The 54201-nt window shown below is 39.9% G+C and overlaps 2 protein-coding genes across 4 annotated transcripts; both read left to right on the top strand.

Moving 5' to 3' along the window:
• Window positions 1-1285: 1285 nt before the first annotated feature.
• On the top strand, window positions 1286-17574 carry LOC112571306 (protein kintoun-like). 2 transcript variants are annotated; one of them, XM_025250208.1, is made up of 4 exons: window positions 1286-1724; window positions 2781-2924; window positions 3259-3429; window positions 11306-17574. In XM_025250208.1, the coding sequence occupies exons 1-4, from the start codon at window positions 1320-1322 to the stop codon at window positions 12674-12676; spliced, it is 2091 nt and encodes a 696-aa protein (XP_025105993.1). In that variant the 5' UTR covers window positions 1286-1319; the 3' UTR covers window positions 12677-17574. The 2 variants fall into 2 exon arrangements, with proteins under 2 accessions (XP_025105993.1, XP_025105992.1); XM_025250207.1 differs by having other exon boundaries at window positions 1307-2924.
• A 1627-nt stretch (window positions 17575-19201) lies between these two features.
• Window positions 19202-53101, top strand: LOC112571305 (bromodomain adjacent to zinc finger domain protein 1A-like). 2 transcript variants are annotated; one of them, XM_025250205.1, is made up of 24 exons: window positions 19204-19778; window positions 20009-20284; window positions 22861-22971; window positions 24216-24305; window positions 24630-24717; window positions 25236-25431; window positions 25534-25703; window positions 26612-26707; window positions 27191-27329; window positions 28720-28884; window positions 29360-29455; window positions 29942-30166; window positions 31443-31608; window positions 35572-35652; window positions 35888-36586; window positions 37208-37409; window positions 37584-37672; window positions 38621-38727; window positions 40557-40804; window positions 45164-45318; window positions 47744-48024; window positions 48828-49127; window positions 49432-49577; window positions 50788-53101. In XM_025250205.1, the coding sequence occupies exons 1-24, from the start codon at window positions 19666-19668 to the stop codon at window positions 51055-51057; spliced, it is 4509 nt and encodes a 1502-aa protein (XP_025105990.1). In that variant the 5' UTR covers window positions 19204-19665; the 3' UTR covers window positions 51058-53101. The 2 variants fall into 2 exon arrangements, with proteins under 2 accessions (XP_025105991.1, XP_025105990.1); XM_025250206.1 differs by lacking the exons at window positions 49432-49577; window positions 50788-53101 and having other exon boundaries at window positions 19202-19778; window positions 48833-49001.
• The last annotated feature ends 1100 nt before the right edge of the window (window positions 53102-54201 follow it).

The following is a 54201-nucleotide window of genomic DNA, read 5'->3' on the forward strand; positions in this document are numbered from 1 at the left end:
GTAGGTGTACGGGCTTGAAGGACGGGAGAATAGTTCATGACTGAAGCTCGTCTCAACTTAGCTGTAGGAGGAAGTGACGCAGTGTGGGGCTGGTGAAGGTACGGCGGACCAGGTTTGGAGAGACAGTTCTGGAAGAGGGCCACAAACTGTGGTTTAGCGGCGAGGAATCCAAGCACGCATATGGTGGAAGATTTCTCGTCCGCGAAGAGGTAGCCCGGGCAGTTCTCAACTTCTCCCCCATCTCAAACAGACTGATCGCCATTCGCATCGCTGCCAGACCCCATAATTTGACCTTCATTCAGGCGCTCCTACTTCTGATGGCAATGATTAAGAGTTGTTTTGGGGCACCAAGTTTATTAGAGTATTAATAACCTTGTTTTTACCCTGTGATGGTGAAATGTGTCAAATTTTGATTTAATATATTTATCCCTATTGTATATCACCCCGTCTCGGCTGTGGTCATTCTCTGATCCCTTCTTATCTCCACTTTCTTACCTTGTCTATAGACGGCATTTGCTTCTAGCTAGCTGGGTTTGTTATTTGTTGTCTCATGAAAGTCGCCGATACACACGACCTGGGCAGCAAATGGCAACCGTTGTGTTTTTATTGAAAGAATTCTATTGAAAGAATGCATTATTGTCTTGTGTCAGCAAGTTGGGAGTCACATTCATTCATGACAACGAGAAGTTTACATGAAAAATGTATATAAGAAAAATGATGACAAAGTCCTCGATCAGTTTTGTGAAATGTATATCGGATTTGTACTTTCATCCTTGACAGCGACCTTTAAATATTCGGTCTTGCATACATATTAAAAATGTAAAGAATACAACGCGCCATTGTACAAAAGCTAGAAATGGTCCTTGATGTATGTGGAAAACTGCCCTTAAGATTAGCAACTGGAGATCACACTACTGATGTTTGGGAATCATCCCACGACTAACTGCGTGCATAAACCGACACACACACACATGCCTGCGCGTACACATGCATGCACAAACGTACATTTGCAACGCATACAGAGTGAGACGCATTCATGCCACAGCGGAGTTCAGTGAGGCTACTGCCCTGCATAGAAATAATAACTAACATTGTCGTGTTGTCTGCCGACTGTATAGATATATTGCACGTAGCACACCACCTCTAGGCGTACTGCTGTAAGCCTGTAACACTAAACATTGCACACCTGTAATTACATACGTTTGTCGTCCACACAGTTACAGCAATTGACAAGAGTTACCCTCGTGCACTCAGGCCTTATCGCCCCTTACACCGGACACGGCATCTGCGCATGTCAGTGCTAAGTGCTGTCTAACAACATGGCTACCAACGACAAGCTTGAGTACCTTAATCTTTCTCAGGACGAAATTAAGCGCTTGGAAGAAGCGCTGAAGAAGGAGGAGTTTCGCAAACTTTTAGTGGAATATGCGGAAGAGATATCGAATCCCGAGAACAAGCGTCGTTATGAGGAAGAGATTGCTCAACTTGAGCGCGAGCGAGGAATGGATGTGACGTTTGTCACCCCGGAGCCAGGATATGTCCTGAAAACAAGTGTCAACGGTACCACTAAAGCTTTTATCAACATTAGCAAGAGTGACAAACTGGATAAGCCCAATTCTACGCGGCAGCAAGGTCCAGACGGCAAAAATGGATTGCTGTGGCAAATTCCGCACTCGTTTGCACCTCCGCGAGAGGACCGGGACAAGTCAAAACGAATTTGCCAGGTATACGACTTCGTTATTCATCCAGATACGTACCGCATGGCAGAAAGCAATGGTCGCTTTAAGAAATTAGTAGAGGACACCGCAATGGAAGGCATAGAGAAACAATTTGGTGTCAAACTTGACCGAAAGAATGTTAAACGACCAAAACTGCATTTTAAAGGAACACCCATCGCCACTGTTATTCGCACCCGCAGTGCCAGTGGCCCACAGAACATTCCAGATCCCACAGGCATACTTCAGAATATGCCATATCCATACGACAACACTACCAGTGCAGAGAAGGCACAGAAGCAGGAACGATGTTGTTCCAATAGAGTCAAAAAAGAAAATAGTAATAAGATACAAGCCAATAGCGAGAATAATGATGATGTGGTGATACCCGTTTACAACATTATCCATCGCTCACATATTGACTTACAAGATTTTCGCCATGCTCCAGATGCCAGTCCAAGCGCAAGACCTAAAGAACTGGTGGTTAAAATAGAGCTGCCTTTGTTGAGCACAGTCACACAAGCAGATTTAAATATCTTTGAAAAGCGCTTGCTTCTAGAATCAGTCTGGCCAGCAAAATATAGGTTGGACCTTACACTTCCATACAGTGTAGATGATACAGAGGGATCTGCAAAGTTTGACAAACAAAAGCGCATACTAACAGTAACCCTTCCTGTTGTGCAAGAAGACACACCAGGTCTTTTTCCTTATCTTGCAAATGGTGAAGCAGCACCTGAAGATGTCACAGAGAAACCTCTGATCGAAGTCATTTCATTACCTGATGCGATACTTGATAAGCATGCCCAGGAAGCATGGAGTGAAAAGCAGTCTGCATCTTCAGGAGTCTTAAATAGTGCTGTTAATGGTCACTCAACTAGTATCACCTACTCTTTTCCAGACTTTGCTTTTACTCAAGAGCTTGAGACAGTGTCTGTTATTTTACAGGTTAAAAATGTAGAAGAAGCCTCCTTGGAAAAGGTGTTCCCTGCTGCAAATGCAATGCATCTCAAGTGTATGTCATGTGGCCATGGAGGCTTCCCCATGCATTACAGTTTCTTTGTGCAGTTTGCTGAAGGCTGCGATGTGGCCACTAGCGACTGCTCAGTGGATGTCCACCAAGACAATGTGACCATTCTGCTCCTGAAAGATCGTTCAGCACGAAGCTTGTGGCAACAGTTCTGGGCAGGCATTGATTCAACTACATTAAAAGTGAAGTGCAGACATATCAGTAATTGTGTGCATGTATATTGGAGCGACAGTAGTGTATTTGTGCATGTGGAGAATGTATAAAAGATTATCAAAACAACATACACATCTTAGCTGGTTTTAATTCAGTGTTTTCTGTTTTTTAGTATAAGTTTTATGAAAATAAGCTTTATCATTATAAATCTTAATGGTTCATGAGTATTTTTGAAGTAAGTGCTATGCTTCTTAGGTTTATTTTGTAAAAATGTTAAAATTAAAGTCATGGTATACAGTTTGTGTGCATAAACATTGGTGACCATGTTATAACACTTGTTGCAATGATAGCAACTGTCTGCAGGAGCACCAGTTCCAGACATGCACTGTTCTGGAACAACAGCTGGATCAGCTGGATGCTGCAGCTGCTGAGCAAGAAGAGAGTCGCAGGACAAGCTGTGAACAGCTAGCTAACCTTCAAGTGCTGACAATGGATGAAAAGAAGTTAACAGTCAAAGTCTGTCCTGCTGCAGCTGTAAGTTATCTTTCTTTGCTTTGTTGTTTTTTGTCACTGGATAGTAAGACTGACATAATGTTTTTGTTCTATTGTTATTATTTTATTTCATTTGTCACTGGCTAGTAAGACTGTTTAAAGTTATTTTGTGCTACCATGGTACAATTGAAGGCAGACAGCAAACTGTAAATAGACCTCCGGACAGCATCAGTCCTTTATTTGACACATCTGCCCAAAGCAAGTCTGATGAAACAAAAAAAACCCCAAAAACCCACAGATCAGAAGACATAGATCTGCCGACAGCACAAAAAAGATAGAGCATTCGTCTCCACCCAGTTAGGCAAAGGGACATTACTCACTTCTTTATATATTTCCAGTAGGGCTATCAGTAAAGCAGAGTGTGACAAGTATGTGTGTGTATACTGGATGAGAATTATGTTAAAGTTTAAATTGTCTTCTTCACTTGAAACATCATCCTTCGTTAACAAAAACTACTCCTTGTCACCTTTGCCATGCACCATTCCAGCGCCATCTGCCAGATGCGTTCTGTACGGTTTTTTATTTTCAACCTCATCAAAAGACCACTCATCAACTAGTCTCAGATTCTTCAACTTTTGCTGGAGCACCCTTTGCAGATTTTGTGCTGGTAACTGAGAATTGTCATTAACTTGCCTAGGAAATCTTGTGCACTGGATCCTATTCTGACCACCATCATGTTTGAATGTCTTGACACATCAGTTCCAGTCGTTACAGGCATCATCAGTTACTCCCTGTCTACTGGCTCTGTTCTTTCCTTTGTCAAACATGCTACTGTCACACTGATATTATAGAAGCCTAACCTCAACCCTAACAACCTAAAGAACTATCGCCCAGTCTCCAATCTTCCTCTCTTATCCAAGATCCTGGAGAAAGTTGTTCCTCATCAGCTGCTACAACATGTTAACATCTCTGCTGGAATCATTTCAGTCTGCCTACTATCAACACCACTCACTCGTCTGAGACAGTTCTGGTCCAGGTGGGGAATGACTTATCTGCTTGTAACTGCAGTCAAAATATCAGTCCTGTCTATGCTTAATCTGCCTGCTGCTTTCAACAGTTTAGACCACCACATTCTCCTGTAGTGATGATGATGATGATGATGATGATGATGTAGTTTTATAACGCGCTAGTATCCGCATCACAAAGATGCGCTCAATGCGCGGTGTTCCCAGCAGCCACCAAACTGCAGGTCAAATGATAATTTTAAATAAGTTTAAACAAGTGAGTCTTAAGATTTTTCTTGAAAGCTGCAAGACTAGCAGACTCCTTGGTCGAGAGGGGAAGCGAGTTCCACAAAAGCGGGGCTACATTGGAGAAGGATCTAAAACCCGCAGTCTTCTTATTAGTATTCCCTGACTGAACACTCGGTCGTTCAAGTCGGAATTGGGCTGCTGAACGAAGGTTCCGCTGAGGTTGGTAACGGCGAATGAGATCCTGTAGATATGCAGGCGCAAGGTCGTGAAGACAGCCATATGTCAAGGTTAACAATTTGTGCTCAATTCTTTTCTCCACAGGAAGCCAATGTAGGTCACGTAGTACAGGAGTAATGTGGTCAGTTTTTTTCTTTTGTGCAACTATCCTAGCAGCCGTATTTTGCACTCGCTGAAGCTTCGACAACTCGCTCTTTGAAATCCCCCAGAGGCAGCTGTTTGCATAGTCTAATTTAGAACCGATGAGGGACACAGCAACTGCATTTGCAGTCTTCTTATTGAGACTGGGTCGGAGTCGTCCAAGTGTGCGGATATGGAAATAACATGCCTTGACTACAGAACTGACATGATCAGACATAGAAGATTGTCGACATAGAGTCCAAGGTTCCGTACGGAGCTGGAGAGGGGGACTCTAGCTTGACCCACTTGGATGGAATCTAGAGAGACTTTGCTAAGGCTAAACTTGGAACCACATAGCATCGCCTCTGTCTTCTCATCATTAAGCTTGAGTTTATTCCTCAGCATCCATGACTTGACCTCTAAACAACAATCTTCTATAGCACAAGCTGCCTCACGCACCGACTCACTGTCAGTACTAAATGAAAAATAGAGTTCAGTGTCGTCTGCAAACATCTTACGGTTCACATTATGCTTCTCAATGAGAGGACCAAGCTGAGATGTGTAAATAGAAAATAGAATCGGGCCCAAAACAGAGCCCTGCGGGACACCGCACAGCAATGGAACTGTCACTGAAGAAGCTTGATTGACCATCACCCTTTGTGTGCGGTCACTGAGGTAGGAATGGAACCACTGCAAGGCGAAACCACCAATGCCCACCTCCATCTGGAGACGAGTTAGTAGGGTGGTGTGATCAATGACATCGAAGGCCGCACTCAGATCAAGGAGGACCACAAGAGTCACTTTCCCTGCATCCACACTGCACAGAAGATCACACTACCTTCAGCTTCTCTGGCATGTTTCTAGGTTGGTTCTACTCCTACTTGTCTGCTTGCACCCAGTCCATTAGTGTCTGCGGTTCCACATCAGAACCTTCTGCTATGGTTTATGGAGTGCCTTAGAGTTCGGTACTAGGGCCTCTCCTGTTTACTGCCTATGTCTAGCCACTTGGCCCTGGGGTCTGCCACTTTTGCTTACAGTATCACATGTACACTTACAGTGTTCAGCTCCTGGCATCTGGCCCTGCTTGCCCACTCCACAATCTGTTCATCAGTACTCAGCAAACTTCAGCTCTGTCAAACACTGGATGTTGGCAAACAAATTAAATCTCAATGGAGTTAAAACTAAAGTCATCCAGATATATAGCCTCTGCACATATGCTTAAACACCTGCCTCCATCTAAATTAAATAAATTTAAATAAACTTTCTCCTACATTGTTCTTTGAGAATCATGTCAACTCAGTTTGCAAATTCATCTTTTTTGAGCTTCACAGAATCAGCTGCATCATACATCTCTGTTGTCTCCACCAAGCAGCTTATGTCAGCATTTGTGTTGACCAGATTCGACTACTGTAACTCTTTGTTCATAAATCTTCCTGGCTGCTTGCTTGACAATCTTCAGAGAGCTCAGAACAATACTGCCTGCATTGTATTCCATAAGCAGAAGGCCAGCCATGCCACACCATTTCTCTGTGATCACCACTGGCTGCCAGTTCGGGCTTGTATCAAATTCAAGATCACCATGCTTTGCTATCGTGTTGTTCATGGCCTTGTCCCAATCTGTCAAAGTTGGTGTTGCCATACCAACCTCACAGGTTAGTTAACTTGGTCCACGCTGACTTGCTGTCTGTTCCACATATGAGACTGGAGACATTTGGCTGTCGCTTTTTCTCCTTCTCAGGCCTCAGTATTTGGAATGGCCTGCTTCCGTCTTTTCTCACAGTGAACTCAGTACATGCCTTCCGATCTGGACTTAACACATACCTGTTTCAGAAATGCTTACTATAATAGTGTATCCTGTTGTCATTTCTCCCCAACACTCCTATCTCTGTGTTCCTTTGTGTTCTTGTATTGCCAGCTGGTGCATATTCATATATTATTTTGTGCTTGTTTGTACTCAGTTGTAATCTGTATGACCTGGCCTCTTTCCTCACTGACTCTGGTTTTTGTGCTTGTAGTGGTTGTCTGGTCCAGCTTGCTAGCAATTGCTGTTGTGAAACATGGGCAGATGTGGCACATTTTGATCTTGTATCGTTGTGAGCTTGGCTAGTGTTCACAGCTCAAATGGGCTCTGAGATGAAGTGTCTTTAGCTGCATCCGTTTAATGCCCGTGTTTTCCGAGCATAATGGGTGGCTGCACAGTTGTTCTATTTTTGGATCTTATGACTATATTTGTGTGGCAGTTGTTGTTGATGTGTGGGTTTTCCATGTTTTGCCAGGGATGTTGATTGCATCCTGACTCACCAACTTACCGTCAGAAGAGAGTGAATGTTGCCCTGGTGACCATCTGGCAGGTTCTCCATTTAAATCATCTGGTTTAAAGGAAGTATGGTAGTAGAAATTGGCAGCAGAAATGTTGTCATTGGTACCTTCTCCATTCCCTTTATCACTGGCAGCTTGGCACTGGGACCAGGGTTGTGTGCATCTATCTTCTACACGAAGTTTACTGTTTTTGTAGAATGCAAACTTCCCTTCCCCACATGCCTGTGTGATGGCTGCCTGTCGTCTTGTCAAATCATTTGTTACTCTTATGCCAGAAGCTGTCAGATTGTCTTTAACTGCTTTTGTTGTTCGTAAGGTGAATTTTATCATTCCAATGGTGAAACTTAATGATCATGGGTTTTGGATGGGTGTCATTTAACATTGGTCTTCCAAGGCGATGAGCACATTCATTGTCCTTGGTTTCCCATGATTTATGATGAAAGTGTTCGTTAAGAAGACAGATACTTTATCAATGCATACTGCACAGTTCTCGTCACTACTTTCTTTCCTGCCAAAAAGTTTTATGTTTCAACATGACATCACTTCAAGTTTATCAAGATCAACAGTCTCGTCTAATCTTTTCTTTAACTGTTCATTTTCTTTTTAAACAGAACATGGATGTATATTGTATTTTCAATTGTTTTGCTAGCTGAAGTAACAGACTCTTGTAGCGATGTAATATTTTCTACGAGTGATTGGAAAGAGACTTAAATCTACTCAGAGATATTGTTGGATATGAAATCTCCCACACCACAGAGTTGATTGTCAGTAGTGGACACCAGGCTGAATTGTGACTCTTCCAGATGTGACATGGAGAGAGGTAGTGTATCAAGGGTGGATGAAACACTCTGGTGTGATGTTACTATCACTCTCTGCTCCTCATAGAGTACTGTTTGAAGTACTGTCTGTGTTTCTGTTAAGACCAGGGTTTAATTGCACATCCCATACGCACAGCAAGAGACTGGCCATGATGAGTGCCATCAGTAAACAGTTTTAGCAAAGAGTCTTGATCTTGCCGTACACATCCGCCATGGGCTGAGCTCATTTAAACATAAAAGTCCAAAAACTTCAAACAAAGCAGCTGCATATCGACCTGGAAACTGAGCAGTCAACGAGCATGGTTCATAGGTGTCAATGCATCGCAAAATTATGATTGACAAGTTAATCAGTTCATAATTAACTTAGGATAATTAGGCTAGAACTGACAGCAGACTGAAGAATTGTCTGTTCTGATCATGAGCTAAACTCACCTTGAGAGGGAAATCAGAAATATGGGGCTTAAAAATAATCGCCCAGTAGAAATTGTACATACCTTTACATTAAAAATACTACTTAATGTCAGCTTCAAAACCCCAAACGATATGGTTTGCAGTGACACAGGTAGATTTCCCCTCTATGTACATTCCGAAGCCCCATGCATCTAATACTGGTTACACCTATTGAGGCTTGACCCCAGCAGACATCTGCGGAAAGCATATAATATGCCAGTTGAGCTTCATGATAAAGGGAAAGCATGCTGGGTGTCTGAAGTGCGTGAAACTCTGTACATGTGTGGTTTTGGCTATGACTGGGAGAATAAAGGTGTGCAAAACCTTGGCAAATTTTTGTGTGTGTTTAAGCAGAATCTTGTTAACTGTCATAAACAAGATTGGCATTGTCATGATACAGAGAGCCCTAGGTTAAAGGTACAGTCAAATCTCCCTACTATGCCACCCCGCTACTATGCCACTCTCGGTATTATACCCCTTTTGCTCGGTCCCGACTATAAATTCAATGTAACATAAATTTACTATGCCACCACCTACTCTCGCTACTATGCCACTTCTGTGTGATTGTTAAAAGGCACAAGTTGTGAAATTCCGCGCAGTGCTCGATTATTATGCTGTATGGTAGTGTGGGACATCGCAGTTAGGTGGGATGGAACATAGCACGCACACAGGGAGGGTGGAGGCTGGCGATGGGAGGGTGGTCACTGGCCGGGTGAAAGCCCCGTGACAGAGGGAGAGCGGGAGGGGGTCGTCTAGAGACAGGATGCAGATGCGCGGATGTGGTTGGGAGGGGTGAAGGATGAAGAGGTGAGAATGAGAGGAGACAGCTAGTGCCAGCAGACGATTCTTGCGAGCTTTGGACTGACGGGTAACTTGAAAAATAAAGCCTTTATTATGAACCCTCGTTACTATGCCACTCTCGCTACTATGCCACTTTTTCTCGGTCCCGGTGGGTGGCATAGTAGCGAGATTTGACTGTATATGCAAAATTTAAGTCAACTGCAGGTGGAACCATATTTATAGGGTATCAACAATAAAGCATTAAGAGATGCTTTAACTAGATATTTACTGGGAATCTCTGATTTTAAAACCGTCAAACACAGATACACAAACCTTAGCACCAGATTTGGAATGCCTCCTTTGCCATACTTCACAAGACGATGAAATGACCTACTTTTCCAATGCTTTCGGCTGAAAGACTTAAGATGTTGATTCCTGCCATCGAAATGCTCAACTCAATCTGTCCTTACCTTCTCAGCCTTAATCAATGATACATCACATAGTACTAACCTAACCAGATATCTTTACCACTGTTTTAAAGAATGTAAAACTGTCAGAAGCTAACCGAAGAAAGATGTCCATATTGTTACTGTCACTTTCTTTGAATGTTATTGTTTATGCCAACACTTATATTAATATGTACTTCTTAAATTGTAATATTTTATCCTAAAATTTTGTGAGCTGTGCTCACATCCTATGATGTTGAAGCCAGATGGCTTCAGCAATAAATTTTGTTTGTTCGTCTCGTGTGAAGCACATTGAGCGCGCCTCTTTGTAGGGAAGTGTGCTGTACAAATCCTATTATGATTATTATTATTATTAACTAACATAAATTAAGCTAATGAGGATTTGAGCTCTTGAAGACTCTTACTCTTGCACTATGTTGTCCATGGGGAGAGTTACAAGCCAGCTTTAAAAGTTTGTCACTAAGTGTTAGTCTCAGTCACTGAGTCTACCAGAACATGGGCAAAGATGGTGCATTTATTTCAGACAATTTTTATTTATTTTTTTTTAAATATTTTTTTAGGGAATTTCTTCTATGGTCTTTTGCAAGATCAGCGACAGCAGATCTTGCATGATGGTTGAATCTACTTAGAAGCTTATATCTGCATTTGTTTGTCATGATTTAATGATTCTTATTTTTTATTTGTTGATCTTTTTAGCTGCCTTGTTCAGTTCTTTAAAAGTGCCAATAGCATAAAAACAATGTTACTTCTTAGTTTTCTGTAAGACCAGCCATGTTATACCGCTTCTCTGTGATTGGCAGTGATTGGCAATTCATGGTCACATTAACTTTAAAATGGCTGCAGTGGCCTTGCCTTCATGGCCTTGCTTCTAAATGAAAGTGTACACGGTCATTTCAACAAAAATAGTGGAGTAAGACCTAGCTGCCATACTTCCATTGTGTGTCAATATTTATACCTCCATTATGTGTCTTGTCAAATTTCAAATATGTTGGCACTGATGAAAATAGTATTCATATCTCCATGGTCCCCAAAATCACCTTTTTAAAAATACGTAAAGAAAAAACTATGTAGATGAATATTCTATCAGTATATGATGTTTCAGCATGTGCAATCAAAAAGATTAAAATGCATGTGAACTTATTTTTAACTAGTTAAATGAAATTAGTAAGATATTAACAAATTATGAACAACATTCCAGCCTATACAACCTTGGCTTTCAGCTTGTATTGTCCTGAAATGAGCCTGAAAGAATATAGTTTTTAAAAGCTAACAAAATAGTCACCCAAGTTTTGGCAGGTTTTGGAAATGTCAAACAATGTTCAGTCTCCACCAAGAAATATGTGTCATTCTATCTGCCCAGTTGTTTCTGCTGGCATACAGCACTGGGTGGAATTGACCCTGTTTGTCTGCCTATATATATATTTAAGTTGGATGTCTGAAGGTGCTTTCTTAATGGATGTCCTGCATGTTTCAGAACAAGAAGCAGGCACACAGATACACAAGCGATGAGGATGAGGAGTATGACCCTCCATCTTCAGCTGAGATCCAGGTGGTACACTCACGACCACCACCTCTTCTGCATGGAATCCTCAAGCAGCATACAGTGTCTGAGTCTAGTGAAGATCAGAATGGTGATCAAGAGAGCCCCAGGTCACCAGGAGAGGAGGAGGAGGAGTTGTCCTCTTCACTGGGAAAGAGGAGGTCAGTGTCCTTTAGTGAACACATTGACCAAGCTACCTTCAAGACCTCTTCTGCAGTCAGCAGCATGACCATGGCACTCAAGAGTAAACGCCGACGTCAGCGCAAGCGAGAAGAGCGTGGCTCAAGGCGGCGGCACAACAGTGGAGGTTCTGAGGGTAGTGGAGATGACCAGACTCACAGCTTGTCAGATTCCCATTCTCTAAGTGAGGAGGAAAGTGGCCATGACAGGACCCTCAAGCTGACGCAAAACAAGAAATGGAGAACTGCATCTAGTCCATCAGTAGCTGATTGCACACCCAAAATTGAAGAGGTCAAGTTACAAAACACTTCCTTACCCAAGTGTGAAATAGATCAAGAAGGCAAAGGTGAAATAGAAATAACACAGCCAAGATATGAAGCTGATTCTGGAAAGCATTGCATGCTAAAACATATATCAGATTCCAGTGCCAGTGCCCAGGCTGCAGGTGAAGAAGCCAGGGAAAAGAAAGTTCATCCTGCAGCTAATGACAGCAGTGGGAACAGATGCATTGTTGAATGTGCTAATGATGACATCCCACTTGTTACAGCTGATGAATCCATTCAGAAAAGCTTACCTATTACAGCCAGTGAAAATGGTCAAAAATGTCTCCTTGTTAAAGATGACAAAGCCAATAATACAATATTTGGTACTGTAGATGGAAAAGCCTTGAGGACCCAACCTGTTTTGGTAACCGATGGAGTCACCAAGCCATGTGGCACTCTAGCAGAAAGGACTAAACATGTACAGTCTGCATGTGGTGATAACACACTAGCAGTCAGCAGTGAGCATGTTAATTCCACCTCTTACCATGATGTGTTTGAGAGCAAACATTCACTTGAGGGAAAAATTTCTTTGGCTTCAAAGCTTGCTAGTGGCAATGGTGATGATAATCTTGAAGATATGAGAATGCAAGAACAGCTTACTATCACCAGGGAGGCTGAAAAACTACAGAACAAAGAAGGACCTCATCCGTGGGTGAATGGAACTGCAGACAAGACAGACAAATATAAAATTGAGGAGTCAGAAAAGAGTTTAAATCCAACAGGTTTTGAGGAAAACCAGCACAGGACTCAGTGTGCATTCAAGTTTTCTAACACTGTTATCTTTGACTTAGATTGTGAGTGACACAGAGCTACTTTGTCACCAAAGCCATGCATAGAAGACAGTTTGTAGCCAAGTGATTGGATGCCACTCAGTTTTGAACCATCATACCCATTGTGTAGATCAAAGTGTAGATTGGAGTGGGACAAACTGGTATTTTGCTACCATGGTGTGGTCTGACAAGCCCTCGATGCTGGAAAGGATGCAATAGAGGCAATTTTGCTAGATAAATTTATCTGTAATAGAAAAAAATAAGAAAGGCAAGAAAGTCTTGGAGCATTGCTTCTTCTTTGGCTGAATGTTTCAGCTTCTGATAGTGGCAGGTTGAAATTAGCAACTATGCGAACCATGAGAGACAATTGTCCATTCAAGGAAATAATAAAAATTTTTAATTGTATCTACTTATTTTGTCTCTTTTTTTGTAGAAAGGACAGAAAACAATTACACAGGTAAACAACTCTGTTTAAACATAGGCTGAGAGAAGAATAATGCTGACTGTAGTTTGAAAAAACACAATGTGGAACCTGCACAGAATGATGCAAAATTAATGATGACAATGAAATGCATGGAAAATGTGGTGAATTAACTTAGATTCTACACTGAATTTTGGTGTTGTCATTACATCATTGTCTAATGGAATTGATGCAGAAATAATAGGCAGTTGAGTGTTGTCATAACATCTGGTGATAGAAATATCAATGAACAATGGACTGCTAGATGTGAGTGTTTGCCTATAAACTGGTTGATGTAATCATAGTGTGGTCTGACTGTAGGCTGATGCATGTTAACTAGCATTATCTGACAATTGTAGGTGTAGACGTAATATGATCTTGCAGTGGACTTCTGGATGTTCAGCACAATGACCTGATACTGGACAGATAGACTGATTTATTTTGAGCTATGGTTTTGTGGGAGTGGTGTTTTTCAGCATAGAAGTGAAATGGTCTAAATTGGGCTAAGTGGTCCTATTTTAGACTGAATAATATGTACTGTATGTGGGTCTGTACTTTGAGAAAATATGATAATGTGAAGAGGTAAAAGGTCAAGAAACTACGGAGTGGAAACATTTCATGTTCAAAGGGTTTTTCTTCAGCAAAGGTTGCCATCTGCTTCACTCTTCCAGCCAGCATACCCACACTGCTGTCTGCTAAAGTTAACCCTTGTGGGAGTAGTTATTGCTCCTTTGGTGACATTGCCTTGTGCTTGACATCTCCGCAGTGATAGAGGCACAGGTCAAAAGGACCATTTTTTTAATGTGGAAGTGAAAATGTACATCTGCTGTCTCAGATTTCTGACTTGATGTCAGAGGTTTCAGCACTATACATATTCTGCACCAAATTGGTTTTTCCTAAAGATGTTGGAATTTGAAGGAAAGATAAGTTTTCCATAATGCCACGTTTCACATTATGCTAAGTTAAATTTAGTTTTGAACTTTGTGTGGTTTTTTTTTGGTTTTGGTTTTTCTTTTGGTCATATCCTTTTGCTTAGGAATTGAATTGTCAGAATGTGTGATATTTAGAAATATTCTATAGTAAATTGGGTAGAAATAAACATTTGCACAATGATCATTGTGAGAAAAATGGTGAAATTTGTAATGGACAAGGTAGGTATGGGAGAGTCCTAAACCCTTCTATGTCTTAATAACATCTATCTGTATCATTAGTTATTTTTGCAACAAATAGCTTTTCCTTATTAGCAAGGACATGATGAAGTTTTATTTTTCAGCCAACTGCTGTTATCGATGTGAATATGCATTATGTCTTCATGTTTTCCAGCAGCTCACACACAGCCTAAAGATTTTTTTCAGATGTACTGAGTGCTTACAAGCACAACAAAGATGTGGCAACAAGAAAGAGCCTTCACAAAGTCTGACTAAACAGACTAAAGATCTTGCCAGCAGTTAGCTAAAGTGCTAGTATTTTATCTTTTAACCTGCTATGTGTTAGCAGTCCTACTAGAGGCAGATTAGGCATAACTCGAGGGAAAAATGAGTGGGCTTAGTTCGTGAAAATATGCAAAATCAGAACAAAACAAGAAGATTCATGAGGTATAAGCCAGCAGGTTATCAGGGTTGAGATATTGCTGGGATTTAGAAGGTGGCTTAGGCCTCATTTCCTGCGATTTTAAAAATGTGTACGCTGATTGAGCAATGCATTATTCGTTTATTAAAGGTGTTGAATGTTTTCATTTATCAGGGACTTCAGAAGTATGAATTAAGGTCAATCAGCACTCTATTTCAAAAAACAAAAATTCATTGACACATTATTTTATAATAAACTAACACTGGTAGAGTATGAGAACCTTTTCATTAAGATTAGTGTCTAATGGCAACATCCAATAAGCATTTAGCAGTTATCTTAGTGCTGTGCACAAATTGGAAAAGGAGGTCAAGTGTATGTATGTGACTTTGGTTATAGCATTCTTTAACTGGATCTTCCAAAACCTACACAATTTCAGCTTTGTTGACATGAATAAAGAACAATGTGACTGAAAGAGAAGTTCTGAGTCTGACAAAGTCGATTTCACAGTTTCCTGCTTGTACCAAAATAATCATTTTGGATAGCAGGTAGCAGAAACAAAGCAAACTGTGACAGCCTACATTTATGAAGGAGTCCTGCACAGTCTTTTTGTGTCTGGCTCTTCCACCCTTGTGTTCCTTGGCCAAAAGAAGATTTATTGGCTACTACTATCATCAACACTTTCTTCCAGAGTAAGGGGAACTGGCCAGGAGGGATTGAGTAGTTTGAGAGAATAAAGCTGTGGTCACTCGCAACCCTAGATATACAGTAGCTTACATGTTCTTAAAATGCATAACAGTTAACTTAATTTAATAATTGTAACTAAAGCAACAATAGCTTAGAAATTTTTTTGGCATAATATATTTTATATACTTAAAGATACATGATCTATGGACAGACTCCTCATAATGCTTGGAAAGTTATATCATAATTGGGTGGGTCAGGGCCGATTGTAAAAGCTGTAATAAAAGTATTCTTATTTGTTGGGGGTTTTTTTTCTTAAGATAATTCACATCCCCTTATTTCATACTTTTAACATTGTTTCTGCTGTTATTTTGAAATCAATGTCTGATGCTGCAACATGCCTCTTTATCAACTAATACTTTTCTTCAAGTCTAGCAAAGATCTCGAGGTTCGATCTTACACTAAGCAGTTGTTTTGCTTGTCATAGGGATGGTTGTATGCTTTCACTAACCTATGATGTAACATTGGGATCTAGTTAATTAAATGTAGGTTATCAATACAAAACCTTAATAAGAAATGCTAACCATATAACATCGAGTTAGCTGTCAGCGTGAAGTTCTCTCTTTATATCACTTGCAACCACAGTTTTTGTCTTTCAAGTTTTTATTATTGGGAAATCAGATAACTTTTCTCCTGCCTTTTTTTAAAATTTACTGCTGCAGTGGTTTATAACAATGGTGATCTTTTCCATCTTCAAATGTCTCAGTAAAGCCAGCTGAATGGTTAATAAACTGACCCCCTCTTCTGTTGCAACCACCAACAAGTGTGTGAATATTTGACAAAATACCCTCATTCTTTGAGATTCATTTCTTAGTTGAGTTAATTTAACCTTGAACTGACTGGTGACATTATCTTTTAGTGCATGAGGGCTTTACAGATGGTTAAGACCTTTTGTGGGTAACACAGTTACTATAATGTGCTGCTGCAGCACTTGAAGATGATTTTTGAGAAGGTTATGTAACATTCCATGCACACTGCACAGCATGTCATTAAGGACATGATCATTGTGAGGAACTTATGGATAGGCATGGCAGCTGATAAGGCCTGTCTTGAGTGATGGTGTTTAAGTCCTGAATGGGACCACCAGCTAGTCCACTCCACATTTGTGAGCCAGGTTTTTTTCTCTGACCAAATCCCATCCAAGGTACCTTGAAGGACCATCTTTGACATAGTGTCATGTCAGGTCACATGACTGAATCAGACTAGCTTATATTGCTTGACTGTTGAAAGTAGTGGCTCCTGGTGTCCTCTGAGTATGACAATGCTTCATGCAAAGTCATTAGTTTTATGCTCTTGCATGAGATCTGGACCAGCCTCAAGCACTTGGTCTCAAATGACTGGATTTTCCTCTGGATAGTTGAGTGGTTAGAGCACTAGCACTCAGACCTAGAGGTATGCTGGTTCCATGCTCATGTTGCACAGTAAGCTTTTCCTTAGTCGACCCAGTTGTCTGGAATGGGTACCTTACTCCATAAAATACTGGTGCCCAACCTCTTCTCACCCGAGGCTTGCACTGGACATGATATAAAATCTTGTGGGCCAGAACATGGCAGTTTTGCCAGAATCATGACATTAAAAATGACATTATTTTGTGTCTGCTTAAAATGAGTAGGTCGGATGTGGCCCACGGGCCGTAGGTTAGGCACAGGCACCTGTGCCATAAAATGTTGGGAAAGGTAAGGCAGCGAGTGAGAGAAGATGGGCACCACCCTCACATAAAGCTTGCCCCCAAGAAAAGTGAGGTCTCTAACACCTCACTCCCTGATGACTTTTTTTTTTAACCTTTTCCTCTGCTTATCCTAGGGTTGCCAGTGACTGAGACTTTTGCTCTAGTCTGTGAGATCTTGCAGTTGGTCTCTGTTGGTTCCTGTTATCGGATTGATTTCATCTGCAAAACATAAGTTGCATATCAGACATCTACTGTTGGAAATGTGAAGGTTGTTGAGGATTTCTTGTACTATGTTCTCCAACAAGATGTTGAATAAAATGTTCATACTGGCAAGAAAATCTTCACTGACAATTTTAAAAACTAATCTGTGAAGAACTGAAAATCAAACTGGGTTAATAAGCTGAATGTCTGTATGAATTTGTGATTAATGTTTCTGACACCATGGGCTGTCAGCTTTCATCATTCCTTGTCTAATAAAGTAATAACAAATGCATACTGTTTATGAAAACTCTAATTAGAGCAAACTTGTGCTTTTGTGCTTACGGTTGTTGCAGAGAATTTGATAATTGATTTCTATTAACAGAATATACAGCTCAGTAAAGATTTTATGAAACATACAGATTGTTGATGACTTGATGGTGAGGGCAGTCCTGGACTTTGGCATAGATAGTTCAATAATTTAAAGTTTCAAGATGTAGCACTTAAGAGTTCTGGGGAGAAGCATTTAAGAATAACATAAAGGCATAGTGACCGAATCAATTGAATGAATAATTCAAGTTCATTTGAAGACGGTTGCTAAATTTTTGTGTTTCATTTGGTCTGCAAATGAAGTAGTATGCAGTGAAAGAAAGGGTGGTTATAGTGATCGGTAATCGGTAGCAAACTTGAAATTGCAACAAAAATATCAAAAAAAGACACTTCTCCACTACTATGTCTTAATCTTAAACTAATAAGCTATTTGTGTTCATTTTTTAAAAACAGAAATGAAAACCAAAATCTTCGTTCAGAATGGTGTTCATTGTCATTCAGAAACCATCATCTCATCATCTGGAACTATTCGCTACATCAGGATGTCTATCATTTGGAAAGAACAGAAGAAGTCCAGTTGGTTTGTTTAGAAAGAAAGTGATTCCCGCTTGAAGCGGTTTCATACAGAGTATGGGGTGGGGGTATAAACAGAGAAACGACCAGCCCATCGAACAGGATCTGCTGATCGAATCCGGTGCATCCGCTGCAGTGGTGACTATAGCGAGTGTGCTAACAACCGTACTCCCCATGTGAAGAGGATTGGGTGGTTGGTTTATTTAGTAGGAAAGGTGCTTCCACCTTGCGGCCATTTCTCACTATGGGGGAAGGGAAATGACATTCTCGGGTAAAGAACCCGATGCCCAGCCCTGTGGACAGGTGTCACACACGTGTCCCGAGACGCGACCTCAGCTGCTTATTGCAGTGGTGACAAATGTTTAAAACCAATACACTATCGGGCGATCCAAGTGAATAGGATGGTTGGTTGGTTGGTTTATTGAGCAGGAAAGCGCTTAAAACTTGCGGTGATTTCGCACTATTGGGTGGGGGGTTGTTTATTTGGGATTAATGCCGTGCCAGCAACTAGGGCTGTATCACGGCAAGAACTATGGGGGGAGAAACCTGACGCCCAGCCCTGCAAAACAGGTGTCACATACAGTGTCTCGAGACGAGATCTGAACCCTGAGCCTCTCAGAGCGTTTTGACCACTACAATACCGGACAGACCAGTAATTTTTAGACAGCATTGCTTGTATTTTTAGGGATTTTCATTGGTGTGTCTGGAAAAAGTAAACTCTGTCGATATTTTATAGATACTTCGTGTTTAGTAGACCAGTAAATATCTGTTGTATTTTTTCGGCTAGTTTTATGTTAAGCTGGTATTTGCATTAAAACTTGTAAGCTACAGGGAAAATTTTAAGAGTTGTGGAGGACAGATAAACGTCCTATTATGGTAAGACTACTCTGATAAGCAGAGCAATAATCGTCCTTGGCCAGCTCTTTGTCGTCTGAAACCTGATTATTTTACTTCCTGTGCAATAATTTGCATATCCGTCGTTTAAAGGTCATGTTTGTCCAATGAGAATGATCAGTTGAAGAATAAGCCCCGCCTACCGCCTGGCTTTCCGCTTTCGCATTATCGGTAGGGAATAAGAAAATATCACTGATACAAGAGAATGACGCAAAATGTAATAATAACATATGTATAAAAAAGTTTGTGGAAGAACTGGAGAGAACGGTTAGTGTAGTTTTAATCCCCGTTACGAAACCTTAGAGCGAAAACCAACGCAAGTTTATTCCTCTTTTTGCCCCGGATTACCTCTTCCCTCGTTGTTCACGCTGGTCAGCATTTGACCTCTTTGTAAGAGAAGTACGCTGACAAGTGTATGTGTGCCGACTTATTTGCGAAAATTCGATGACTTTTCCCGTGAACTGCTGTCGGTAAATGACATCATTGTTAAGATAAGTGACTTAACTTGGTATTTATCTGTGAGAAGAAAGAATTTGACGTGACTTTCATACTGGAAAGGGCTTTCATTTTTCCCTCCAAAATTCAACATGCCTCTCCTTCGCAAGCAACCATTCCACAAACAGAAACCGCCACCAGACCTCCACCCAGAGGAAGAAGTCTTTCACTGCAAAATAACAAACGAAATATTCAGGAATTACGAGTGAGTATCCAAGATTATGTACTTTGTGTCCAATTAAGTTGATGAAAAAAAAAAAAAAAAAAAGAGTTCGTCTGCTACGATTTTTCATAGCCATGCCGATATGATACGAACAGTTCATTCGATCGTTTATCCACAGCCATACTAGCGAACCGCCATTTTCCGCATGCTCGATTATTTTTCGTGTGTGCTTTGAGCAGATGCAAATATTAATGTTATTCTATCAATTACAGGGCCTTTTTTGAGAGGATCATATTGTGCAACAGTCTGGTTTGGTCATGCGCTATCACAGGACGCGCTGGTATGACATACCAGGAGGCAGTGGATTGCGAAGAAAGAGCCAAACGACACTTAGCCACGTTTCAGGAGAATCTTCAAAGACCACTGCTTTTTTTAGCGACCCTCACTCATAGAAGTCGTTTGGCCGATCTCAACGACGACGTCTTTCTCTTTGCTAAGGATCACTACTTCATTGGAGAAACAGTAGATATCAGCATTGGTGGGGAAAGGTGAGATGTTTAAACCTGACACCTGTTGAGTGTTGTCGATAAAGTATTCATCTCTCATGAATAATTGTTTGCTTAGGAGCACTCCTATTAAATGCTATTTTAATTTTATTATATCAGATCTTTAAAGTTTTAATGGATTCCAATCATGTGACTTGTACAGTTTTGGTTCTACAGCTCACATTTTCCTTGCTGTGATATAGCCTTAGTTGCTGGCACGGTGTTAAAAACAAACAAACAGACAAAGCTTACATTTTCCAAAGATGGATTTAGCATCTTGTTAGAACAGATGCAAATACTAATATTTTATGTGACACATTTCAATGGATAAACTGAAAAGGCAGGAATGTTGTCCTGAAAAATTTACAATCGTTTTTACTGCCAGGAATATTATTAGTGGCACGTGTTTCTTTTGTTCCACTAGATCATATTTTTGGATGCATTTTTGCTATTGTGGCTGCAACCATTATTTAAAACTTTATTGTTCTCAGACATGATTTATTCAGCTATGCTACGTAGAGATCGCCAATCATAACAATTTAAAACTGATGAAATCTTATCCTTAAAGTTATAAAGCAGTTTTGTAATTAAGCAGTCCCAAGTATTGGCTGGACTGATGATAACAGCTGAACTTTATGAGAAACATTCCTGCAGGTGACAAAAGCCTGTACTTTGTGATTACTTAATGATAAGGAAAGATTGGTGAGTTTGAGATGTTAATAATATGTCTGTAGTGAGCAGTGATGTGCTACTTACATTCAGGAGATATGATCAACCATTTTTAAGAAATAGGGAAGAGAACATTCTTAAAAAAAAGAGCAAAAAAGGAAAAAGGTTAAAAAAAAGATACATGTTATTTCTTGTGGTCTGCCAAGGATTTTATATTTTTGTTTAATGCATAATTTAGTATTGTGAGGCCAAGAGTCAAGGTCTTCAGCTTTTGAGGTGAAATGAAGGTGTAAGAGTCAATCAGCTTTGCTACAACAAATATTGAATTACTGATGGGTGGGTGAGAGGAGGGTAAAGTGGGGGGGGGGGCTTGGGGAAGGTAAGGAAGTAAGATGATATGCAGGTTCTTAAAAACTTTAATACAAGATATAGTCACAGACTATTACATGAAATGTAAATTTGAGCAAAAGATGTATTGTTGGTAAGGGCTGGCTTGCGATAATATACATGTAAAGGTCATTATTACCAACTCATATCCTTCCCCCTCTCACACAAAAAGTATTCCAAATGTCACAGATTTTACTCAGTTTTGAGATTTTTCAAAGTGCTGCCACCAAAAGGTTCATTTCTGCTATTTCCATGTCCTAAGCCCTTGTCAGACAGGCCCATAATTGCATTCTTTAACATGCTTGCTGCATGGCTGTCATCTTTGATATGTGGACAAAGTGGGCAGTTGATTTTTTGATAAAATTTATGTCAACAAACAGGAATTAGGTTATTTTTTTACTATTTTAAAAAATACTATCCCACCTTTTATTACAAACCTGCGGTGCTGTCATAGCTACAGCTGGAAGAGAACCCTCTGCTGTTTCTTACTATCAAGACAAAAGAATGTATAGCTGACAAGTCTATACCAGACACCATCTTTACACCAGTTTCTCTTTACTGAGACCAGAGAGCCTATAGTTGATTAGTGTGTGCCATACTATCTTCTCACTGGTTCCTCTTTACAGAGACCAAAGAGTATATAGTTAACTAGTCAGTGCCATACCATTTTCACACCTGGAGTATATAGTGGACTAATGTGCCAGACCGCATCTTCACGCCTGTTTCCCTTTTACTAAAATGAGTGCTAAGCAGATGAGGAAGCATTAAGGAGTGTACAGTATCTGGGCTGGTGTTGATTTTAGCTTGTACACTCATATGCTATGAATTGAAATGGCCATACCTGAAATCTCTTACTTTTATAATGACTTACATAACTAGGATGCATATAATGGAGCAGTGTCAGTTTGGATGTTTATCAGGGGTATTTACTGTTCAGTACACACTGTTATTGTCAGATGGGAATGGTCGGGGTTAGTGGCCAAAGATGTTGACGGCAGTCACATCTGGAGCCAGTGGAGACCTGAACTGCAAATAGCCTCTGATGACATCAGGACACTTTCAAAATGGATCATGTGCTGTATGATAATCATGGAACTTGACACCAAATGCTTACGAGTCTGATTATTTTGTGATGTGTTAAAAATATTGCATTAAAAACAAAAACTAAATGTTAACTCAATTGACAGATAGAGGTATTGGTTATAGATGTAAACTCAACATGCAATTGACAGATACATCTTTTGTTTCAAAGAGTGGAAAATGCTGCATCAAGAGATGAAGGGGCTACTTTTCGGAGTGATTTCTAGTTGAGCTAGGAGTGCTACTATCTAATAGTATCACTAATTTTCTGTCGTAGTTTGTTGTACGAGTCCAGCCAGCCAGCTTTCTTTTTTTCTTAGTGAGCTGTTATTATAATATGTAAAACTTGTCTGTTTACCAAACCTTTTATTTTTAATGTTATTTGTTTATTTTTGGAAATGGTTTGCATGATTTGAGAAAATGAACTTTGTTTTACATTTCAGGAAGATTGCCCAAGTGATAAAAATTATACCCTCGACAAAGAATGAAGCGCGTTCAAATGGTGATGTCATTATTATTGATGAAGATTCGGAATCTGATGAAGCCAGCAAAAGGTGTGTCACATAAAGATAAAAAGTGGCCATAGGTGTATGAATATAAGTAAAGATAAAAAGGCCCAGGGTCTGATTAAAGTTGTCATAGAAAGAGTCGACATAAGGTGTTAACTATGTGTAGGCATGAGAAGTGAGGGAGAGCCTTAACCCTCTGCTTTTGTAAATTTACTCTTCAGGTAGCCATTTCTGCTGGATTAGCATGGATAGTTTTCCACCCTCAGGGTTTGAACCACCATCCTAATGGTTCATAGTCGCTAACCACCATGCTGAGGAGCCCTTCCATTTATATCTTATTTTTATAAATCTTTGTAATCACAGATCTGTTTGGTTCTGAAGGCTTTGTGATAAATTGGATAATCTGGTACATTGCATAACATTTGTTAGAAGTTAGGAGCTTGTAGATTTCTGCAATTCCAGAAGAGGTCTGTGAGAAGTCTACTATCCTCAGACTTCCATTGCCTTGAAATAAAAATAGAATTTTTTTTTAATTGAGACCATAACTGTTAACTTCTTGGCCTGTGCATATATCTTGCACATGTCTTAGATTTGTCTAGATCAGTGATGCCCAACCTTTTTCGGCCTGGGGGCCATATACATTTCCGACATACGTGTGACGGGCCGCTTCACCGCCAAAAAAAAATAAAAAAATAGAGCAGATGCCATTTTTATTAGAAACAAGTTGTACTTACCATTAATTACATAGTAATTAGTTGGATATTTGAAGTTTTTTTTCCGAAACCAACTTCTGAATGTCCGGCTGCATAGTAGAGACACCAAGTCGGAGAACTGAATCGAAATGTTCGTCCATCGAAAAAAGATTGAGAGGCGCCCCTACGTAGGGATAAATACTTCTTCCTTTTTTCTCTCGTTTTTTTAGGTCGTTTTTTATTACTAACATGCCAATTTCCTGCACTGTGGACAGAAGTTTCGCGGGCCGGATATGGCCCGCGGGCCGTAGGTTGGGCATTCCTGGTCTAGATAATCTCTAAACGCCTGTTGCACGAAGAGCTGTTGGCATCTGTCTTCAAGGCTTATACAATCTGATACAAATGCATGTTAATGACAACTCACAAATTATCTGAAAAATATATAGCATATTTTTATGGAAGTGGGGGTGAGAAAGAGAGAAACATATTGTTATTTTTCATTGTGGGCTAGCATGAGATTTGTGTGTGTGAGAAAGAGAGATGTGCTGTGTTATTGGACTAGCCTGAGATGCTGGACTAACCCTGATCATGTTGCAGGTCCCTGCTTGATCCAAACTCCTTGATATATGCAGTTCAGCTAGTAGGTTCTAAGACAGCTCCTATCACTGTCAAGGCTTCGCAAATTAGGTGAGGAGGCAAAAGCATGATATATCAAGAATTGATCAGGAAATAGTCATGCTCTGTTAACTTTGTGTTATGAAACATTGCTGAATTATCCCCATGCTAATTTAGAAAAATATCATCATACATTATGATGAGTTCTGTCTGACTGGTCAATGTGTCCTGCAAGTTGGATAAGAAGTTGCTCTCATTTCAAGTGAGCACCTCTCACTACACCCGTCATTTAACAAATAATGGTTTGACAATTTCTGAATTGATATATATATATGTTTAACAAGTGCATGTGCTTTTGTTTGATTTAATGAGGTTAATTGTAATTATGTTTGTTAGTCGAAAGCGTGGTCTGTACACAAGAGACAAAAGTAAGCTGTTTCTGAAGCAGCACTGCGAATCAGTCATGGGTGTGTGGACAGTCAAGGTGAGTGGTTTCCCCTGGTGCAGTAGCGGTAGTTTGTATTAGACACCAGTGTGCATAACAGCCAGGAAAAGTAAATAGCTATGAATAAACAATCATTGCTTCAGCAGGCTACAGAGTTGGAGAAATTAAGGTTTTTATCACTCTCTATAAACATCTGTGTTCATGTCACAAAGATGTTACCACCACCACCACCACCACCAAGGCTTAAAAAAAAAGAAGATAAAAAGCAATTTAAGTATGTTAGCCAAAGTTTTTCGTTTTTTCTTGGTAAAGCATTGGGTCAGAGTGATACATGCAGTTCTCATGAAATTCTTTAGTCTTCACAGCTTTTCTCTGTCCATTTCTCTCTCTTATATATTTATACACACACACACTTATGGATATATGGCTTATCTATTACTGTTGTGTTCCGAAGTCCAAAACTGCAACTAAGCTGCTGTTTAATTTAGATTTGCCTACATGGTGACCAGATAATAATACATTTCTGCACTTTTGTTCATTTTTCTTTATTCACGCAGGAGGACAAAATAAACAAATTAGGGCTTAAGAATGCTAAATTTGAAGACTTCTGTGGTGGCCCAAAGCCTACATTTGCCATTTCTGTGGTGAAAAGAAAAAGTAAAAAGCTGACAACTGATACAGATGATGCATCCAGCTTTTCTGTGACCCCTGACAAGGCCAGTCAGTCTCAGCATTCGTATGCTAAGACACAAGGTAATGCTGTCTAGATCACATCATTTGCCTATAGTTTGAGTTTCATCTTGACAGTATGTTTATTGATTAGTTGATGTGTGACAAGCTTCTTTGTGTTTGCAGAACCTGCTAATACAGTCAAGCATGAACAACCAGCTTTGACTTCAGAAGAACGCCAGGCTCAGCGAGAACAGCTGAAGCAGGAAAGGTTGGCTGAGAAGGTTGCCAAGCGTGAAGAGATGAAACGAAAGTTAGAAGAAGAGAAACAAAAGAGAAAAGAAGAAAGGGAAAAGGTGAAAAAAAGGAATAATTATGACCTGAGAAGATTGACAGATGCAAGAATTGTCAGCCTGGTTAACAAAAAGAGGAATTAAGACCATTGAAGACAGATTGACAGAAGCAAGAATTGAGTCTGGTTGACAAAAGTAAATATGGCCATTGAAGACAAATTGACAGAAGCAAGAATTGTCAGCCTGATTGACAAAGTGTAGCACTCAAAACGAAGGCCCCAAAGTCTTTGGAATGCATCATACTGTTTCCTTTTGGCTGTTACCTTGCCAACTTTAACATGTTAATTTATCACATATTTGATTTTTTGTGTGCATACACATGCAATCATCTACATTTACTCAGCACTTTTTTTTTTTTTTAATAATCACAGCGATGTCAGTGACCACAAAAATACAACCTATATTGTCAGGGTGAGCTGTTCTTCGTTTGCCTCAACTTGCAATTGTTTTCAAACATCATGTACACATACTCTTCTCTTAGATAAGCTAATACAGTGACTGACTATAGGAGTTATAAATAATTTTACTGCTTCTCATGTCAGAGTGTTTTACTGTTACAAAAAAAATCGAGATTAACAAAATGTTTTATTGTAAGACAAATGTCGTGGTAGATAGGAGGAATGCAGCAGAAGTCAGCATGACTAGAGAGATCATAGCCAGTAGGTGCAAGGTCGAACTTATGGAGAGGAAAAACTTGTCCATCAGGTCTAATACTGATTCAAGCAATGATCAGTGATCTAGGTTCCATTTGTTCATGTGGCCACACCTATCGCTGATATGAACGGTGAGAGGGTGGTGGGGAGACGGTTGGTCATGTTGCGATGTTATGTATGTCCTGCTGTGATGTTATTCAAGTTTGTCAGTGCTTTCATGGCTGTCTTCCACTTTATGGTTTTATTTATATATTACAGGAACGAGAGAAAAAACGGGAAGAACGGCGCCTGCAGATTGAGCAGCTTAAGGAATGGAGTCGCCCACGTGAAGACATGGAATGCGATGATCTGAAGGTCAATATCTTATTGTTTTGACAGTTTCAGAAAGTTTGTGCAACATGTTGACTTCTGTGTTTTGGAGATTTCTTAGTGATGATAGGATAGAAATAAGATTGCAGAGAGAGTGCATTCTTTAGCAACAAATAATTGATAGCTCCTGACAAGTGATGCTGCATGGGCAGTATGGTGGGAAAGAACAGTAAATCATGGAGGCTACATTAAAGAAATATTAAAAGTAGCATTGCCTGTTAAGAAAGTAATTCTCAGAAGAAATGTCTTTTGACATTGTCTGAAAACAAATGTGCACCTGACTTCTAAGGTTTTCTTCAAGCAAGAAGTTGTCAAATGAAAAGGATCTGTGTATTAATTAAAAAGCGTTTAATTATTCCATCTTTTTGTCAGTTACCACTAATGTGTTTGGAACAGAACAGTAATAGACAATACAGATGTGATTTTTTTTTATATTATTTTATTTAATTTTTTTTTTTTCCTGATTAGCCACTGCCAGATTTTGTTGAAGTGAAGACCCGTGTTCCTAAGACAGTGTTTGGTGATGCTGTTATGGTACTGGAGTTTGTCAATGCTTTCAAGAATGTCTTTGACTTCAAGCAGTTCTTCCCAAAAGGATTCTCATGGGGTGAGCCTAGTTTTTTTGTTTGTTTGTTTGTTTTTTTATCCTCTCTCCAAACTTTACCTTTTCTGGTCTTACAGGGTTTGTACAGAGTTGTGAAAATCTGGAAGATGTTTGGAAAATAATTTCCCATTTTCCAAGGTACCAACATTTAACTCTTTACAGTTTGCGGTCTCGGAAGGAACTTTCTTTTCAACCAGTTCCTGTTTAGTGCACTAATGCGAACAGGGGCATAAATTAATAAGGGAAGAAACTGTTGGTACCTTGAGGAATTGTTCTGCTATGAATTACTTAGGAAGCTGAAGTAGTCAACCAACCAGGTATGTTTGAGAAAGTTGCTGGTTTCTCAGTTTGACTTGGATTTGTTCTCCAGCAACCGAAAATGGCTTATTTTGTTGCTTCCTCTTGAACTTTGCCAGCACTGTTCTATGTTAAGTGTGTGAGTGTGCATCCATGCATGCACGTGTGCATGCTGATGTAATTTTGGGTATTTCTGTGCATGCATTCAGTGGTGGAAGTAGGGTTAATAATGAGTAATGTTTACCAGGGCTTCTGCTAAGGCTAAATTCTTTCTAAGATTTCTAAGGGGTCCCAGGCTAACAATGTTGAAAAAAAAATCAACAAATCAACATACTTTGTTCAACTGCCTTTCAGGCACACAAAGCACTGTAATGTCTTGTCAGGAACGGCGAAATTTCTGTGCCATGATGTCTGTGCAAGCATCTGTGATGAGCTTATGCTCACTGTACTTGGGGTGCTCACTTTCCGTTACTGTGACGATGATTCTAACTATGCTGTCAACATCTTGGAAATAGGTTAATGGAACTGTTCGCAGTAAGGGAAAAAAAATTCAATGCAAGGGAAGTAACTCTCACCTTGTAGAGGACGACAATAATAGATTGGGCTACGATGTCAGACACTACACTTACCCAATTTTGTATCTGTTCTTTGCCCAAATATGAAGGGGTCCCCTGGGAACCCATTGACGAAAATTGAAGGGGTCCTCCGAACTTTTAATGCGTACTGTACGCAATTTTTTGCGTAAGCAGAAGCTCTGGTTTACAAGAGAGAATGTATGGGTTCGTGCATGCATGTGAGAGTTCGTATTTTTCGAGTAAATGGTGGCCGTCATTAAGACATGTTCCCTGTGCAATATCACTTGGCAAATAAATTAATAATTCTTCGACATTTTTTTTTTTAAACCTCTATTTAAAGTTGATTAAAAGTGTAGAATCTTGTTCGTGTTCTGCTGTTGATGATGGGAAACAAATGGTCCTTGTTCTGGGTAAATTTAATGCACCTGGACCGCTGTGTTAACAGCTGTGATCTTGCAGTCTTCTAGATACTTGCTACTGGACAGGTGCAGGTCAACTTTTTAACTACTGTTTTGTTACAGCACATCTTGAGACAGCCTTAATGGAGGCTGACCCAGAAGGACCCCTTTGTGATCTGCTGCAAATGTTGCTGTGTGCTATTTTTAACCTTCAGGAGGAGGAAGCTGAGGAGTATCAGGAACTTGAGCGAGAAGAATGCCACAAAGAGCCATCAGCTCCAAACACAGGTAGTTGTAGTCAGAAGTCTCAGTGCAATTAGCTGTTAGCCATGATTGTCTTTGCTTATAGTTCTGAGCTCCAAGTGTCATCTTGACCATCCCCGTTATTAATGTCAGTAAGGCTTACTCTGATATGTTTATAGTGTTGGCTTAACTAATCCTGATGTGGCAAACAGTGCTAGCATTACTAGTCTCCATCACAAACATTTCATGGGCAAGTAACAATAAAAAATGTATTATATATTGCAAGGGACACAGATTGTGTTAAAACTGAAACATTGACTAATCATGTTACTTGATTGATTACATATTAATATATTTGTATGGACTGAAGAAGTTGGCATGGTTTTAGAATTTTACTTTTACTTTTTTAAAACATAATATGCATTTTTTTTTAACATTTAGCACTTTTCATACATAAAAATTCATTGAAGTTTATGATGAAATAATATGCCCTTAGCAATATGAATTTGATGGGTGTCAGGTGAAGAAGAACAAGTGGAGGAAGAAATCAGTGTCTCCAACAGTGAATTAATCCGCTCAGCAACTGTTGCTGCCCAGTTTTCCCAACAGACATTTGGTAAGTGACAGATCGGAGAGCGTGTGAGTTGTGTATGTATACTTGCTGCAGCTAAAGACTGAGCAACAAATCATAATCTGCTGTGCCATAATGAGACACATACTATGAGAATCATACATGGTCTCCGAATAGCTTAACATTTTAATCATAAATTTATGCCAGCATCTGCTGAATAACCTGTATACTCAGCATGTGTCCACACCTGATTGCGTTTAAACCTGAAGATACATGTATCATTTTGTCCTTTTTATGGTCACGAATGTATGTCTTGATAAACACTTGATTTTATTCGTATGCTAAGACACAAGGTAATGCTGTCTAGATCACATCATTTGCCTATGATTTTATTGAAGCCTGTTGCTGATTGTGTTGTTGCATGTCAGTCATTTCTTATCTCTAATGCCAGGTATAAAATATAGTCTTTTATATGGCCATTACTGTTTTGTGATAAACACACAAATGTACTTGAGACATTTCTACTGACAGGTATGCCACTGCGTGACACTCTCCTTGATCAGTTCACACTGACAGAAGTCCTACGTCTACATCTGTTGTCTTCAGGAGCACGTGCCAGCTCCAAAAATGCTCGCTTTCGGTATCAACAACGGGGTGGCTACTCATCTTTAGATGACCCTGGGATAGAACTGAGAAAGCAAGATCCCACTCTAGTGAAAAAATTGCAAACTGGCAATGTTTTCGACCTCTCACCAGGTACTGTGTGAATGATTGTCCATGTTTTTGGTAGTGATACACAGGCTGACTGTGCTGTCGGGGGGAAGTCTTATAAAGCATAGTGTGAACATTTGTGACATTGTGTCCATTTGATACACTCATTTTTGTACACTTTACAGAACTATTCTTTGTGTTGGTGATTGGTCATCTTAAGCAATAGGCTTGAGAAGAGGGTGTGTTGCAGAGTGAAGATTACTATATTTCTATATTTGTCATTAAAAGGGTGTTTGAGCTCAAGGTCTTTAAGTGTATCTTATATACCCTAGGTGTGGCACACAGATGCATTTTGTAATTCTGTATGTTTATAGATAATCACTAGATGTGACACACAACCTACCTGTCTGAGCCTGTCCTTCCATTCCATTACAGAGGTCACTATGGGGCCTCTGCTAATTGCTCGAGCATGCCTTGAAAATGAGAATGCAGAATAAATCAGCACATCAGCTTGATATCACCCCAAAAAGATATTTACCATAAAAAGAGAAAGGCAAATTCTAGTAGCAACAATAGTGTAATTTGCAGAGACAACTTATCCACAGAATTACACTTGATTTGCCCTTCCTTCCACACCCTTCTCTTACCCCCTTCCCCAACAAAAAAGAAAAGCAGTGAATGACATAAGTTGAGGGCATAAATCTCATTGCTTAAGACATTTTGTACTAAACAGCCTGAAAGCTGATGAATTTCATCATGACTTTTTATCAAACGTACGTTATACTATAAACAGACGACATTGTGGTTATAATAATAACAAATTACATTGCTGTGCATATCTCTGCGACTGGCCAATTAAACTTTCCATATTTCTAGTAGGGGTGGTAAAACCTTAAACATTTTTAATTATCATTTTGAACCTTAAAAGAAAAACTCCCAACAGTGTTAACCCCTTGGGCATGGCATGATGGGCCACGATTGGAGCTTTGCTGGGAAAGCACAGGGAAGGCGATTTTCATTACTTTTATTGCAAAGTTCAAACTTTCTCCTTTCCAAAAATATAGAGGTTTCTTGGTCTAATGTTTACCTGAGAGCTGCAATAATGAAAAACAAACTTCTTCACGGTCTTCAGTTATTATCCAGTCTTTGTAATATTTATACTTTCATGTCGTGCTCAGAGGGTTAACATGGTTTGAAAATCCCTTGCACTTTATGGATAGAACCCTGGTAGTAAGATAGCCTTTTATTTTGAGATAAAGTGTGCTGTGTGCATATAATGAGTGCGTCACATGAGATTTTGTTAAGTTGACATATTTGGTAGGGGAAAAAGTTCGGCTGCTGGTGGCTCTAGTTCAGCAAGTCTCCACGTATGCAGCTGTGCGTGATATAATGGAGGAGAACTTTGAAAAGTTACGATTGCGCAAGTATGATCTCAAACAAATGCAGTGGGCAGAACAGAGGCGAGAACGAGAAGAAACAGCTGCCAAGTAAGTCACTTTCAGTCATTTATTTCATGTGTATCAGCATCTGCTTGTTGGCATTGTGGTTTCTTCTTCATACTGTACCAGGTGACATGATTATGTGGAGATCACCCTCTAGCTACCTCAAATCCAGCTGTCCCAACCTGTTCTGGTCAAATGACTACATAACAGTAGAACATGAAATCATTTCAACCCCCCACTCCCATCCCCACCTGTCTCACTAGTGAGCACTCAACTCCAGTTTTTTTGTCCAGCTTCACGTAGCTAAGAAATGCGGCAGCTACCTCATTTCTGAGTTCTCTTGGATATACCAGTGCGGCCTATGAAGTACGGCGAAGGCTACATGCTAGCATCTAGCAGTAACTCTTGCCTGTCATGCCTGCCCTGTCGTGTCTTCCTCGTGAAGTTTGCCGTGCCTAGACCACTGGGGACAAGGTTGCGGGCAGGTGTTCAAATGCAAACTGTGACAGGAAAGTATACGCATCAGCCTGTCTAATGCTCTCATCTTTAGAATGGTGTAAGATAAGGCTAAATATTTACTCTGTCTCCTTCGGGACTCTGAATGACAATGCAGTTACACGACACCTTTTTCTTTAGTTAGGCTGGATGGAAGTGGCCATGCAAGAATATATCACCTGTGCCCTCTGCGTCCTATCGGGCCAAGCAATGTCTATAAACGCTTTATTTTAGTTTCTAAAAAGTATATGGAAAGGGAGTTTGTTTGGAAGTGGTCACATTATGTTGCTACAAGAAAGGAAAAGACCGCAAGCATGCTGTTTCCTTCCGTGCACAGAATTCTGTTCATGGTCGAGCTGTCAGTGGCCACAACACCTCCACCCAGCCCCCACACCAGTGTGCGCAGTGGGGCTTCGTGACTCTCGCAGGGAGTAGAGGTGTGGGGGTTGCTGAACTCGTGTGACCTCCGATAACATTTTGATGTGTGGATATGTGTTATGCAGTTTGCCTAAACTCAAGCTGTATGTAAAAGCTCATTTCTGGGTCCTTCTGTTAATACTTCTAGTCGATGGATGTATTTTAAGTTAGTGGATGTTGGCAACCTTTGACGGGACTACTCTTTCGCACTTTAACATCTATGTCTGGGGTTCACTCGGGTAAGCTGGGGTTGATATAAGATTGTTGTATTGTTTTTATTCTGTGATAGATTGTTGTCATACCTACCAGCACGTTGACTATATATGCGTGTGTACATGCAGGCATGGAGTCAGTAAGAGGCGGAAGTGAAGATGATCATGTTAAAAGGAGAAAGTTCTCGGGTCTATGTTTATAAGTGAGGCAGTTAAGTATCTTGATGGCAGAGAAATACAAGTCTTCCGTCGGTTAGTGAACGATGGCATGTGCTTCGGTTAAGCAGTAATGGGTAGTTCACTGAGTTATCTGTTGGTGTCCCTCCACGCTTGCTGCTAGAGTACAATTGAGTTGTTAACGTCACACGGCCTGTCATTGAGAAGACTTGAAGACTTTCACTTTGTTCAGCTAAGCAGGCTTACACAAACTCGGATCCTGCATATGCTATAGCCATAAAGTTTGGAATAGATGCGCACTTGTTTCGCCTCTATAACTAGGGTTTTCCCTTTGGGTACAAGGACACCTACTGGCTTTACTGACAGACACATTGGGAAAGTTCTGTCATTATTTTCAATGCTTACTGAAGCCATGGTTAATAAAGCCATGGTAAAGCACTCTCGATCCTCGTCAGCTAACTAAATAGCATTAGCATACTAATGAATGTGCTAAACAGACGCGTTACCGACATCTGTGTGTTAAGAATGGGGGTTATCGCTCTTGTCTGTCTCAAGAAACAGGAATTGTCACCCTTTACTAAATGAGTACAATTTATGAAAGGCTGCATGAGTGAGTGAAAGGTTCACGGGATTACCTGTAGTTGGGAAAAACTCAGTTTTGAACATTCCCACGCCAGTTGCCGAAGAAGAGAGACTTCTTCTTGATCCTATTCACCCCCAGTGGAGCATAGGGCCGCAACCACAACCCGCCATCAGACCCGGTCCTGGGCATCCCTTTCCAGTTGGGACCATGTCATGCCAGCTGTCTCCGCCTCTCTGTGGACTGATCTCCATGTCTGTCTGGGTCTTCCAACCCTGTGCCTTCCCTGTGGGTTCCAGCCCAGAGCTTGTCTTGTTAAACTGTTGGCTGACTTTCGCAAGGTGTGACAGATCCAGCCCTACTTCCGCTTCCTGATGTCTTGGCTGACAGGTTTTTGGTTGGTCCTCTCCCACAGGTCTGTATTGGAGATCTTCTCAGGCCATCGGATGTTAAGATGTGGCGCAGACATCTGTTGGGCGAATGTCTGTATCTTGCTAGTGATGGCATTTTTCACATGCCATGTCTCAGATCCATACAGAAGGACTGGCTTTACATTTATGTTAAAGATGTGGATCTTGGTGTGTAAAGATAAAGCCTTGAAGTTCCAGATAGGTCGTAGGGTGTGGAATGCAAGCCTGGCTTTGTTTATTTGGCTTCTTACATCTTCATCTGTACCTCCTAGAAGAGAGACACTGTAGTAAATTTCTGTGTTAAATTGACCGGGGAATCGGAATAATTACTTGCCTAGTTGTCTTTGTTGCTATGGCTATCTTTTATAACGGTCAGGGAATGGTGTGAAAACTTGTGTATATGTGTGTGATCATTCCTGGACTTCACCGAAAGTGAGTGAGAATTTTGGTCATTCTTTATGTATTGAGATGGCGATCTGGGATATTAGGGCATCAGCCACAGTTCCCATTTGAGAAACTGTATGGTTTGTGAAATCGGAGACATTTGGAACTAGTGAAGTAGCTTTTGTTTATAGATATTGGATGACTGGACGGTTGAGAGTCGCTTATGACAATAATGTGCTATTTATACATCCCCAACAATGTGTTTATACCCATATTTATGAATCATCACTAATAGATGGCAATGAGATTTGCTCTCACAGTAAATGCCTTTCATTCACAGTCCCTCTTATATAGATCAGGGGAGCCAATGTTAAGCTTCACTTAGTGTTTACTAATTGGGTCTCGGCCTTGGAGCTCGGAGTAAGCAGGCTTGTCCAGACCCTGTTGAAATAGCTGCTCAATAAGCTTTTCATCTGGCACCAGAGATTTTGAACCTTCCTGCCTAGGTCTTATCAGGGATGTCATGGAGCATTTTACTTCCGCTAGAAGGCCCCCTACTTACTGGTATAAGGAATACTAGGGGAGGGTTTTTGAGGTGTTTATTTAGTAATGGAATGGAGCGGAGCTTGCATTACGTCCCAGGCAAAGGTGGCGGTTTGTCTCTGTGACTGTTCATTCAGAAACTGCTGGCGCCTATTAATAAAGTTTTTTGATACTCATTTGGGTTCTGGGGACCTATAATGATATTCTACATTGCTAGCCATTCGTTGCCTCACACTGTAGATCGCATCCTCTCCTGGGTTGCGTTAATTTGTTGTTTCATCTAGTGTATCACTAGATTCGCTGCCAGGGTGGGTTAGCACTGTCTCCACCTTTTATTTAGTCTCCACATAGTCATGTCATCTGGTACTATACGAAGAAGAAATACCTTTTTATGGGTAAAATTCTTTCTTCGAGTACTTTTAAAAGTGCTTTTCACACTGATTTCAAACTAAGAATATTTAGTGTGCTTTATGAAGAGGAGGCCTGCACCAGCTGCTGGTAATATTTATGATGGAAAATGTATCTAATGAGTGTAAGATTAGCTAAGTAAGCTAGTTACTAAGCAGGTGCCCAATAGGCAAACTGAAAATGGTTGTGAATCAAAGTGCTGTGAAGCTGATCTTTCTATAGTCTTCTCTGTCACTTCTACTTTTCTATTGCATTTCACTGTCTGTGAAGGAGTGGTTATACAATGTCTTGCTCTGTTCTTTTCTTGCCATCTGTCCTGTAGTGCTGAATATTCATATTTTGCTAGTTTTGTGCATGACAAGTACTATGTTTACTGCTGCAGGTATCGACGTTTGATGGAGGAACGTCTTAAGGAACGAGAAAAACGTTTGCAACAGACAGCTAAGGCATCTGAACAGTTAAGGTCAGCTATGAAGCTACACCTTTGTTAAGAGGTTGATGATGCAGTTAGTAATCTCATGCAGGATACAGTTTGTATGCTCTTGCATATTACAATTAAGAAGTTTATTATTAGATCTTTTCATAGGACCACAGCTGTATCAAGGATGGTAAAAACAGTGTCAACTACTTTCCAGTAAAGTTAATGTTTTAGTTGTCTCATAATTGTGTTTAGGGTCCAGTATTTTGTCTGTTTTCAGCACAGCATCACCTAACTCTGAGAAGAACTTGCAGAACATGGTCAGCTCACCTGGCCTTGAGTCACTGGTAGCTGAGGAGCGAGAGAAGTTAGAAGCCAAAGAGCGTGATGAGGAAGCAGGAAAAAAGGCTGCCTTTGCACAAAAGGAACTTGATATGTTGCAGCAGATTTTTGAACTGCAGCGCTGTAACGCCTTGTATCCTCTTGGGCGTGACCGCCTGTACCGACGCTTCTGGCTGATCGGGTCCTTGCCTGCTATCCTTGTGGAGGACAATGAACTCTTTGCAGGCAATCTTTGTTCTTCAGCGGAAGAACGGGGCCACTCCATGCCTCAGCTGACACGGCATGATGAGGGGAACACTAGCAGTGATAAAGAGAATGATTTAACCGCTGTTGCCACAAAAGAAGCTGAGAAGGCCACTACTCTGCCTGGTGCTAAGGCTAAGGAAGACTGTATTGTCATCAGTGATGAGGAAGCTGAAGGCTGTGCTGGAAAAACTAAAACCACAGACATGGATGAACCCCCTCAGCTAGACATAGGTCAGTCTTTGAGTCAGCAGGCTGCCCGCTGGTATCTGCTGAACTCACGGTCATGCCTTGACCATCTTATGGTGTCTCTTAATCTGCGTGGATTCCGTGAGAGTTCTTTACATGCAGCACTCCAAGACATGCGTCCCTTGGTGAACCTTATTATTGACAGGTCAGTGAGACATCTTATATTAACAACAACCAGACATCATTTTGTGTATATTTACTAGTCATTCAAACTTGTTAACAAATTTTACTATGAGCATCTTAGTTGTACATACTTTGGAAAGGCATACTGTCTTGTGAGTTCTACATTTTCTTCTTTTAATAAATGTAATAAATTCTTTTATAAATCTAGCTGGTGTCAACTAAAGTGACTTTTCATTTTAGTGAGCTCAGCTGGTGTGACTTGTATGTATCCCTTGGAAGATATTGTCCCTTGGTGTCAAAATCAGTTATTTCACATTAGTGAGCTTTATAATAGATTGACTCCAGTGCATTCATTTATAAATGTTTTCCTTGACAGATAAGGGATGTATAACTAGGTCCTACCAAACATAAATGTAGTAAAGATTTACATTCACACGTTGTGTGTGTTCATTTATCTGCCTCAGAAATGAAATCCAAAAGCACAGAAGGGAACCCAAGATTATGCGATTATGCCTGTGGGGAAAATTAGCTTGCAAATTGCCTGTTGACTGGCATTGGCCATTTTGGTTTTTTTGAAGTGCTGGTAGTGATGAGCAGATTATAGCAAAGAGAAAGACACTTGCGTTGCTTTAATAACTTACAGCTGCCCTAAAGACCAACTGTGTTTGGGATGTAAAGAAATGGGTGAAAGAACAACAGATCAAACTGCACCTCGATCATCAGCTCGAAAAGTACAAGGGCAGCCAGCCACTAATGAGGCTAGCAGGGCCATGGAGGTAACCTTACGTGACCTGCTTCTCGACTTGGATGACAGAATATTTGCTGGCAGCCTTGGAGCACTCAAGGTATTATATGTGTGTGTGAGTGAGGGCTCATGTTATGTGGCTATTTTCTGATTAAATAAAGTGATTACAAGTACTAATATAGATGGATGTGATAAGGAAATGTCATATCTCGTGCAACAGATTGATTTGTTGATGTACTAAAAGACACAGTTTCTTTTTTTCTGTTTTTAAAAGGTTAAAGATAGAACAACATGGCGAGAAGCATTGGAAAAAGGTCACTATAACCCTCAGACAGATGATGCCACTTTTGCACAAGATGTCCCGTAGGTGACCTACTTCTTATATCGTGTTTTCCCAAGGCATTTTACACATTAATTTTGAAAGGCATGCTCACTTCCACAACAGACACTTGCTTATACATAAAGTATTCTGTTATATACCAAATATGTATCAGGAAAAGTAGCAAAAATGTGGGTTATTTTTTAAGGAGCCCATTGTTTCATTTGAAGGGCATCTTTCCTTTCCATTTAGAGGGCCATGGGGCCCCTCTTTTTGAAATGCTAGAATTCCCCCTGTAAACTTATTTTAACCCTCTTAGCATGACATAAAAGTATAAATATTAAAAAGACTGGCTAATAAATGAAGATGACAGTAGGTAAATGTTTTTATTACTGCTGCTCTCAGGTAAACATTAGACATTTTTGGAAAGGAGAAAACTTGAACTTTGCAATAAAAGTAATGAAAATCACCTTCCCCGTGTTTCCCTGGCAAAGCCACTATCATGGCCCATAGTGTTCAAAGAGTTAAATATTTATAAATTGCATTATCAGTTATATTTATCTAAATTTACTTTAAATATATGATACATTATTTGAAACAACTTTTTGCTTCACTTTTATTTATTTTGAAGTACATATAGGTTAACTTTAGAGTATATTCAAAGCTTAGAAACATGGTCATATTGTGGTTGGCCTGGTGACATAATATATATTTACTAAGTATATCCCAATTAATAGAAAGTAGATCCATTTGAATAAAAGCAGAAAAAGGTTACAGCCTGTAGGCTTATTTTGGAGCTGTTATGAAAATCATCATGTAGATGTATTTCAGTAATGTATCATTTGTGGGTTGTCAGGTTTTTGAGTTTTAACGTCAATCTGATAAAATGTGACAGAGGGCTTGGGAAAAGTCTAGCATTTTGTTAGATCATGCCTGTACATTTTGTGGATGTAGCATGTAAAGCAGCTGAAGGCTACATGTGACATTTTCAGGGAAGCAGACAACCCTGTGGCAGTGGAGCCTGCAGCAAGGGATTTAGGGAGAGCCCTTGTTCAGATTGCACGAGGCATTGAACCACGCTTTCTTTCTGCTCCATTAGGTATGTCTCCATATGATGATTGCAAAAGATTGTTTAGATATAAGAAAAATTGTAACATTTAAAATTTTTGTTGTTGTAAATGTCACAGACACAGCAGTGTTAATGGTTTATTATTAGTATCAATGACATATTTGGTGCATGCAGGGTTGTTTGGTTAACAGCAACATGTTTTCTTCATGTCGCTGTTAACAATGACATCTTTCCTGTGTGCAGGGTTATTATTACAGTAAAACCTTCAAACAGTCACATGAATTTTATTTCTTCTTTATACTATACCACATGACATGACTATATGGATCACCCTCTAGCTTCCTCAAATCCAGCTGTCCAAACTGTGCAACACGGTAGGACACAGCTCTGACCACACTCAGTCATGTAGTGGCTACCTTTTCCTTTGAAGCGCTGTGGAATTACTGTGTATGGTGTGTGGTGTGGGTAAGTTCCCAGCTAAATCACATAGAAGATGTCTCAACTGTCTGTAATGTTCCACCACTCTGTCTGCCAAGGTAGGTCCGAGGACGGGTGGATGCAGGTGATTTGAGGTGAACTGAGATGGGATAGAACACTGCCCTTCGTTAATCTTGCTTGTTAGAAAAACATGAGTTGAGAAAAGGTAAGATTAGACGACTGGAAACATCCCATTCCCCAAATGCGGAAATAATTGTACCGCTGCAGCTTGGTGGGGAACAGAGCAGGTCTGTGCAGACAGGCATGACAGTCTTTCCTTTTCCTATGGCACCACAGGTGGTAGGGTCTAAGGTTCACGTAGGGAGGGGGCACCGTTTTTTTTGGGGGGGAGGGGGTAGGTGTTCTACACAGGGACATACTTCAACACACCTGTCATTTTTTTTTGTTGGGGGGGGGGGGTATGTGTGTGTCCCATAGTAGATCTTTCTGCAACAAACTTTATTGTTACTTTTATTTTTAACTTTTACTTTGTAACTAGAGCACCTTTCCATGTTGAAATTGCCCACTGGGACAAATAAAGTTGTCATTGACTCAGTGGAACAACAAGCTTCCGACAGTTCAGTTGCCTTGTCTCTAATGTGGGAGGCACTCAGCACCTATACATTCCACCAGCAGTCCTGCTACACAGAGTGTTGGCAAACATCAAGGGCAACAAGATAGAAATTATTGTAGAGGTGGCTCTTAACTGGATTCGATCTTGGAGTTCAGAGCTAGCAGCGTTGTCTCTAGTGGTGCAACGGAAACTACCATCTATACGAACTCTGTTAAAGCAGCTTCACGATCAGGTTTTCCCCTTTCCCCTCAGCCTTCACGTCTGGGTCTTGTCAGGGGAGCCATCCAGTATTAAGGGTTCTCAGTTGAAGTAGTGGCACGCATCGCAGCTGCTAGAAGGCCCTCCACTTTAGAAGTTTTCAAGGTAAGTGGAGGGTTTTTGAGAGCTGGAAGAAAGAGCAGGGGACTGACCCTTGGGGAGATGTCTTCAGCAGAGGTGGGGAATTTTTTCCCTCAGATCTGTGGCACCATTACGTTTAAAGGTTGTTTAAGCTCTGGGATGTGGGCTGAAATAAAGATATTTCTGACTTGCTGGCCCACCCAGTAGGTTGTACCCTCTGGGAGATGGCTTGGTTTCCCTTATGACACACCCAGGGTTTGTTGCAAAATTCCAGTCTGCTGCTGCATACCTTACCTCACCTCACTTTATGACATCTTATTTTGATGTAATACCATTCTGCTTGATCTCCTTTTGTCATCGTCAGCTCTAATTATTGTCATTTGTGTAAAGCTTGGATGTAGCGCTATATACACAAATATCATTACTTTTATTTTTATTATTGACAATGACATGTTTGCTGTTTTTGCAGAGGATGGTGCTGGAGAGGGAAATCGCAGTCGAGTTTATGAGCGCTGGGAGGAGTCATCACTAGCGGTATCAAATCTTTCACAGGTGTTTTTACACCTCGCTACTCTTGATCGTAGTGTCAAGTGGGACCGTTCTGCACTACTGGCTCGCTGCCGAATATGTCGCCGTAAAGGAGATGCAGATAAAATGCTACTTTGTGATGGATGTGATCGGGGACACCACATGTATTGTTTGAAGCCACCCATGACGGTTGGTGATGCACAACTTAATGCCAAATTAATAGCAGCTATAGTTTTTATTCTTGTTTAAAGGTAACCTTGGTCTAGTTCTAAACTTTTGGTTATTAGATAATCAGATGTTAGAGACAACACAGTCTCCAGTCTCTCTTGGTAAAGAGGAGAATGGAATGAGACAGCCTTCGCAGGCTGGCACATTTATCATTAAAACCCCAGTGAAGACTGGTGGTGTAAATAAGTAGTAATGAAGTGAGACGCTTGATCAGTACCAAGAAGAAATAGATCTATATATGTAATTATTTTCTTCTCCATATCTAAGTATTTTGCACTGTGTTCTGTTATACTTCAAAGAAATGTAGAAACAAAATTGCCAGAAATTCTTTTATTTTGATAGACCTCTTTTAAATTTGAAGGAGCTTTTTTAAAAAAAAAATTTCTTGTTGAGTGGGCCCCTTTCTTTAATTCCTAGAATAATCTCTGCCATTCAACAGCTGCATCAGTATGTGGATGTCTGCTTCACTGCGTGGAACTTGTTGGCCTTGCATGAGTGCTTACAGGTTTGGGTAAAGTTGTTAGGGACACACTACAATGCACACAAGCAAACACAGCATCCACATGCCTTCTTTCTCTCTACAAATCACAAGACCTGTCCATAGGCTTCACATTTATATTTTAGAGAGAGTTCAGTTACCTTTATTAGTGAATCGGGCTGGTGCAATGGTTAATGCTTTCTACCAATGTAGTGAAGATAGGTTGTCCTGGGTCCAGCTCTCGTCTCGGGTTCACCCTCTTTCTCTGCATGTGGCATCCGTTTACAAGGCTTGCTGCCTTGCTGTGATATAGCCTTAGTTACTGGCTCAGCATAAAACACCCTAACCCTGATTATATTTGCATAAATTCGATCATATATAATCATATAAATTCTTAGCAAAATAGACGCTTAAACCACGAATCCATAGAAATTTTTGGAAGAAACTGTCACTCCGTCTGCTTATATGTATGTGTAGATCCACTCATCGCTCTTTGTTGGCTAACAGCATGGTTATATAGCACATTTCCCTGTTTAGCAAAAGGCCCAATGTACTTTACAAGAGAAAGTCTAATGCACAAAGTAAGATGGACACAAAATGCACATAACACAGAGATGGACACAGTCTGCAAACAAAGAGGCAGATCAAAAGACATAAACAAGAGACAAAAAAACCCTGCACACAAAGCATGGGTTCTGGGCTATATATAAAGTATATAAAGTAAAAGTTGGCTGATATAGTGTCCTAGCCCTGCCTGTTGGCAAGCTCAAATCGCTTCACAGTAGGTGGTGTGAAGTCTAAAACAAGTTGGTGACATATTGAATGAAGTAGGCTATGCAGACTTTGTACTACATGCCAAAATGTAGAGTATACATACAGAATAAACCACATTTTGCAGTCCACATAGAAAACAAACAAACAGAAAGACTCATCTATAGTAGACGTAGCTCATCCAACAGACAGCTCAAGTCGCAGTGGAATGATGAAAGAGCCCAAATATGCACAAAAGTCCGGTGATCAACAGAGATCAAATGGAACTGAAGCCATAGTCAAATGAACTGTGTGGATTGCAAAGACTCCACATCGAAATGGAATCAAAGCCACCGACAGAATTCGAAGGGGCACCACATTCCAAATGCACAATGGCAGGTACATCAAAGACACACCAACATGAAGATGAGGGATAATGCCAAAGTATAATGAAGCACACACCCTTTCCAGCTGGTTAGGTGTAGTGAAGTTCTCTCAACTTTTCCGGGGGTTGGGGGTGTTATTCTGACCTCACCAGAGTTTGACATAAAGTCAGATCTGGCATTCCAGGATGCTAGCTTCTGGAAGTCCGAAGCCCATGATCTTTCAACCTCAACAACCATTTTCAGCCCATCATGGTTGCTCCATCTTCTCGTTCAGCCATGCAGCACATTCACAGTCATTTCAGGTTTGCTTTCTGCACTCCATGTTCTATTTTTGCCTGTCATTTTGACCATCATGCTAACCTGTTGTTATGAGGACCATCATCATTATCATGGTCCAGCTTTATACTATTCATGCTCTTCTTGGTCACAACGAGGATATTGTCTTCATTTGAGCCCCTATCATCCCAGGCAATGTTCAAGCTGACAAGCTGTGTAGTCTCCTGGTCATTTACAGTCACTGGTGTCATCTGACAGCCTCTTTTCAGTCCCTTTCACAATGCCAATGGTACGCTCTGGGGCCAGATAAGTTGCATGTCACTCCTGTCTCTCTCATTGCCTATCTTCAAGCTGTTCTGTTCAGCAGCAAAAGGTATTAGTAGAATTGGATGGGACACACTTATACTACACATTCCCACATTTTATGGAGAACCCTATCAGTTTGTAATCACAGAATCACTTGTCCTGTAATCTAGAGTGCCAGCAATTTATTACTGCTGGGTCCTTGTTTTTCTTGTTTAAGTTTTTTCTTTTTTAGTATTATTATTTTTGGTAGGGCTTTACACTCGATTTAATGTGTTGGTTTTATTGACTTCAGTTATGGTTTTTTAGTACACAACACTTTTTTTAAACATTAATTACCCTTTTATATTGTGTTTCCTTTTTGTGGTTTATTCTCTTAATGATGGTGTTATTGTTTCACCAAGGTGGTATTGATTTTGGATAAAGTGTAACTTAATCTTTCTGTCTTATTAAGACCTTGCTGATTATACCTTCTTCTTAGTTACGACCCAAATATTTTTCATGGACATATTTTGTGATGTAAATGTCACCTCTGTTACAACTACTTCCCAGCCTGACTTGAATCTACAGTTTATGATCTATTATGACTTATTTGGCAAAAGTTGCTTGTTTAAAAATATAAGTACATTTTGAAGCAGGCAGCTTACCCTGTATTTTGATTTTCTGCAGAATCATGAATTAAAAGTACATTTTGAAAGAGATTACTGGTTCTATGGGTCACTTCTCATTTTGACCCAAACCATATCAATCACTCCAGTCATAGCTAAAATACCATCCCACACGGAAAGTCGAATCCATCCAGACTCAAAAGATGAATCGATCTCCAATAACAGGAGTAGCTATTAACATCACATATCAACAGAGCCATGCATTGTTCACATAACTTCAGCTGCCATCGTACTAAACAAAAATGGATATTTTGCAATACACATTTGGGGAACAAATTTCACAATGGCACATAATGGGATTTGTTTTAAATTATTGGAGGTGGGTTTTTCTAATATATATATGCCTTTGTTGTAATTATTCTTCAGTTCAGAGGTTTGCATTATATGTATCTGCAGACATTTAAAATCTCACAATGATGCATAAACGCAATTTTCTCTTAAATCAAAAATTTCAAAAACCTTTGTCATTATTCTTTCGTTTGGAGGTTCACATGAAATTTGCAGAAATTGGGTTAGAGTATCACAATGACTCATTTTTCTCTTAACCCAATTTCCTCTTAAATCAAAATTTGGAAAGCCTTTGTTGTCATTATTCTTTAGTTTTACAGTTCTTATTTAACATATGAAGAGATGTTTGGTTTATATGAAACGTGCTATTCCTTGGGCATTCGTTTAGCCCAGGGATGCCCAACCTACGGCCCGCGACGCGGTGCCATCCGGCCCACGAAACTTCTGCCTACAGCGCAGAAAATCGGCATGTTAGTAATATAAAAAACATTTTTTTTAAAAACGAAAAAAAGGGAAGAAGTATTTATCCCTACGTAGGGGCGTCTCTCAGTCTTTTTTTTCGATGGACGAACATTTCTATTCAGTGCTGTGACTTGGTGTCTCTACGATGCAGCCGGACATTCAGAAGTTGGTTTCGGGAAAACAACTTCAAATATCCCACTAATTACTACATAATTAATGGTAAGTACAACTTGTTTCTAATAAAAATGGTATCTGCTCTATTTTTTTTTTTCTTTTTTGTATTTTTGCGGTGAAGCGGCCTGTGACACGCGTGTCATAAATGTATATGGCCCCCAGGCCAAAAAAGGTTGGGCATCACTGGTTTAGCCTGTGTCAGTGTCTGGTTGATTGGACTTTCAGTGTTGGAATGATGTGGTCTAATATGGGAAGATATGGTCATGGCGGAGTTGATTTGACTCAGGCCTAAAGTTGATCTACCCTTCCTGTCATTCTGGAAACTTTTGGTGTAGGCACCATGGTTACAGATGTCAAGGTTGATGCTTAGTCTTTTGGCCTCAAATAAAGCCAGCAGAAATACATCAAGCATTGTCATTCTGCAAAGAACTGCATTCATGCAAAATAGATAATCAGTCTTCGGCTAAGTTCTTTTGTAACAGATTGCAGTTATAAGACTGACTTGTTATGCAGTCTTTGTGTTCTAATGTTGCAGAAAGTCCCCCCAGGTGACTGGTTTTGCTCAGATTGCCGTCCAAAGGAACCACGGCCTAGTCCACGTAAAAATCGTCGACGGACCTTTAGTGAGGTTTCTGATGAAGAGTCGGACCATGATGCTTTGAGCTTGGAGGAGACTTTACAGGAGGCTAGGTTAGTTGAGAGTTTTGTGGTATTGAGTGCAAGACAGTCCATGCAGTTAAAATTTTTCCCAGGTCAAGCATGGTCAAGCATAAGGGCAATAAGTGTTGAATGTGAGCAATTGGTCAGTAGATGTTATCACTGGGATAGAGCAGCTCCAAACTGAAGTAGTCACAGTCTTAGATTATAGTGTATTAAAGTGCTAGTAACATGAACAGTCCAAAATTTTGACATTTTCTAGTTAGAAACTAAGTTACAAGCACTTACCCAAACTTGAATATTGAACATGAAAGACAAAGGGACAAGCCGTTGAATGATGTCTCTGAGGGGAAAAGCCTCTTGGTTTTTCTATTTACAGTTCAGTCAACAAAGCACATTTGTACAGTGGCAGAACAAGAAACTTAGACATTTTTTTTTAAATAGCGCTTTCTCGGGTTACTAAAAATAGATTGTGACGTCACGCAGCAGAGCATCATGGGATTGCTTTGTGGGCAAACACTGCACGTTGTTCTTTCTGTTTACGCTACGGCGTCTGACAAAGAGCGAAATTTTTTAAATTAATCTCTGAAACAATGCTGAAAACAGGAGGAACCAAGCACTGCTGTTGGGGTTTATGGAAATCGGACTCTAGATATCCAGAGCGGTTACCGGAGGGGACATTTTTTAATTCCATTTCCAAAGCCTGGTAAGACCAGTGACAAAATGTCCCATGCAGTTGGAAAGACAACAGGGCAAGTTCAAGACTGAGAAAGCAAAGCGCCGGCAGTTTTTATATGGGCGATCTGATTTCCAAAATGTGAAGAAAATAACCAGGAACATATATATCTGCTATCTGCATTTTCGTGGTAGAAAAGGCCCAACATCTGAGAGCGACGAACCAATATTAGCGACGCTTACAGACGAGGAAACAAAAGCGACAGGGACGTAGAAAGAAGGCTCCAGCGCAACGTAGCGACCAACCTGCACATTATCAACGGGACAAATGAGAAGAAAACTGGTCCATCTAGGCGTTTTACCCCAAAAGAGGAACTGTTTATTACACTTCTGAGGCTGCGAAAAGGACTTTAACTGAAAATGATTGCCTACATGTTTGACACATCTGAATCGTTTGAGAGCAAATTTTTATCAGTTTATGTTCCTACACTTCAAGTCTGTGAATGTCCCTATATATTCCCAACAAAGGATATAGATAAAACATCTTTGCCAAGAGTGTTTAGACAGTTTAAAAATGTCAGATACTCTGTAGACTGCACACATTTCTTTTGTCAGACACCCAGGATTATGGGCAGCAAGGCAATGTGTATTCCTCTTACAAGCACCACACCACAATGAAAGGACTGATTGCAGTCCCCCCCTAAAGGTGCTGCATGTTTTGTTGATATATTTGAGAAATGTGGCATTCTACAACACATTGAACAAGGAGATGTTTTGCGTGTGGACAAAGGGTTTAAAGTGTAGGATTTGCTTTTGTCAAGACCGGCTACTATAAAAATCCCTGCATTTCTAGATAAGCGAGCTAGCCTGTCTGCAGAACAGGAGATGGATACAAGGAGGGTAGCCAAGGCAAGAATTCATGTAGAACACTTTAATGAAAGACTGAAAACGTTCATGCTTCTCAGTAGAACTATATTCCCCTAAGCCTCAGTTGTGTTGCCTCCCAAATGGTTTTTGTTGGATGCTGTTTGGTAAATTTTCAGAGTAGCTTATGTATTTAAAAGCAAGTGAAATGCTAATTTACCACATAGATTGGTCAAAGATAGAAATGTGGGAGTATTTTTACCAGACGGAAAAGAATTTTTGGTGTTAAACTGATGGTCAACCTATCAATTCATTCAGGGGCATATGACAGAAAAGTATTGTAAATAAATCTGTATCGTAATTAATATTATAGGTTACAAGTACTGTTCTGCTTCATAGTAAACAAAGAGAAAAATAAAAAATCAAAACCGCATTTTTACACGTTCACGTTTTGTTTTTTTTGAACAATAAACTGCACAGCAACGCATTCACTGCAAACGCTGGTGTAGTACATGTGGGGAATATATTTGTCCTCTTTGCATTCCCAGAAGCCCTTGCGCGGCTAGATCGTGACGTCATCTGTGGAAAGCGCCATTGGGATTTGAGGGCAGAGGTCATGTGAGGAGGGTGGGAGAGAGAGTATTTCCAAGAGTTATTGGATGTTAGACATTTCACAGCAGTGTGTACAATACTAGGTCCTAACAAATCTTACAATGGAAAGTCGCTTTAGGTCACACTGGACAGAGTGGATTAAAGTTTCAAGAAATGGGAAGCCAGAGAATATGAGCAAAAAATGATCCTGCAACAGTTAGTGGGTCAGTCATCTCTGTCTTTTGTTTTTCAAGTAGCATAGGCTAGCTGGTGAAAATTAAGTTTAGAGTTTGCATGTAATGGTAATCATGCTGATATTATATTTCAGCGATGAAGAAGAGGCAGTGGACACTGAATCTAATGTCGACAAAGATGAGGAGGAAGAGGATGAAGAGGAAAATGAAGATGTGTGTGCCGTGTGTCACAATGATGGCAAACTTATTTTGTGTGATGTATGTCCACGTTCATACCATCTGCACTGTGCCAAGCCACAGCTGAAAAAAGTCCCTCGAGGCAAATGGATGTGCCAGGTTTGTGTGGGTGGAGATCGTGCTGGCAAAATCCACTTTCCTAAACCCCAGCGGCTAACAAAGAGCATGGAGAAGAAGGGTGAGAATAGTTTATTGATCTATAGCTTAAAGCTATAAAACTATTCATAATATTCCTGACGTGAAGGATAAGAATAGATCTTTGATCTTTAGCTAAAGCTGTGGTAAAACTACTAATTTTCCAGTCAAGAAGGGTGAGTTATGCTAAAAGCTATTGTAATACCACGTATAATACAGTAAAACTTCCCTATCAATAGAGGGCTGTCTTAAAAGTGACTTCTTGAAAAGGCTGTTAATGAAGCATAGCTGACTGATTTCACTTATAAAGAGACAATGAATTGGGCTTCTCAACTGTCCTCCAAAAAATGTTTTGTTCTGGCTACATCAGCCGCACACCTACTAGGTGAAATCAGTTCCGCCATGAACATACTGTCATGCATAAGACCGCATTGTCCCAACACCAAAAGTCAAATCGCCCAGGCTAAATGAAAGAGCAGTGATACTTGTTTCATATTAACTGAATGCATGCATCTGTATTTAACTTCCAAGCTTGAAAGAGGAAGTTGTAATATGGAAAGTAAGGAGGTTTTACTGTACTCCATAAAAGCCGCACAGTATGCAGTTCTTGTCTTAAGAGATTTTATTATATTGCTATTTTCTTACCTTTGCTTTTGCTGGGTATGCTTTTTTTTTTTTTTCTTTAAGTACAAATGATAAAAATGGACCTTTATAAAAGCAGAAAATAACCAGGTTTGGAGATTTGTTAAGCAAATTTTTGGACCTTTCTGGAAGCAGACAATACCTAGGCTTTAAGTCTTGTTCAGCAGATTTGTTCAAGTTTTCATTTTCCTACCTTTGCCTTAGACAAGAAGACACCCAGTACTAAATCTAGCAAATCCAATCACCTCGGATCCCGAAGAGAAAGTCCTGCCCCAAGTCCTCGTGATAGTCCCACTCCCTTTCATACCAGTCGAGGAAGGAAAGGAGATCATGTTGACAAGGAGCTCACCTCAAAAATTAGAGGTCGAGATGGAAAAATTGCTCCGAGACACAAATCAGTGGCTGAGAAGGACATTACTCCAAAATCTCGTAGCCAGGAGAAAGAAGCAGCAATGAAACTAAAGCGAGGCTCTTCAGCATCTCGCCTATCCCAGGAGTCTAGTGGTAAGTACTCGCATTTCCCAGGAGTCTGGTAGTAAGTACTGAACAATCAATGACCTATGGTGTGATCTCTGTCCATGGCTACCCTATGGTTTCCAGGTGTCAATAATTTTTCTTTTTTTTTTTTTAATAATCGTTTACTGGGCTTGAGTTCTAGATTTAGAGGATAATTTTGAATTAAGTTTTCATTATTGAGAGATTGCATAGGTTTTCAAATGCTAAGTTTGGATTATTAAGGCCTATGTCTCATTGTTAGTTATTGTTAAGGGCCAAGTGTTTATTGTTAAAGGCTGTGTTTCATTTTCAGATTTTGAGACAAACATGAAGCAGTATACCAGCAGCAAGAGAGGAAACAGCCAGGTACAGCAGATGCGAACATGTGAGGAACTTTTGCAAGAGTTAATTCGTCATGAAGATGCCTGGCCTTTCCTGAAACCTGTTGACAAGAGATTGGTACGTAAGTTCTCTATGACATTGTAGGAATCCATGAGCTGTTGTGCGTGTATTCTAATACCTTGGATCAAAAGCTGTACCATTTTCTTTCTTCTCTTTCTCTGATGTCTAAAAATTCTGTAAAATATGTTCCACTGGGTTAGTAGTCTAAAATATAGCGAAAGACCACTGTAAATGCAAGCACTCTTTTCTGCATCTCACTCTCAGTTTGTTGCCATTTATTTCAATTTCAATTTCGCCTGTCTTCTGTTTTCTGACCTACAAATTTAAAAAAACAAAAAAAAAACCCCAACCATATCTGAAGTTGAAATCTTAATTGTATATCTTCAGTAACTTAACCAGACGACTCGATTTAAGAGCTACATAATAACTGCTCTCTAGCCAAATGAATTGTTGCGTCTGGTCAGTGAGGTTAGTGGCCCTGGCTTTGAAAGGCCTTACTAAACCCAGGTGCATCCACCCTACACAGCTTTTAAAAAAAAACTATGCAAAAGAGTCTTTGAAGACATGGGGAGAAGGCTGGGAATGTGTTCAAGTCTGGTCATCTGGTAATTTGTCAGGAAAATTAAATCTCTTGCATGCTACAATTCAACCTATAGCTAATGTCATATTCATTCATTCAAATATTCCTTAGTTTAGATTCATTTAAAAACTTACATGCTCAGAAGGATTCAAAATCAAAACCGACACACTCACCTGAACAGGTTTTCATTTTCTCAGTGTTAGAATTTTCCGCAACTATTAAGACCAGGCTGTCTCCTTGCGACCATCACATGCAATTGCTTTTACTACAAAAATATGTTAACAAAAAGGAATGAAATCCAGTCTAGGTGAATCACATTTGAAAATAGTTACTTAATATAGGAGGAACATGAAGGCATTCATTTGAAGATTAAAATTTTCTGGGTGTACCTTTCTTTTAAAAAATGTTGATAATTCAAGCTTACAATGATGGCTAGCAGTTATTCATTTTCGAGCCTATCTAAAACCATTGTAATGAATGAATTTTAATGTTCATAGATAAAAGGCATTAACATAACTTAACGATAATGAACAGCAACTTAAGCATAAAAATACCCAAATTTTCTATGTTTGTCTTTTAGTGCTTGTCAGTACTGTTGTTCATCCTTCATTCTGCGTATGGATGAATTCAGTAGGTTAGGATTAGTGTCAGCCAAGAACTATTGTGATGCCTTTGTGTTTGTTTCAGGTCCCTGACTATTACGATGTCATCACTAGGCCAATGGACCTATCCACCATAAGGAATGGTGTACACAGTTTTCGATACAGCACTCCAGGAGAACTATTAGCTGATGTCCGTCTTATCTTCAGCAACTGTGTGGAGTATAATGCCCGGACCACTCCTGAATACCGTGCAGGCCAGAGTTTGGCCAAGTTTTTTCAAACACGTGTTCGTGAATTAGGCATTCATGCTGAAAGTGATGCTACACCCTCTGCAGCCAAAAAGCTCCGAAGGTAGAATTTTTAGATCGTAGCAATGAGTGTTACTCCATGATGGAGTATACATGGCAACAATATGAGAGATAATACTATGGCCTGAATAATGTTCATATGAACTTCACAACTTGAGTTTTCATTTTCTTGCCTCTGTGGGTGTCAGAGTGGCGAAACCAGCTTTCTAAAACAAAGTTAAAATACAAACTGTCAATACTTCCTGATCTATTGACTTTGAAGGTTGTTTTTGATGCCTACCAATATTCCTCATCTTCTGGATTACTGTGCATCAAAAGGTGTTTTTTTCTGACTTGCCTCAGAGCTGACAGTTACAGTTCATCAAGTGGTGTCTTGCTCTGACTATACCACATCAAGTGGTGTTTTGCTCTGACTTGCCTCAGAGCTGATGCACTGAGGGAAGCCTAAACCTGAGCTCATCTTCCCATGACCTCTGTGATGTTTTGACTGGATCTTGTAGTGGGCTTTCAGTGAACCTTGCAGCCACTGCCAGATGTGCCCAGGCATCTTAGTTAAATGAAAGACTATATGATAAAGAAAGAAGCATTGAAGTAAAAAAAAGTGTCCACATAGTGATATACACAGATGCCACAGGTTGCTTTTCTTTGTGAAAATGGTGCTTACCATACAAGATGTTGGTTGCTAGCGTGCCAATAGCTTACTGCGTGTCCTATAGGATGTGATGTAGATTGGGAGGCATGTGCTAGGGAGGTAACCCTGACAGGAAAGCAGTAACCTCTCATGACTGACCTTGATGCTCTTACCACATAGACACTGACAAACATGTCAAGTCCTTGCAAGTTAGGTGTAACATAAGAACTATTGTTGTCAGGGTGTGGAATGGTAATTCAGATGATGGGTGAAAGTATGTATCTGTCATGTTTTCCTTCACTCACTTTTTATTCTAAATCAAGAATTGGCAACAAAAAGGTTTTTGCTGAGAACTGCTACATTTATAATTAACCTTCGGCCAACACAGGTTTTTACTAAAACTAACAAAACTAATTTTCAGAAATATTTTTATTCCACTTTCATGGAATATCTTTTTCATTTTATTTAATTTGGTGCAAAAAAATTAAATCATCTAATTGATACACTGCCATGTTCTTCCTTGATGCACATGTTCTCTAAATGGTACATCACATTCCACTTAAGAGCACACCTGTTATGAGAACAAACCATTTTGCAAGCTTAATATTAGCATTGCGTTTTAATTCCATCCTTACCCCTTTGTTTTCTGTCAGGTCTGTTTTTAAAATCAACAAGTGTAGGGTCATGCTGTAAGCTTGTGTATATATCATTTGTATATCTTGTACATCATTGCCTACAGGTATCAATGTTGGCACTTTGAAAGTTTACAAAATAAAGAGACCCATAACATTCAGTCTGATGGCAATGAGGTGTTAAAGCCCTTGCTTATCTCGGGGCCAGTTTTTTATGATGGCAGTGCCCATCTCCTCTCCTTTAGTTTAATTCTTTTGCCAACCTTTCACACAATTACCTTCTCTACACACATTTTACAGTCAGCTACTTATTTATTCTACACACGTTTTACAGGCAGTGACCTTCTCCACATACATATCAAATAGACAAGTGTGTTCATCTTCTGCTTCAGATCTCATTGTCATATCCACTAGGCGCTCTGCTGTCCCTTTAAATAGTGGCCTGTAAGTGATAGAGATACTTTGTGGATGTCTGATCGTGTTGCACTGACTTGACTATATTTGATGAGTACCTGTGCTGTTCTAAAAGTAGATCCACACTATCTTGCTAGAACAGTTGTTTGTAGTTTGCTGAAACTAGTCTTTATGTAAGTAGAAGACAACTATAATTCGCACTAATAAAAGAAGAGCAATTTTTAGGGTTAAAAAAAAATCTATGAGCTTGAGATTATTTTTCTTTTTGTATGTGGGTTGTGAAATAGATCTTTTCCTGGTCAAGAATCTAAGCATAAAATGTGTCGCAGGAAATTGTTAACAAACAAAAAAAAAAAATCGCATTACCAACAACCAGTAAATATATCGTAAAATAAAATCTGAAATGTTACCTAATGCTGCATTTTTGCTCCCTTTTTGTATAAATCCATATCACTATTGTCAGAATGTGCAGCTGCCTTCCTTATTGCACTATCAGTACTCTAAGTAATTAAAATAGCTAAAGCAAGCTCAGTGTAGGTGAAGGACTCATGTTAGTATGGGAGAAACACATGTGAGTTGAAAGAGGTGTCTCAAACACTTGAGAGTTGCACACTAGTAGACAGGGTGTCATGTGATAGGTATGTGTGAGTTGAGATAAACACCTTAAACTTGTCCTTTCTAAGGAGCAGACCTGTGGTCATAACATTGGGTAACAGCATTAAGTTTATAAGATAGTCTGAACAGACAAAACTCACAAAATGTACATCAACATTTTTAAGAGGCATACCTGTATGTTGTCTATCTCACAGTTATTCCAGTCAAAATTGACAACCAGTGCACTCACTGTTCTGTATTATTAAGCAGTACGTTTCTAAAAAAATGACCAGATCACTTTATATTAAGCAGCAAGTTGTCAAAAGAATATGAAGACAATCACTTAGCTGTCAGATACACTGAAAACCCCATTTGCAGGGATGGAAATCAGGATTCTGCGTGAATGAAATGGAATCTGTGTGAAGAGCAATCACAAGCAGATTCAGTCTTTGCAGGCTACATCTTTGTAGGACAAGGGTGTGCTTCTATACACTGTGCTCATTGCACAGAGTAAAATATTTTGGCCCTTGTGTCCATTCAGTACCTAATGCTGTTGAAAAGCTACCACACATCTTACAACTAAATATCCAACATCTCCAGTGCTATAAATATATCCCAGCTATATTATCGACAGTCCCTGGCATTGACTACTAGACATCCTTACCATTGAGACTGTGATGCTTGAATTTCTTTTTTAACTCTAAACATGTTTATCACTGCAATAAAGGCTCTAAATACTACACAATCTCAAGAAATGAATGCTAGAATAAACTTACTCACCAAAGGAAGGGTGCACAGCATTATGAAGAGCTGTAAAAATAAACATTACTTCTGGCCATGCACATCAATCGTAGGCCCCATTATAGGTCAGATTTCTCATTAATAAAAATTTTTTTAATGGTATTTATCTCTTCATTGTG

Source organism: Pomacea canaliculata, linkage group LG8, assembly GCF_003073045.1.
Source record: "Pomacea canaliculata isolate SZHN2017 linkage group LG8, ASM307304v1, whole genome shotgun sequence".
Taxonomy (NCBI): Eukaryota; Metazoa; Mollusca; class Gastropoda; order Architaenioglossa; family Ampullariidae; genus Pomacea; species Pomacea canaliculata.

Bases quoted from the DNA above. Each gene is read 5' to 3' on its own strand.
- LOC112571306 (XM_025250207.1), top strand. From the start codon at position 1,320: ATGGCTACCAACGACAAGCTTGAGTACCTTAATCTTTCTCAGGACGAA. The intron at 2,925-3,258 runs GTGAAGTGCAGA...AACTGTCTGCAG, and splicing joins TTGATTCAACTACATTAAAA to GAGCACCAGTTCCAGACATG. The intron at 3,430-11,305 runs GTAAGTTATCTT...TGCATGTTTCAG, and splicing joins AAGTCTGTCCTGCTGCAGCT to AACAAGAAGCAGGCACACAG.
- LOC112571305 (XM_025250205.1), top strand. From the start codon at position 19,666: ATGCCTCTCCTTCGCAAGCAACCATTCCACAAACAGAAACCGCCACCA. The intron at 20,285-22,860 runs GTGAGATGTTTA...TTTACATTTCAG, and splicing joins ATCAGCATTGGTGGGGAAAG to GAAGATTGCCCAAGTGATAA. The intron at 49,128-49,431 runs GTAAGTACTCGC...TTTCATTTTCAG, and splicing joins CCTATCCCAGGAGTCTAGTG to ATTTTGAGACAAACATGAAG.